The 72,089-nt window shown below is 46.9% G+C and overlaps 3 protein-coding genes across 4 annotated transcripts; all 3 read right to left on the bottom strand.

Moving 5' to 3' along the window:
* Window positions 1-6,779: 6,779 nt before the first annotated feature.
* On the bottom strand, window positions 6,780-12,248 carry NUDCD3 (NudC domain containing 3). Its single transcript, XM_075601780.1, has 7 exons — window positions 12,036-12,248; window positions 11,598-11,798; window positions 10,744-11,225; window positions 9,882-10,014; window positions 9,412-9,555; window positions 8,967-9,155; window positions 6,780-8,573 (listed from the first exon to the last, which is right to left on the bottom strand). The coding sequence occupies exons 2-7, from the start codon at window positions 11,787-11,789 to the stop codon at window positions 8,463-8,465; spliced, it is 1,251 nt and encodes a 416-aa protein (XP_075457895.1). The 5' UTR covers window positions 11,790-11,798; window positions 12,036-12,248; the 3' UTR covers window positions 6,780-8,462.
* A 5,079-nt stretch (window positions 12,249-17,327) lies between these two features.
* On the bottom strand, window positions 17,328-55,016 carry LOC142495798 (melanin-concentrating hormone receptor 1-like). Of its 2 annotated transcripts, XM_075601771.1 has the most exons (5): window positions 54,745-55,016; window positions 49,893-49,994; window positions 27,903-28,473; window positions 22,577-23,128; window positions 17,328-18,040 (listed from the first exon to the last, which is right to left on the bottom strand). In XM_075601771.1, exons 3-5 carry the CDS (start codon window positions 28,259-28,261, stop codon window positions 17,824-17,826), a joined length of 1,128 nt encoding a protein of 375 aa, XP_075457886.1. In that variant the 5' UTR covers window positions 28,262-28,473; window positions 49,893-49,994; window positions 54,745-55,016; the 3' UTR covers window positions 17,328-17,823. The 2 variants fall into 2 exon arrangements, with proteins under 2 accessions (XP_075457886.1, XP_075457885.1); XM_075601770.1 differs by lacking the exon at window positions 54,745-55,016 and having other exon boundaries at window positions 49,893-52,886.
* Window positions 55,017-55,111: 95 nt separating this feature from the next.
* PGAM2 (phosphoglycerate mutase 2) lies at window positions 55,112-61,052 on the bottom strand. The gene is made up of 3 exons (XM_075601773.1): window positions 60,381-61,052; window positions 58,362-58,542; window positions 55,112-55,656 (listed from the first exon to the last, which is right to left on the bottom strand). Exons 1-3 carry the CDS (start codon window positions 60,789-60,791, stop codon window positions 55,487-55,489), a joined length of 762 nt encoding a protein of 253 aa, XP_075457888.1. The 5' UTR covers window positions 60,792-61,052; the 3' UTR covers window positions 55,112-55,486.
* Between the last annotated feature and the right edge of the window lie 11,037 nt (window positions 61,053-72,089).

The following is a 72,089-nucleotide window of genomic DNA, read 5'->3' as shown; positions in this document are numbered from 1 at the left end:
GCATCAGCAACAGCGGCGGAGAGCAGCGGCCATCCACCTGATCCCGGCGGAGAACCAGCGGCGGCGGCAGAGAAGACGCCGCCACTCCGGCATCCTGCCGGCGGCAGTTTTATTCGGGGGGAGGGACAGGGGTTGCGGGAGGGGGTTATTTTACCAAGTTTGCATGGAGCTGAGTTCCTCCACAAAGACCTGGGACCCTTGTCCTGCACCGTTTTACCTGTACCCAACCCGGGCGCTGTTGCGGCAGCGGCCCGGTGCTGCCCAGCCCAGATGGGGCCGGCGGCGGCCGCTCCAGTCCCCCTGCAATTGGGACCAACGAAGGCGGCGGTCTCTGCGGGGACCAGCAAGGTAAGCCAGACCAAGTCGCAGACTGACTCTGACTTATGTTTCCCTATGACTGTACCCTGTTGTTTCACTCTAGGGGTGACTGGGGGGTGGCAGGAGATAGGGGCACCAGGGGAGGGGAAGGAAGGGCAGCTGGTAGGGCAGTCAGGATTCCCCATTACCCTGGCGGGGCAGCAAGGGGACTCTCAGTTAAGAGCCCCACTGTTGCATCCTTGCTATGGGCTGGAGGTACCAGGGGTTGTGGCACAGTTAGACCACCCCCAGATTACCTGCCAGCCAGGAGCTAAGGTGGGTGCATCTGCACCAGCAACCCTGAGCTCATCCCCGGTAATGGGGAGACAGTGTCAGGGAGATGGCCTCACTCAGGTGTCCCTAGGATCCAGGTTAGGATTAGTTAGGGAGAAACGGAGTGAGGGGAGGCTGCAGGTAGGTAGCCAGCATCAGTTCTCAGGGGAGGGGAAGGAAGGGCAGCTTGTAGGGCCGCCAGGCCTCCCCATTACCTGGGCAGAGCAGCAAGGGGACTCTCAGTTAAGAGCCCCCTTGTTGCAGCCTTGCTATGGGCTGGAGGTACCAGGGGTTGTGGCACAGTTAGACCACCCCCAGATTACCTGCCAGCCAGGAGCTAAGGTGGGTGCATCTGCACCAGCAACCCTGAGCTCACCTCCGGTAATGGGGGCACAGCTTCAGGGAGAGGGGCTAGCCCCGTTAGCACCCAGCTCTAGGGTAGGATCGCCTGGGAGAGGGTTGGGTGGGCCAGTGGGAACCGGGGAGGGAAGGCAGCGAGTGAGCCAGCCAGTTTTCCCCGTTACCCTGGCAAAGCCTCAGGGGGTGTCTCAGATCAGCAACCCCCTGTTGCAGCCTTGCTATGGGCTGGAGGTACCAGGGGTTGTGGCACAGTTAGACCACCCCCAGATTACCTGCCAGCCAAGAGCTAAGGCGGTTGCATCTGGAGAGATGCCCCTGGGCTCATCCCCGGTAATGGGGAGACAGTGTCAGGGAGATGGCCTCACTCAGGTGTCCCTAGGGTCCAGGCTAGGATTAGCTAGGGAGAAGCGGAGTGAGGGGAGGCTGCAGGTAGGTAGCCAGCAGCAGATCTCAGTGAGAGAAGGAGGGCTAGTGGTAGCCAGGGAGGGAAAGCATCAGGTAGTGACGCTAGAGTTTCCCGTTACCCTGGCAGAGCCCCAGGGGGTTTCTCAGATCAGCAACCCCCTGTTGCAGCCTGGCTATGGGCTGGAGGTATCCGGGGCAGTGGCAGGCTTGTGCCACCCCAGGGATACCTGCCAGCCAAGCGCTAAGGCGGTTGCATCTGGAGAGGTGCCCCTGAGCTCATCCCTGGTAAGGGGGAGACAAGGTCAGGGAGGTAGGTGCACTCAGGTAGTTCCAGGGTCTGGGGTAGGATTGCCCAGGGAGGAGAGGAGTGCAGGTGGGCTGCAGGGAGGTAAGCAGCCGGCTGAGGTGCTGGGCCTAGGGGAGGCTAGGCAGGGAGGCACCGTGGAGCAGGGGGAGATAGGAGGTCAGTGGGGTGTCAGGCAGCTGGCAGAAGCTAGGGATGGGCTAGGTAGGCAGAAAGTCCCTTGCTATGACAGGCCAGGAGTGACCCCCCTGACAGATTCCCCCGGGTCCCCAAAGGAAGGGCTGTGGGTAGATAGGCAGCCAGGGAGGAGAGTCAGGAGTATGGCGGAGCAGCTACAGGGTGACACAGAGCCAGGGCAGGTAGGGTCCCTACAGAATAGTGACATAATCCTGTCCCAGACTTGGTTGACAGGAAAGCGACGGTCTGTGCTGTATAGCTGGTCTCCTGCTGGGGCAGAGGGAGGCAAAGGAGAATGCCCGGCTTTGCAGGAACTGGACTTTACAATCCACTGTGTACTGGTCAATGCCGGAGGACAATTTTGCCAGGCCAATCCCTCAGGACGTATTGAGGGCGTCAAGGGCGCCAGTGGTACCCCAGTGCCTGGGGGAGGCGACTGGGGCACCAGGGCCCCATTGAGCCGGGGAGGTGTGACGATAGTGAGGGTTTGGCCCGGGATTAACGGGGTTACTCCCCAAGGGCCCCCCTCTAACCTCGCCAGGGAGACAAGGGGTTAACTGGGCTGAGGCCCAGAACTGTGACTTAACCCTTGTTAAATAACATGAAAATGCTTATTCCCCTGTGTAAATGATGTTGTTGCTGGATCAGGGTCTGCATAACCCACCCACTGGGACTTAAGGGGTTAATCTTATATGCAGTGCTGAATAAACAGTTACCTGAAAACTGGTAATTTGGTAACTGAGTAAGCCAGGACCCTGAGCCTTGGGGTACAGCCTCCGGGTCACCCCCCAAGTACACACATATTAAAAATATAACGTTGTCATAAGAGAAACATATATTTTTGATAAAGTGACTTTTTGTAGTTTTTGAAATACACAGGCAGAATGCTAATAATGGTGTGCTAATGTACAGGCAGAATGCCTGTCTTTATAATGCATGAGGAGCCAAATGGTGCCTCATATGAGTATTCACTGGAAGTGTATATCAACAGAGAGGTGTGATACATCGCCCTGATCAATAGGTACCTGACCTAATTGGTTATGCGAAAAGCAAAAGCCCACTTCAAAAGGTTTATTGACGTGGCCAGTAGGATGCTAAATAGGATATCCTGCTAGATTTGAGCCTGGCTTCCCAGGGGAATTGTTTATGCGGGAAGCAGGCAAAAGGAAGGGAAGGGTTTGTTATTCACACCTTCCAGCAAAAGGTATTCCCCAACAGGATATCAAAAGTGAGTAACTTTATTAAATATAAGGATACTATGAGATGTCCTTGGCTGAACCGGCTAAGAATTACATAAGTGTATTGGCGAGAGTAAGCCGATCTTGGGAAGTCTAAACATTGAATATGTAACTGCTGCTAAATGCCAGATATTAATATCTCTATTAATGTTCATATTACAATGTAATGATGGATCTCTCTACGAGCGTCAGGTGTCCCAGAATGCAGTAATATATCTCACCTGACTGTGTGTATAACGGAACGGAAGTTATGCAATGATTTGCAGTAAATATGAAATTTTGGTTGAGTCTGAGGAACCCCTGTTGTGATGAGCAGGGAAAGGCTAGAATTTACAAACCTGATCATCAAAGACTAAGTGGCTAATTGCTTATGCTTGGCCCAACGGACAAAAGGAATTAACCAGAGGAAGTGGAACTTTTCACACTGACCACCTAGCTTCAAGAGGATTTTACTAGACGGCACGGAGCCGTAAACTGGGGTACCAGGGTTAAAATGATATATAAGTCAAGCCACCCTTTACCCAGGTTGTTCATGTTCATTGTTCTTCATGCAAATGATCTTCATGCATGCATGTGACCTGCCTGTTTTGCTGTGATGTCACCTGGAGATATGGGAGAAGTGGCAGTCTGTAATCCTGCTGGCTGTCTTGCCATAATCTTTACGTAAGTGTCTATATTTTGCCTGTTATTGTATAATCTGTTGTGTTCACCTTTATCAAGGAATAAATTCTATTTATCATATCTAAGTCTCGTCCCAGTTCAAACCCAGGTATATAAATATATTTATATATATAGTTTTTGGTGTACAATTACAGCCTGTCGCAAGCTCTCGTGACACCCTGGTAGCACGAAGCATATCTGTAGGAGGGCGAAGGCCTAGTAGCATCTCATTAAATATTTTGGTAAGAAATGGGAGGAGCGTTGTGGAATATTTCTTGTAATAAAGATTAGAAAATCCATCCGGACCAGGGGCCTTCCCAATTTTCAGGGATTTTATTGCTTCCGTAATTTCCAGGGGCTCTATCGTTTTTAAGGTTTATGATATCATTCGGATCTAGAATGGGGAGTCGGCATTCTGCTAGATAATTTGGAATCTTTATTGTTCTTTTATTTTTAGCCGAGTCTCCCACTGGGCCTGGTAGGTTGTAAAGGGATGTATAGTAGTCTTTAAATGCGTCACTTATAATCTTGGGGTTGTGGGATACTAAGCCATTTTAAGTGTAGATGTTGTGAATTTTAGCTTTAGCTTGTTTTTGCTTTAGTTTGCGTGCCAACATTCTATCTGCTTTATTACTTTTTTCGTAATATTTCTGTTGAGTCCATCTTATAGCTCTTTCTGTGTTTGATACCAACAAAAGGTTTAGTTCACCCCTCACTGAGATTATCTGCCTGTAATTTTTCCGGGAGGGGTTTGAGTTGTGAATAAATTCTAGTTCTGATAATTTTTGGGGTAGTATTTCAATTTGTTTTTTTTTTTCTTTTTTTTTTCAAGAAGCCAGGGCAATCAATTTGCCTCTTATCACTGATTTGTGGGCCTCCCAAAGGGTAAAAGAGGAAACTTCTGGGGTATTGTTTATTTCAAAGTATTGGGCCAGTTCTTTTTCTATTAATTGGAGATTTTGTGGGTTCAATAGTAGGGATTCATTTAAGGACCACGACCTTGTTTTATTTTTGGTAGTGAGGCCTACTAATCTGGTTATAAGTGTAGAGTGGTCTGACCAAGCAGAGGGGGCAATTACTGCTAAGGAAATATTAATCGCTAATTTGTTGATCTATTAGGATATAGTCAATTCGAGAATAGCTATTATGGGGGTGAGAAAAAAAGGAGAAATCCTTTACCTTGTTATTTATTAATCTCCAGGAGTCTACCAGCAACAGCTCCTTGGTCATAGATACAAGTCTCTGAGTAGAGGGAACTATTTTTTGTGGCGGTGGGAGACTGCGGGATTTATCTAAATTTGGGTCCATAATTGCATTTAGATCTCCTGCTAAAATTAAAAGGCCTTTCTGGACAGAGTGAATTAAATTTGTTAGTTTCTGGAAAAAAGATTCTTGATTTTCGTTAGGGCATAAGTGTTGACATTTTTAATGTATTATAAAGTAACAAGCATTTTTTATTTCTATAGCAACCATTTACAAAGTCATATCCCTTTCCTCTTCTGAAACAGATTCTGGCACATCCCTTTTTGAGCCCTGCCCTCTCTCTAGCAGTACACCAATTGTATCTAATGGCTGCCTGGTCACATGATCTTCCCCACCGAACTTTGTATCTTTGGTCCTCTTCTTCCGCTGCATTGACAGACATTTAATGAACCCCAAGCCGAATCTTTGCTGATCGATCACAGGAGAACGGATCAATTGGCAACTTGGCTAATTACTTATTGTGTGGATTGTATTGGTGCACATATTAAAAATAGAAAAAATAAACCGGCAGTTTAGACTGCTGCTTTAAGTCAATAATATGACTATCCACCTGTAGTCTCGCAAAGCACGCTACCTGGAGGTACATTCAACTCCTCCCTTTTCTTACTCCCCACATATAAACGTATTTACTAAATCTTGCCGTTTGTTCATTCGCAACATTGCTTAGATACACCCATTTCTATCTTCAATGGCCACAAAAACACGAATGCATGCCCTTGTTCTCTTCCGTATAGATTACGACAACAAACATTCTTTTATTTGTCCTCCCTGCCTCACATCTCTCTCCTTTACAGTCCATTCAAAATGCTGCTGCCCGAATCAACTCCTGCTCTTGTAGATGCATCTTCGCACCTTTCACCCTTACAGCCCTCTCAAACCTCTCTCACTAATCTCTCCCTACCTATGGAACGCTCTTCCACTCAATATTCAAACACTTTCCACATTCAAAACCCAGCTGAAAACTCACCTCTTAAAAGAAGCATCTCATTAAACGTTTTACGCCTCTGCTACATAATCCAGATGCACTTGACCTCACTGACTGCACTTTTAACAATGCACTTTTACTCCTACCGTGTCTGTTAACCTTGCAACACTTAAATTGTAAGCTTTTTGGGGCAGGGTCTCCCTTTACCATGTCATTTACCTGTTGCACTTACCCTAATTTACCTTGTATTGTAATTTTGTAAAGCGCTACATGCATTGTTGGAAGTCTATAAATATAATTATACAATTATATCCCCTACCTGCTTCAGAACAGGACTACAAATCCCATAAAGTTTAGGGATGCAAGTGAAATAGCTTTAAGACCTGTCGTACCTTGCAACACACACTCAAAGCGCGTAGCCAAGTGACACACTTGCGACTCCCGACAGTTTTCATCCTTTGAATTTTTTTGTTTTTACAGGCAGATCATCGGAAACATCCTAATCCCAAATAGGTGTACGCCCTGGTTCTAAGCGCAAGAAAGATTCAATATTCCAGCGTGCCAAGTTGCATGTACCGGTTAACCCATTCACTGTCAGGAGGCACCTTTCTTGTCAATGGGCTACTGACCTATATAGCAGCAAAGGGGTTAATTACCCCCCCCTTTTTTTTTTTAAGTCCCTAAAACTAACATTTTTGCTGCAGAGCCATGCCATGCAGGAGACTGTAAGCCGCAAACGGATTAACATTTGTTCTATAGGAAAACAACATGAGGACACTTTAGCAGCTCTACAAAATGAAATGCAGATTGCAGAGACTGGGATATTACTAATTTATTTGACTTGGAACATCACAGACCCGTACAACATATGAGGAGGCACAGGTGTGTGCTGTACTCAGAAGCAGAAGCTGAAAGGGTCAGTAATACAAATCCCAACTGCTGCCTCCTGTGAACGGTGTAGCTGGCTTTTACCGTCCCGGCTCTGTCCCTCCTATGACCAATGTGAACTAATGGCAGCAGCATGTTCAGTAGCGGCCCCCACTGCAAGTTTATCTTCTAAAGTTTTCTTCTGGTTTTCAGATTTCTGTTCTTTTCTCCACTAACTGATTTTTAGACTGGTGTGTTTTATTCCTAACAAATCAGCCCAAAAGCAAAGTTAATATGACTAAGCCTCTCGCACAGTGTAACTTCAACTAGCCTTGTCAGAGACGCTCAAGATAAGACTTTTAAAGATAAGTTTCTCTGATAAGGCCCTTTGAAGCTTGCATGGAAAACAGCTCTGTGCCGCCTGTCGATTTAAACCTGCAAGTCTCGGTCACCCATTAAAGTCTAACCCAAGAAAACACATTACAATGTGATATTATTGTGCTGTTTATGAAAGACTTTGCATTAGTTTAAAAAAGATGCAGGGAAAAAAAAAAAACCTTACAGTGTCCTTACATTACCCTTTGAGGCCCCCATGACATACCCTGGAAATAACGAGGGCTGGCGTTCTAGGGCCCTGTGATATACAGGGTACATCATGCTTTGAATTCTTGTTTCCTAGGGGGAAATCGGACAGGAAGTGGAATGCCCTCCACGTCCACTCAAGCGATCGAGATTCGGCAGACCAGTGGCACTCGAATGCCTAAACCCTTACATTATTACCTGTGTTTATTGATCGTATTTCAGGTCTAACCAGTCTTTAGGCATATTACTGAATGTAACTATGGATAAAATGAGGGATGCTAAGGGGTTTGAATTGGTGGTGTTTATGGGAGGTTATCAGGGTCGGCTATTCAGCAATAGTGAATATTATACTCTTCCAGGCAGACCTATTTTACTGTGTCATACTTTTTCACTTTCATATTTAAAAAAGGTAATTAAATCTTAAGACTGTAAGGTTAGAAAAAGTGTATGTAGAAAGCCGCTTATTTATTTAAAAATAAATAATATATATCCTGCAGCAGCGAGAGTATTTTGATACACAAGATATGGAGGCTAGAGCTCTGTGAGGTCAAAAATACATTTTAAGGCGTTATGTGGCTCTTAACCCGTGTTTTGCAGTGCGTTGCAGTCCCCTCTGGTACAGAAGTGGTTAAAAGCTCGGAAGCCATCAATTTCCTTGTACAATTAGCTACCATTAGATCACTGTGGTTATACGTGGGCCTGAAGCAGTAAAAAGTGCAATACCATGTAGCCAGCTCAAAAAAAACAACCGTTCGCTCCCTGCAAACTCTTGTTGAACACAGTGACAGAGAAAAGAGAGCAGCAAGAGGAAATTAAACCCCTCCCAAGCCTCAGCTCCACGTGTATAAAAAGTAACTTTGAATTATGATTTAAAATACTTGTTCTGTATATATTGGTAAAGAAGACATCAATCACCCAGATGTGATCCATTAAACATGTCACTAGTACACTTTGGTGCTGTGTTGCAAATTCATCTGGTACAGGTGTAGGTGTGTGTAGGTGGGGTGCAGATGTGCATCCCTAGCAGTATGCTCAGGTATCACTCTGCCGCTCAGAACTGCACTGCTCCCGGAGAGATGTTGAATAGAGAGGGGTCAAAATTCTGTCCCTTGAACGGTGAACCTTCTGCGTCCCAACCCCTTTTCAGCATGTCATGAACTTTCTGCAGGAGGAGAGGGCAGAGTGATGGGATAACAGAGAGAGATGCCATGACAGTGGTGTGTGTGTGTGTGTGTGTGTGTGTGTGTGTGTGTGAAAGGGGGGGCAGTACAGGAATAGGAGGAGGGACTACAAAACAGCATGGAGGTATAGTGACCACTATCTACAGGGTCTGTACAGGAGCAGCGGAGGAGACTGAAGGACAGGATAGAGGTGCAGTGATGGTGTGTATTCATGGGATCTGCACATGAATTTGCAGAGGGTGCTGCAGGGTAGGATGGAGGTGCAGTGACAGAGCTGTGTATGGGGGTTGATGGAATAGTTGAGGGGCTGCATTCTCAAAGCTGTATGTAGTTTATTGCATTGCTGTGTGTGTCGCATGCACAGTGGAACGTACCATCTCGTGGCTCTGGGGTTTCCCCTGCAGTTTCTGGTGGTAGTCAAAGGTGAGCCGGTCCAGCACCGCGTGCTCCTCATCATCCACGGTCGCCATGCTGCGCTCCTTGTTTATCTTGTCGATGTCAATCGTTTCCTCCCCATCCAAGATGGCATTCCACCAGTACTCCCCGCACTTACTAAGGCTGATCTGCAGGGGAGGGACAGCAGCCTGTGACATACTGCACCCGATGAAGGGACAGAGTATCCCCACACACTAAGAAACATGCTGCACTGTATAATTATACGAAGTATCTCTATACACGAATAATGAACACGCTGCACTGAATAATAATGCAGAGCAGCTTTATATACCTTCCTGTACCCTTGGGGAAAAAAAACAAACAAGGACTAAGCCCTTCAGGGCAGTGATTTTGTGCTAGATATGATAGGATATATATTATTACCAGAATGCATTTTCCGGGTTCCAGGCTCCAGAGGGAGGTCTCTGCGTTTATTTTGTGTGTGAAGTTCCCCTCCATCAGGACACGCTCCCCTCCTCCTTCAATCACCGCCACTCGGATACATGTGCTGCGCAGATCAACCGTCACCTGAAGAGGAAGTTAAAGAGGCAGGGACAGCTGTGACACACCATAGTTTAACACTATCATGCACTGTGAGCAGTACAGGGCCGCAAATATAAGTTAGGGGTGACCTCAAACTTCAGTCACTTTATCTCCCTGCACTTAAGGCACCAGAAATAGATTGTAAGGTCTTTGGAACGGGGACTTATGTCTGCAAAATTCTATGCCCACCACTTTGGATACTGTCAGCGCCATATGAGAAAAGTATCATAATGTTATCACCCACTGCTGTACACAAGTCACCCATTTGTGTTACACTTAAATATGGCCTAACAGTGTACCCGTCTGCTCACCTGTTTGCCTTTAATAACACCTTTATGAACAGGGATTTTAATCTCCAGGTCAGCGTAATCCTGAGACCATGTGTAGTTCCTGCGCACAGCACCATTGTAGCTGTCTGGGTCCATCTGGAAATCTCCCTGTTCCCTGTGAGAAACACTCAATAAGTAGGATAATACGTTGGCCCCATTCAATACGTAGGATAATACGGAGGCCCCATTCAATACGTAGGATAATACGGAGGCCCCATTCAATACGTAGGATGATACGGAGGCCCCATTCAATACGTAGGATGATACGGAGGCCCATTCAATACGTAGGATAATACGGAGGCCCATTCAATACGTAGGATAATACGGAGGCCGCATTCAATACGAAGGATAATACGGAGGCCCCATTCAATATGTAGGCTAATACGCCAGACCCATTCAAACGTTGGATAATACGGAGGCCGCATTCAATACGTAGAATAATACTCTGCTCCTCCTAATTTCATACTCTTTGCTTAAGCAGCCAAGTGCAGTTTTTCACACTGAAACTCAACTTGTAAGTTAAGATCATGTAAACAGATACGGAACAGATGTAAATGCTTGCAAAATGACGACATTTCGTATTTGAGTCTTTAAATCTATATATAATAACATTGGAGTCAACTTGTGGCCCTTCTACTCCCAAATTATTTCTGATCTGGCCCCTTTTTAGAACTAGTTGAAGGGCCCCGACATGTGATACTATAAAGGCCATATGAAATCAATGTTAGGTAACGCACCCTTATTGGGGCACAGTGAGTCGTGGTGGAAGGGAGAAAAAGAAATTAGGCAGAAACCCATTATAAGGACTCCATCCTTATTAAAAACTGTGGTAGTACAGTCTTACTTGTGCTCTGCAGCTGCTGCTCCTGTGAAGCCTTCGCTGACCTCTGCTCCCGTGCAGCCCCCGCTGACCTCTGCTCCTCCCGTTGAGCCCCCACTGACCTCAGCCACCTGTGCTGCTCCAGTGGAGTCCCCGCTGACCTCTGCCGCCTGTGCTGCTCCTGTGGAGTCCCCGCTGACCTCAGCCTCCTTTGCTGCTCCAGTGGAGCCCCTGCTGACCTCAGCCTCCTGTGCTGCTCCCATGGAGCCCCCGCTGACCTCGGACCTCTCTGCCAGCTCTTCCGTCGGCTCCAGCTCTGAGGGTCTCTCTTTCATGGGAGCCTCAGAGGCTGCTGACTCTATGATCACTTCCTGTGCTGACAGAGGATCCCCAATGATGTCTGCTCCTCTCAGCTCCTCCTTAGTCTTCCTCTTCACCTTCTCCTGCAACCCCCGCACTCTCTGTTCATGGTCCTCCAGTGCTAGGCGTTCATAGGCTTTAAATGTCTGAGGAGAAAAGGAGGAAAGAATATGCGTTGGTCACAAAAAGTGGCAGGTACATACACGCTGCTGTGTACGCCAACCGTGCCAGGTACATCTATGAAGCGCTGCTCCCATCGACTGTGCCAGATACATATAAACAGCTGCATACGACGGCCGTGCCAGGTACATACACACTGCTGCGTACGCCGACCGTATAAGGTACATACATGCAAGGGTGTATACGCTGTCCATGCCAGATACATACATGCAGCATTGCGCATGTTGATCAATGCAAGATACAGACACACAGCGCTGCGCACACAGACCATGCCAGGAACATATACACAGTGCTATTCTACCATCATGCAGCACTGCGCCCTGTGTTGTGTTACTCACCTGAAGCACTATGCCCTGCGCAGTTCCTGGAGGGAAGCCAAGCCGGTCCTGCGGGTTAAGCAGCAGTCGGTAAAAGTCTGTTTTCCGGTACAAGAAGCCGAAGTAAATGCTCAAAAAGTCCTGGATGTTCCCCACGTGCTGCAGTATCCCCAGCAGAGCATGGTCATACCGCTCCGTCAACTCTGGCTCCATCAGTGCGCTCTGTAAATGCACACAAAACGTATCGTTATTCCTGGGGGTGTGTGCGTGTGTCTGGAAGTATCTGTGTGTATGTATGTCTCCAAGTACTAGTGTGTGTCTCTATGTATGTGTATGTCTATAAGTACCTATAGCACAAGTTCTCTATGCTGGAGTTTATATTCTCTATTAACCTTACTGTGTATATACCGTTCTATTATTATTAATACACAGGGGTCATGTGATGTTTTTATTACTCACGGTCTTTAATCTCTGGTCTCCACACTAAAGAACCACTTCCGGGGCAGTCGTTTGACAGTTCACTTCCAGCCCTTCCCGAGTACTGGCCGCTTTCGCAGCGGTTTCAAATTCCTTTGTTTCTAGGGGGATTGCCCTGACCAAAGATGGCCGCCGGGGCTGCTCGGCCACTTGTTCCGACACTCGCAGGACTTCCAATCCGGCTCTGGTCTTCCGTAGAGTCCCGTTGCCATAGCTACAGCGGGGGTTATAACAGATCTTCCCCGGGCGGAAACAAAGACCAAGAGGGAGGGGGGGAGGGGAGGGGGTGTCTGTCTGTCTGTCTGTCTGTCTGTCTGTCTGTCTGTCTGTCTGTCTGTCTGTCTGTCTGTCTGTCTGTCTGTCTGTCTGTCTGTCTGTCTGTCGACCCTGTGCAATAGACCCTAGGATTTGGGTAATAAAACTAATTGCTATGACTATAGATTCTGTCTCCATATACTAGTATTATCTCTAAGACTGTGGCTCCCCTCTATGTTCTGCCCAACAGTTCATATTTAGCAGGTTACACTACATGTTTTGGGTCCTATAAAACCAGTTATACTTATCTAATTTATCACCTATTTTGTTTGTGGTAAATTGCATAGTTTAGGAACTTCTATAGGAATTGGTTAAGAGTGCCACTGTCCTACACAAGTAGAGGAACTAGAGTGGTAATGTTACGGGTACTGTATGTGTCTGCAAACCTGCCCCTCGGTACAGAACAAAATACATAATTACAGAAAATAAAACACAGAGGAGAGGTTATGGGGCTATTAGTCCTATATACTGAGGATGTGGCTACTGGTAGAGGTTATGGGGGTCACAGGTCCTGTATACTGGGGGATGGGTTATGGGGTTAATGGTCCTACAGACTGAGGGATGGGTTATGGGGTTACTGTTCATACATACTGGGGAGAGGTTATGGGGTTAGCAGTCCGATAAACTGGGAGAGTATTAGAGGGTTACTGGTCCTATATACAGGGGGAAAGGGTTATGTGGTTATTGCTGGACCTGTTTACTGTGGTAGAAGTTATGGGGTTACAGGTCCAATATACTTGTGGAGAGGTTATGAGGTTATTAGACCTATATACTGGGGAAAAGATTATGGGGTTACTGGTCAAATATAAAAGGGGAGGATTATGGAGGGTACTGTTCCTATAAACTGGGTGAAAATTATAGGGCTACTGGTCCTATATACAGAGGAAGAAGTTATGGGGTTACTGCACCTATATACTGGGGTATAGGTTATGGGGTTACTGGTCCTACATACTGTGAGAGAGGTTATGAAGTGACTGAACATATATACTAGGGGAGAGGCTATGGAGTTACTGGACCTTTATACTGGGGGAGAGTTTATGGGGGTTACTGGACCTATATACAGAGGGAGAGGTTATGGAGTTACTGGTCGTATATACAGGGGGAGAGGTTATGGTGTTATTGGTCCTACAGACTGAGGGAGGAGTTATGGGGTTACTGGTCCTATATACTATGGGAAAGGCTATGGGGTTACTGGTCCTATATACTGGAGGAGAGGTTATGTGGTTACTGGTCCTACAGACTGATGATTATGGGGTTACTGGTCCTACAGACTGGAAGAGGATTATGCGGTTAATGGTCCAATAGACGGGGACGATTATAGGGTTCTGTTCCTAATAGACTGGGGAAGATGATGGGGTTACTGGTTCTACAGGAGAGAATATCAGGGTTACAGAAAGTTCTTTTCCAATTAATACAACCATTCATAATTTTATTTTCAACCACAGAGCAGAAAAGCAGATTCCAGCAAAGCACAACACCTATGTGAGGGGAGAGCAGTCGTCTGAAATACAGGACACGTTTAATCTTCCTCTGGATCACCAAGCGCATATTCTGTGTCGGGCACTGACACCCCAAATACAGGCACAGAAGGGTGAGTAGCCGTGTTGGTCCTTTCTTCCATGTAGTAAAATAACAAAGGAGGGAGAGGGAGTAGGTTGTGCGATTCTTTTTATTGGACCAACAAGTAGTTGATAGGTTACAAGTTTTAGAACCTCTCAGGGTTCTTAATCAGATATTTCTGCCCTACCTAATGAAGAACCCTGAGAGGTTCTAAAGCTTGTAACATATCAACTACTTGTTGGTCCAATAAAAGTTATCACACTACCTCAGTGTTTACCAAGCAGAGTCACGCGGCACCTTGGATTCCCTGAGCGGATCAAAAGGAGCCACAGGATTTCCCCGATCTCCCAGAGCAGCAAGAAAGAAGGGCAGCTGCTAGGGGACTAAGCAGTTTCTTCCACCCTGATTGGCTGCTGCTGGATAATGCAGCCAATCAGGAGGTGTCTGGAGCCTGGGGTGTGTGGCTAGGCAGAGGAGGAAACAGCATGGGCAAGAGAGAGGCGAGGCTGTGTCTGTCTGTCCTGTGTGTATTTGTTCTGTCCTGTGTGTGCACTTGTATTTGTCCTGTTGAAGGGTGACCAGATTTTCAAAATGAAAAACCGGGACATTAAAAAATTATTTATAAAACAAATTACATCTTGTGATGCACCCCGTTGCCATGACAACAAGACACTGACGTCAGGCGGTGACATGTTGCCATGACAATGTGGCATCACGTGATGCCTCAGCACCATAATACGTCCCGTTGTCATGTCAACTTGATGCCGCGCGACGTCATGGAGCGTCTCGTTGTTATGGCAATGTGCATTATGAGACGTCACGCAGCCATGTTGATGGAATTTGGAGGGGAGGATACAGACACACAGACAGTGACACCGTGAAACACACAAAGTGACAGTGAGACACACAGACAGTGAGACACACACAGTGACACACAGTGACATTGACACACACACACACACGTACACCGTGACACAGTGACACACACACAGTGACACAGTCACACAGACAGACTGTGACACACACACACAAACACACAGTGACAGTGACACACACACAGTGACAGTGACACACACACACAGACTGTGACAACACACACACACACAGTCACACACACACACAGTGACACACACACAGACAGTGACACACACACAGTGACACAGTCACACAGACAGACAGACAGACAGTGACACACACACACATTAAGCCCACCTCTGCAAACATACACATAAAAATAAGGCCTCTCCCCCCTTGGGGTGGGTAAGGTGCCTGGGAGGGGGGTATAAGGGGGCATGTGGGTTACCTGGGGCCCGTGGATGGGTGCTGGAGCAGCATAGGTAGCCAGTGCAGATGAGAGACTGGAAGGCCCGCGGAGCCTAAAGGGAGGGACAGAGGGACGGAGCCTAAGGAAGGGGAGGACCCGGCATTACTGGAGGAGAGAAGGGAGGGGGAAGTGCTGAGGGAAGGGGAGGCCCGGCTTGCAGCACCTCGTCAAAACATCGCCCCCCCCCACGTCCTCCAATCACAGCCGGCATTCTCCTGCTATCTCTGCGCCCCCACCCCCCCTCCGCCGCTTGGGAGGGCAGCCAGCATCCTCCGCTCTCCGCAGCCCCAAAAGCCGTGACCCCAAGTAAAAACCGGGACAATTTGAGAATTAATTGAAAACCGGGACAGCACATGAAAAAACGGGACTGTCCCAGCTAAACCGGGATGTATGGTCACCCTATCCTGTTGGTGTGTATGTATGTGTGTGTGTCTGTTTTCTGTGACTGTCCTGTCGGTTTGTGTTTTTTGTGACTGTCCTGTTGGTGTGTGCGTGTGTGTTTTCTGTGACTCAACCCCCTCTGACTCCTGTGAATCTCTGTCGCTGTCTCCTTTGACTCTGTCTTGTGTTTTCTGTGACCCTGTCCTGTTGTCGAGGTGCCTCAGCAACCTAGCACTGCGATTAAGGGTGCCCCTAAAAAAGATTGAAAACCACTGCACTACCTTTCTCCCACTCCCTCCTTTGTTATTTGACTACCCCTAATACAGTTGTAGACATATCTCCTGCGTCTCTATGTCTCCCATCATGCCATTCGATTGTAAACTCTTTGACAGGGATTACACTTTTCTTGTGTTTACACTCATGTTTAATGCTCTTAACCCTATATATGATATGTCACTCATTGTATTTTTTGATGGTCCATATATGCTCACAAAAAAAAATAAAAAGGACAGAGCCCAAAATGGGGATTTCTCTAATCACAGAGGTGACATCTTCTTAGCACCCAAAAAAGTGAAATTTGGATTAGTGGACGTGGAACAAAATGACACCTTAACGGAAGAGTCTCAAAAATTGGAAGTCTCGGAAAATACATTATTTTTTGCATATGTCTGCATCATATTTGAGCCGTTTGTTAATTAAGTTTATGCAATGCAGACCGGCAGCCAGAGTATAAATCCCAAATTAGAAGAGATGTCACCTCCTAAAGGCCATGATCAGTGAAATTTGAGGGTTCTGAATCAAAAATTGCCCTTTTTAGTTGAAACGTGAGGATCTTTATCAGTGAGTCTTTGAGAGGCTGATGCTAATAATACTCTCCGAGACGAAGCCCTATCTGTGAGGGTGAAACACGTAGAGGGGGAGAATGCGGTGTTAGCCCTTGTGTGTTTTTGCCAATAAAGTTTGTTGAAGAACTTCGGGAGCCTTTCTGACTCAGGCATGCGCAGTTGCGCCGAATCCACCATTGTATCCTGACCATTTCAAGACAGTGGCACACAGGAGCAGCCGAGGTGAGCGGGCCCCAGACCGGAGATGCAGGTGAGGTAAACTAATAACATCCCCCTGCACCGGTCGATTCTGTCGCCAAGCGGAGCTCCCTCGTGTTATGCCCCAGTGTCTGATACTATCAGATTGCTGCTCTGCACACGGAAGCGCAGGACAGACTCTTTGACGATTTGATGCTAATAATAAGTGAGACTGGCAGAACAGAAAGGGATAATTGAGACCGGCCATTTTGCTGCGACCAAATGCGGCTGGTGTTCAACCGCAGACGGACCCTATGCTGCTGGAACTGCCGCCGGCCACTTCTAGGAGCAGGTAAGTTTTAGCGGTTAGGGTATGGGGTTAACATTAGGGGTTTTAGTGGTTAGGGTAAGGGTAGGGGGTTTTAGGGTAAGGGTTAAGCTTAGGGACTTACCTTAGCGGCGACAGCTCCTGGCGCCAGGGTGAGTTGCGGTGAAGCGTCTTCAGTTATTTGGTCGCGGCGAAATAGCCATGACAAAATGTCCTACACCGCTGTCAGAATATCAGTGAGACTGACTTCAAATCTAATGTACCCATGTATTTGTAACCATGTATCTGTCTTCATAACTCTATGTCCAGGACATACTTGAAAACGAGCGGTAACTCTCAATGTATTACTTCCTGGTAAAACATTTTATAAACAAACAAATCAGTGAGACGTTGACATGTCTGGGCCACATTGTATCTGTATACAGTATATCACACTATGGAGAAGGAGGGGCTCAGTGAGTAAAGACACTGACTGGCACTGAGCTTGAAGAAGGGGAACCTGGTTCAAACCCCAGCGTCAGCTTCTTGTGACCTTGGGCAAGTCACTTTATCTCCCTGTGCCTCAGGCACCAAAAACATAGATTGTAATCTCCACGGGGGCAGGGACCGTGTTTGCAAAAATGTTTCTGTAAAGCGCTACGTAAAAACTAGCAGCGCTACACAAAAACAAACTATTATTATTATTATTACTATGCACAGACCATATCTTTCTATCTCAGTACAGACCCAGAAATTAGGTGATTTGTGCACCAGAACTCACAAAACACACACTTGCGGGGACACACACACACACACACACATACACACATACATGCGGAATCCCATGTCCTCATAGGATGATCAAAAGAAGCTGCTCTCATCCCTCCCCTCTGGGCTTAGTCTGGTATTCTCTGTGACAGAGCAGGGGGGAGTCTCCAGGCTGATAGTCCGTCTCCGGTGCTGGGGGACACCGACCCAGCCTACAGGAGGGCTGCTGATGGCAGAGTTTGAGCCCTGGGGGGGCAAGACAGAGACTGGCCAGAACACAGCCCAGCGGCGGAAGAGAAACCGGCAGCACCTAGGGAATCAGAGAAAGACGGGAACATTAATAAGTCCCTTTGTCTAGACATGGTACAATCCAACTCATCCTTATACATAAGAACACATGCCTCCCTCCCCCCAGGCCACCAACCCTGCCCAATCTACTCTCTTTCATATTTAGGATAACCTTGTCTCTATTCCAAGCATTTTTTCATTCCCTTACTATATTAGCCTCTACCACCTCTGCTGGGAAACTGTTGCATGAATCCACCACCCTTTTCATGAAGTAGTACTTCTTCACATTTCCCGAGACTCCAACCCTCCAGTTTTAGAGTGACCTCTTGTTCTAACTGTTTTCTTTCTCTGACTTCAAGGAACTGACTGTACAGTATAGAGATAATCAGCATCATTATACAGCGCCTCATGTTAGCTAGCAGGGTTGGCTGTGTATAGAGATACTCAGCACCATTATACACGGGAGCATGTTCATTATCAGTGTGTAGAGATACTCAGCGTGTTCATTGTCATTGTATAGAGATAGTCTTCATCACTATACAGTGCAGTCTCTCTCTCTCTCTAATATATATATATATATATATATATATATATATATATATACACTCAGTTAAGTTATGGTGGGTAAAAAAAGTGACAAAAACCCTCCACAACAAAGCATATAGCATTTCCCAGAATCCCTTGCTGCAGTGGAAGTGCTGGGTGATAATGGTGAAAGGCGGGGTTGCAGACCTGTCTAAGACATGCAAATGAGCATACAGTAATATATCCATTTGCTATATATATATATATATATATATATATATATATATATATATATATATATTTCAGTGTATATACAGTTAGGTCCGGAAATAATTGGACACTGATACAATTTTCATCATTTTGGCTCTGTACGCCACCGTATTTGAAATTAAACAACCGAGATGCAATAGAAGTGCAGACTTTCAGCTTTAATTCAAGGGGTTGAACAAAAATATTGTATGAAACGTTTAGGAATTGCAACCATTTTCATACACAGTCCCCTTATTTCAGGGGCTCAAATGTAATTGGACAAATTCACACAATCATAAATAAAATATTCATTTTTAATACTTTGTCGAGAATCCCTTGCAGGCAATGACTGCTTGAAGTCTGGAACGCATGGACATCACCAAACGCTGGGTTTCCTCCTTTGTGATGCTTTGCCAGGCCTTTACTGCAGCTGGCTTCAGTTGTTGTTTGTTCGTGGGTGTTTCTGTCTTAAGTTTTGTCTTCAGCAAGTGAAATGCATGCTCGATCGGGTTGAGATCAGGTGATTGACTCAGCCATTGCAGAATATTCCACTTCTTTGCCTTAAAAAACTCCTGGGTTGCTTTCGCAGTATGTTTTGGGTCATTGTCCATCTGTAAAGTGAAGCGCCATCCAATCAACTTTGCTTAATTTGGCAGAATCTGAGCAGACAATATATCCCTATACACTTCAGAATTCATCCGGCTGCTTCTGTCTTCTGTCACATCATCAATAAACATTAGTGACCCAGTGCCATTGTAAGCCATGCATGCCCATGCCATCACACTGCCTCCACCGTGTTTTACAGATGATGTGGTATGCTTTGGATCATGAGCCGTTCCAAGCCTTCTCCATACTTGTTTCTTCCCATCATTCTGGTACAGGTTGATCTTAGTTTCATCTGTCCAAAGAATGCTGTTCCAGAACTGAGCTGGCTTTTTTAGATATTGTTTGGCAAAGTCTAATCTGGCCTTTCTATTCTTGAGGTTTATGAATGGTTTGCACCTTGTAGTGAACCCTCTGTATTTGCTCTCGTGTAGTCTTCTCTTTATGGTAGACTTGGATAATGATATGCCTACCTCCTGGAGAGTGTTCTTCACTTGGCTGTATGTTGTGAAGGGGTTTTTCTTTACCATGGAAAGGATCCTACGTTCATCCACCACTGTTGTCTTCCGTGGACGTCCAGGCCTTTTTGTGTTGCAGAGCTCACTAGTGCGTTCTTTTTTTCTCAGAATGTACCAAATTGTTGATTTGGCCGCTCCTACTGTTCCTGCTATCTTTCTGATGGATTATTATTTTTTTTTGCAGCCTAAGGATGCCCTGTTTCACTTGCATTGAGAGCTACTTTGACCGCATGTTGTGGGTTCATAGCAACAGCTTCCAAATGCAAATGCCACACCTGGAATTAACTCCAGACCTTTTACCTGCTTAATTGATGATTAAATAATGAAGGGATAGCCCACACCTGTCCATGAAACAACTTTTGAGTCAATTGTCCAATTACTTTTGGTCCCTTGAAAAAGAGGGGGCTACATATTAAAGAGATGTAATTCCTAAACCCTTTCTCCAATTTGGTTCTGAATACCCTCAAATTAAAGCTGATAGACTGCACTTTAAGCCCATATTATTTAACTGTAACTTGAATTTATTTTGGTAAACAGCCGAAATAACAAAACTTGTATCAGTGTCCAATTATTTCCGGACCTAACTGTATACTCAACATAACTATACAGTGCTGAATGTAAAACAATATCTTGTAAAGAACAGAAGAGCCCCTATACTCAGCACTCAATATCCAGGTAAGTGAATTAATTAAAATTGAACTGTTAATAGTTACTAATAATAAAATTATGTTGGACAAAGACAAGACATAAGTAATAACATCAAGATACAAAATATAGTTGTAATCTCATTCAAATCCTGATATAAATTCAGGGGATAGTTGTGGTGGCTCCTGGCTATTGTGGTATAATATATAGAACCAGGTTAGTCCCTAATGAACAGGAAATAAGTCACAAAAATGTTCTCTGCTCCATATGTATCAGGAGCTAAATCAGGAGAACTCAAAACCCTCCTTGGGGAGGAGAGAATTAGCAGCCAAAGTATTAAAAAAATATGCAAAGATAAGAGCACATAAGGAGACGTATAATTTAGTTTCCCACTAGTTAATTAATTGGGGTCAGCGTTCCGACGTCCAAATAGTAATTCAGTCACAAGTTTGCAAACATAATAGTCGTGCAGCATTAATTGTTAAACTGTATTTACTGCTGCAAAGTTGTGGCTAGAGGAGAAAGGGGGCACACGGCGAGCCTCTGGTCATTAGTGTGCAGAGTGTTCAGCACATACTACAGTATATTAGACTTCCATTAGTCTTATATAAGAGGGTAGTTAAAACTGTCTCTCGAGAGTTAGCAGGGCAGAATAGTAACAGAGATTGATAGGTAATCACCTATCAATGTCTGTTACTGTTCTGCCCTGCTAAGGCCAGGTCCCCGCTGCCTGCTGCAGCGCCCGCTATGGCGGCCCTGCAGGGACAAGAACCGCCCTTCAATGGGGCCGGCCCGATTGCTGCCTTGCCCGCCACGTTGTGCGAACAGATTTTCCTGATGACAGGAAATCTGTGCTCACAACTTGCGACAGAGCGCTGGCCACACCTACTGGTAGTTCAGCTAATGGGGGCGAACCTCCCGGGTGACGTTGTGGCCGCCGCCCCCCATCACGCTCCCCTCGTCTTTCCCCCTCCAGCTCACTGCAGATCGGGGATCTCGGCTGCACTCGTCGCAAGCCTGGCAGGCGCGCATGCAGCACCGACATCGGGCCTCGGCCTAACTCTCAAGGGAGCCAGTTTTAACTACCCTCTTATATAAGACTAATGTAAGTAATATAGTATGTGCTGAACACTCTGCACACTACTGACCAGAGGCTCGCCGTGCGCCCCCTTTCTCCTCTAGTCACAAGTTTGCAGCAGTAAATACAGTTTAACAATTGATGCTGCACGACTATTACAGTATGTTTGCAAAATTGTGACTGAATTACTATTTGTATGTCGGAACACTGACCCCAATTAATTAACTAGTGGGAAACGAAATTATACGTCTCCTTATGTGCCCTTATCTTTGCATATTGTTTTTTAATACTTTAGCTGCTATTTCTCTCCTCCCCAAGGAGGGTTTTGAGTTCTCCTGATTTAGCTCCTGATACATATGGAGCAGAGAACATTTTTGTGACTTATTTCCCGTTCATTAGGGACTAACCTGGGTCTATATATTATATCACAATAGCCAGGAGTCACCACCACTATCCCCTGAATTTATATCCGGATTTGAATGAGATTACAGCTATATTTTGTGTCTTGATTTTATTACTTATGTCTTGTCTTTGTCCAACATAATTTTATTGTATTGTATGTCTTTATTTATATAGCGCCAAAAGTGTACTCAGCGCTTCACAAAGAATACAGTACAGGGAATTATAATTATACAATAAGTGCAGCAAAATCAGACAATAGGAAAGGAAATCCCTGCCCCGAAGAGCTTACAATCTTATTATTATCAACTATTAAAAGTTACATTTTAATTAATTCACTTACCTGGATATTGAGTGCTGAGTATAGGGGCTCTTCCCTTCTTGTTCTTTACAAGATATTGTTTTCTGTGCGATTCGTTCCTAGCACCATATCTACCATTTTGACTGTAGCAAGAGCACTTGTCGCCTTTCCCCCTCCCTCCCCCCACATATAGTGCTGAATGTAGGCAACGCTGGTTGCACTTAAGGTGCTGCCTCTCACCGTGCGTGCGGAAGTCGCTCCCGGAAGCCCTCAGTGCAGCAGATGACTAGCAGGGGGCTGACGCAGCTGTGCGCATACCCCAGGCAGATTGCTGCCTGGTTGAGGTAGAAGACAGAGATAGACGGTGGTCCAGCAGAGATGAGGTTGAGCAGCTGCACGGCATGGAAGGGGGCCCAGCACAGCAGGAAGGCGGCCACAATGGCCAGCGCCATGCGGGTCACCCTGCGGCTGCGCTGGGACGGAGCACGCTGTACCCTGCGCATGACCTGGGAGAGGTGGTGCAGGGTGAGCGAGTACAGCACGGTGATGACTGTCAGCGGCAAGAGGAAGGTCAGCAGACTGTGTGCCAATGTGTACCAGTAGAGGGATGGGGGGGCCCCGGGGAGATCCAGCACACACAGGGCCACGCCGTCCCCCCACCGCACCCCTGAGAACAGCAGAGCTGGCGTGCTAAGGAGGAGCGAGCAAATCCACACGCAGCCAGTTACCAGCCACGTGCACTGCACACTCCGCCGCTGGCCCATGGTGGCTGAGTGCACGACCGCTACATACCTGCAGGGAAACGGAAGGAGAAGTGTGTATTATTATGGGTGGAGAAACTCATTATTGTTATACAGAGCAATGTGCTATCCCTGTACAGAAATACATTTCAGCATATTCTAGTAGTGGCGACATTATCTTTGCAAATCTGCACCGATGGTCATAAATCACGGAATAAAATTTGACAACTAGCTGTATTCTGTATTACAGCAAGGTAGGGTGGTGGGGGGAGAGAGCTAATTTAATAGTTCCAAGTTGTGTGTGTGTATGTATATGTATATATATGTGTATATATATATATTATATAATATATAATATATATCCCCTACAACCACCCTCTATGGTCAAAAAGGAGCACACCTGAAGGTATGTATTTATATCTTTTATTTGTATAGCGCCATCCATATATACATAGCACTTTATAGCAGTATACACATGGCATAATATTATAACACATAATGGGAATTAGTACTCCAGACATAAAGTAACATTTGGGAAAAAGGAGTACCTGTCCCGAAGAGCTTACAATCTAAGTGGTAAGTGGGAGAACTTACAGAGACAGAAGGAGGGTGTTCTGGTAAATGCATATGCAAGGGTCAGTGCAAAATTCCCCCCTCCTGTCTCTGTACATTCCTCCTACATACCAATTAGATTGTAAGCTCCTCAGAGCAGGGCCTTCTCTTCTTAAATGTTACGTTTATGTTACGTTTATGTATGAAGCACTTATTCCCATGACCTGTTATTTATATTATTTGTTATTTATATGATTATCATGTGTATCACTACTGTGAAGTGCTATGTACATCAATGGCGCTATACAAATAAAGACATACAATATGTCAATATGAGTACAGTATCCGCCAACCCATATGCTTAGTTAAAGAGGTTTGTTTTAAGATGGGTCTTAAAAGGTGGAGAGAGAGGGTGTCAGTCGGGTATTGAGAGGAAGGGTATTCCAGAGGTGTGGTTCAGTCAGTGAGAAAGGTTTAACCCTTTGCGGTCCAATTAATTTTCACTAAGTGCACCAGCAGGTCTAATTTAATTTTCGGGGAAAAAACCACATACAGCTTTTTTTTTTACTCACAGCACACACTCACAGCACACTGCACACACTCACAGCACACTGCACACATTCAAATCACACTGCGCACACACTGCACACACTCACAGCACACTGCACACATTCACAGCACACAGAGCACACTCACAGCACACTCACACCACACTCGCACCACACACACAGTCACAGTCACAGCCCCCCTTACCCCCTACCTCCGGTGTCAGCTGCTGGGCATCGTGGGGTGCCTGCGGGGATCGGTGAAGGGCTGGGGGGGGGTCGGTGCCGGGCTGGGGTGTGCGGATCGGTGCAGGGCTGGGGGGGGGATCGGTGCTGGGCGGATTGGTGCAGGGCTTGGGGGCGGATCGGTGCAGGGCTGGGGGGGCGGATCGGTGCAGGGCTGTGGGGGGTTGGATCGGCGCCGGGATTGGGGGGAGATCGGTGCCGGACTGGGGGGATCGGAGCGGGGCTGCTGGCGGGGATCGGAGCAGGGGTGGGGGGGGGGAATCAGTGCGGCTGCTGGGAGAAGTGCAAGGGGAATGCAGGGGACGTGTGCTGCTGCCGACGCCTCACTCCATATCTTCACATCCTCCTCCCGATCCGACATTGGACCGCAAGTGGCAAAATATTTTGTGGGATATTGGACCGGGAAGGGTTAAGGCAGGAGAGGGCTTTAGATACAAATGGGGTAGAGAGAAGACATCCTTGAGCAGAATGCAAGAGTCGGGCAGGTGTATAGTGAGAAATTAGGGATGAGATGTAAGGAGGGGTAGAGGAGTTGAAAGCCCTAAATGTGAGGAAGAGAATTGTGTGTATTACAGGAATTGAAGCCAGGAGGGGGATTACAGCAGTGGAGACGCTGAGATTAAGTAAGGTACCTGGGAGATATTCTAATGAGTTGTGCAAAGTATATTTAAATAAGTCACACACCACAAAAAGTTTCCATAAGACCATCACTGAAAAGTCTAAAGACCATTGTGATGAAGGGGGTACTGGTGTAAGGCCCAAGGGGATCAGAACACACAACCTCTGCTATTCTTGGCAGCAGCTATAGGATTGAACTAAACCAGATGCTGGGATGCTGCCCTGTCACATATCTCCCAGGTATCTCAGGTGTGCTCCTTTTTGTGCACAATGCACATTGAACTGGCAACCAGGAAGTGGAAGTCTTCTGATTTTAAAGGAAGCCAGGGGAGTGGGGCTACAGGTGTGAGCAGTAGAGCTCAAAAGTATGCTCTGACAGTGGAGCTACTCAGCATCTGGTTTAGTTCATTATAGAGCTGCTGCCCAGAATAGCAGAGGTTATGAGTTCTGATCCTTTTGGGCCTGGCAGCAGTACCCCCTTTATCCAAAGGGGCCTTAGATTTGTCAGTATTGGTCTTATGGAAATGTTTTGTGGGGTGAGACTCATTTAAATATACTTGGCAGATCTCATCAGTATATCTCATAGGTATAGGGTGACCAGATTTGTCACACATGCGCACTCGGCGCTTGCCAACCGCGCATGTGTGAAGAGCGCTACTAAATTCGCTCTCTCTCCACCCCCCTGATACTTGTCAGTATAGGACTTACGGAAATATGTTATACCTCGGCGTGTTGTGTGACTCATTTGAATATACTTTGCTATATGGTTAGGGGGGCTTAAGGCTTCTAACATCTGATTTAGTTCAATGCTAGAGCTGCTGCCCAGAATAGCAGAGGTTGTGGGTTCTGATCCTGTTGGGCCTGAAACCAGTACCCCCTTCATCACAATGGGCCTTAGACTTGTCAGTATTGGTCTTATGGAAATAGTTTAGGAGATGTGGGGTGTTACTCATTTATATATACACTTTACATAATTTCAGTGAGCTTTGCCCTTTCTGGTCATTCTGCTCGGATTTGTACAGCCGGAATGCAACCGCTTCTTAAACAAACCCTTTTCCGCATGGATTGGACATGCGAGAAGGGCTTGCAGTGTACTAAAACCTGCAAATCCGATTGGAAAGGGCTCTTTCTGCACAGATATGCACCACTCGCAGCAACTAGAATATGCCCCATAGTATCATTATAGAGCAATGTGTGTTCATTATCAGTGTACAGAGATACTCATCTTATACTATATTAGTGAAAGCACTGTATGCCTATCTGGATGTCCGGTGTCCCTAGGGGAAATCTCATTGGTCCCTTGGGCCGCCCGCCCCCGCAAACCTCTCATTGGCCTGAGGCGGAGTGATGGGCCACACACACACACACACACACACACGGTAGGGGGGGGCGCACGATTATGTAGGGGGGGCGCGAGCAGCTTGCAGGGAAACCTGGGGGCGCTCCGTGCTGCTGCTTCTATGTCTGTGTCTTGCAGAGGGGGCGGGGCCTGCAGAGGGGGCGGGGCCAGAAGATCCGTGCTGCTGCTTCTATGTCTGTGTCTTGCAGAGGGGGCGGGGCCAGAAGATCCGTGCTGCTGCTTCTATGTCTGTGTCTTGCAGAGGGGGCGGGGCCAGAAGATCTGTGCTGCTGCTTCTATGTCTGTGTCTTGCAGAGAGGGCGGGGCTTCTCTCTGTACACAGACAAGCCCTCCTTCTCTTCCTGTCTGCTTCCCGTTTTCAGCAGCATGGGGGGTTGGGGGATCGGAGCATGTCGCCCCCCCAGGTGAAATTGTGGACTGATTAAGTGTGTGTGTGTGTTGGTGGTGTTGGTGGTGGTGGTGGGGGGGGGGAGTGATTGAGTGTGTGTGTGGGGGGATTGAGTGTGGGGGTAGGGGGGGATTGAGTGTGTGTGTGTGGGGGGGGGGGGTTTGGGGGGGATTGAGTGTGTGTGTGTGGGGGGGGGGGGATTGTGTATGTGTGGGGGGGATTGTGTATGTGTGTGGGGGGGGATTGAGTGTGGGGATTGTGTGATTGTGTGTGGGGGGGGATTGTGTGTGTGTGGGGGGGGATTGTGTGTGTGTGGGGGGGGATTGTGTGTGTGTGTGGGGGGGTGGGGATTGTGTGTGTGTGTGGGGGGGATTGAGTCCCCCCCTCCCTGCCCTTTGCCCCCCCCTCCCTGCCCTTTGCCCCCCCCTGCCCTTTGCCCCCCCCCCTCCCTGCCCTTTGCCCCCCCCTCCCTGCCCTTTGCCCCCCCTGCCCTTTGCCCCCCCTGCCCTTTGCCCCCCCTGCCCTTTGCCACCCCTGCCCTTTGCCCCCTCCTGCCCTTTGCCCCCCCTGCCCTTTGTCCCCCCCCTCCCTGCCCTTTGCCCCCCCCTCCCTGCCCTTTGCCCCCCCCCTTCCACTCCATGCCCCCTGCCCTTCCACGCCCGGGCAACGCCGGGTATATCAGCTAGTAATAATTATATAGCGCATTGTGTGCATGATCAATGTATAGAGATACTCAGCATAATTATACAGTGAGGCGTGTCTATTATCAGTGTGTGGAGATAATCAGCATAGTCATACAGAGAAACATGTTAATTATCAGTGAATAGAGACATGCTCATGACCAGTGTACAATGATACTCTGCATCAGTATACTATGGAGCATGTTCATTAGCAGTGTATCAATACTCAGCATCATTATACAATGTTCATTATCTGTTTATAGAGATACTCACCATCATTATACAGCATGGCGTACTCATTATCAATGTATAGCAATACTCAACATTATTAAAAAAGTGCAGCATGTTCACGATCAGTGTATAGGGATACTCAGCATAATTATACAGTTCCCCAGACATCAACAGTAGACTCAGATACCCCGCTACCCAGGCATCACCTGTCCACGCAGAGCGCAGTGATGATGCCGACACCGGTGATCTGGTTGTTGAGGTCCAGCGCAGTGACAGCGCGGCACAGAAGGTCCCCGAAGATCCAGCCTTGATCGTGGAGGAGCTGATGTATGATGAGGGGCATCCCAAGCAGGGAGAGCAGGTCTACTAGCGCCAGGTTCAAAACATATAGGTCTGACACCAGCGTGTGCCGGCAGCTCAGGAGCACTGCCAGAACCAACCCATTACACAGGACCCCACAGCCGCATATCACACCATACAGAACCCCCAACCCCGGACCCCGCAGGGACAGCATGCCCGAGGGGGAGGACAGATTGGATGGGCCCCAGGGAGGGGAGGGGGTCATGGTACCCAGAAAGAAAGAGGAGAGTGGGATCAGGGATAGAGGGGGGGGCGAGGATGTGAGGGGGAGCTCAGGAGCCAGCAAAGAGACCCCCTCATCCTTACTGTCCTCTGCCCTGCTTAGTGCTCACTGTTATTATTACAATATTTTACCCCACCGCCCTTTCTTTCCTCGCCGTCTCTGTCTTTTTCCTTCCTCCTCTCAGGATCCTCAACCTAAACCAGGAACACAAGGGACAGAAAGAGGGTTAAATTCATCTACACTCCACATACATGTACTGTACACACTGTACATGCACACTGCAAATACATATACAATGACATTTATACACTACATATATGCACACTCCACATACATGTACTGTACACACTGTACATGCACACTGCAAATACATATAAAATGACATTTAAACACTGCACATATATGCACACTGCACATACATATACATTCTGTATATGCACCCTTCACATACACACATTGTGCATACAGTACTTATACACTTCACACACACACAAGTGCTTATACACTACACATACAGTTGTGTGAAAAAGAAAGTACACCTTCTTTGAATTCTATGGTTTTACATATCAGGACGTAATAACAATCATCTGTTCCTTAGCAGGTCTTAAAATTAGGTAAATACAACTTCAGATGAACAACAACACATGACATATTACACTGTCATGATTTATTTAACAAAATAAATAGCTTGTAGAACCACCTTTAGCAGCAATAACTTGAAGTAATCGTTTTCTGTATGACTTTATCAGTCTCTCACATCGTTGTGGGGGGAGGACACAAAGCGCAAAAAACTTCCTCTCCAAGGTGGAAATAACACAGGGAATCTCAAATGGGCAGCATATGAAAAGAGAAAGGAAAAGAAAATAGTGCACCACACTGTTTAATTATAACATATAGGTGAGCATGGAGGCTCCAACACACTCACATGCTCCAAGAAATATAAAAGCAGTTAAACCTGTCTGGGTTCAGACGCTGTAAACGGGACTCCAGACAGCTGTTTCTTGCTCTCCGCTTCCGCACCAGATCGGCGTCTGACGTCACGAACCAGCCTTCTCACTCTCCTGCAGCTAGGGGAGGACCCTCTGGCTCCGTCGGAAATCAGCACAGCGGAAGATATCCCAACGTCAAGACGTGTCACACCCCTGAAGAAGTCCAGAACTTGGATGAAACGCGTAGGGTTCTTACATGCGCAAGGACCTTGTGATAGTCTGTGACGGACTCTTTTGCTGTGCTGCAAGCTACCTTACCTGAACGTCTTGACGTTGGGATATCTTCCGCTGTGCTGATTTCCGACGGAGCCAGAGGGTCCTCCCCTAGCTGCAGGAGAGTGAGAAGGCTGGTTCGTGACGTCAGACGCCGATCTGGTGCGGAAGCGGAGAGCAAGAAACAGCTGTCTGGAGTCCCGTTTACAGCGTCTGAACCCAGAGTGGTTTAACTGCTTTTATATTTCTTGGAGCATGTGAGTGTGTTGGAGCCTCCATGCTCACCTATATGTTATAATTAAACTGTGTTGCACTATTTTCTTTTCCTTTCTCTTTTCATATGCTGCCCATTTGAGATTCCCTGTGTCATTTCCACCTTGGAGAGGAAGTTTTTTGCGCTTTTTGTCCTCCCCCCAGAAGATTTTTTGAGAGATTGGGAAATCTCTCACATTAGCTGCATCTCCTCTTGGTGATATTGATTCAATTTATTATTAATTAATTTTTTATGTGTATTTAAGGTTTGCGCTCACTTTCCTTGCACCATTCTCACATCGTTGTGGAGGAATTTTGGCCCACTCTTCTTCACAGCGTTGCTTCAGTTCATTGAGGTTTGTGGGCATTTGTTTATGCACAGCTCTCTTAAGGTCCAGCCACAGCATTTCAATCGGGTTGAGGTCTGGACTTTGACTGGGCCATTGCAACACCTTGATTCTTTTCTTTTTCAGCCATTCTGTTGTAGATTTGCTGGTGTGCTTGGGATCATTGTCCTGTTGCATGACCCAATTTCGGCCAAGCTTTAGCTGTCGGACAGATGGCCTCACATTTGACTCTAGAATACTTTGGTATACAGAGAAGTTCATGGTCGACTCAATGACTGCAAGGTTGCCAGGTCCTGTGGCTGCAAAACAAGCCCAAATTGTCACCCATCCACCATCGTGCTTGACAGTTGGTATGAGGTGTTTGTGCTGATATGCTGTGTTTGGTTTTCGCCAAACGTGGCACTGTGCATTATGGCCAAACATCTCCACTTTGGTCTCGTCTGTCCAAAGGACATTGTCCAGAAGTCTTGTGGTTTGTTCAGATGCAGCTTTGCAAACCTAAGCCGTGCTGCTATGTTCTTTTTAGAGAGAAGAGGCTTTCTCCTGGCAACCCGTCTAAACAAACCATACTTGTTCAGTCTTTTTCTAATCTTACTGTCATGAACTTTAACATTTAATATGCTTACTGAGGCCTGTAGAGTCTGAGATTTAACTCTTGGTTTTTTTTGCAATTTCTCTGAGCATTGCACGGTCTGACCTTAGGGTGAATTTGCTGGGACGTCCACTCCTGGGAAGATTAGCAATTGTCTTGAATGTTTTCCATTTTTGAATAATCTTTCTCACTGTAGAATGATGGACTTTAACTTGTTTGGAAATGGCCTTATAACCCTTCCCAGATTGATGGGCAGCAACAATTGCTTCTCTAAGATCATTGCTGATGTCTTTCCTCCTTGGCATTGTGTTAACACAAACCTGAATGCTCCAGACCAGCAAACTGTTAAAACTTCGGCTTTTATAGAGGTGGACACACTTGCTGATGATTAATTAATCAAGGGCATTTGATTAGCAGCACTTGTCTGCTACTTAGCATCTTAATTCCTATGGAAGCAGTAAGGATGTACTTAGTTTTTCACACATAGCTTCTCAATTTTGGCTTTATTTTTGTTAAATAAATCATGACACGGTGTAATATGTCATGTGTTGTTGTTCATCTGAGGTTGTATTTACCTCATTTTAATACGTGCTAAGGAAAGATGATTGTTATTATGTCCTGATATGTAAAACCATAGCATTCAAAGAGGGTGTACTGTACTTTCTTTTTCACACAACTGTATATTCACCCTGCAAATACATACAGAGCACTGCAGCATATACACACAAAGCGCATACATATTAACCCTGCATGTTCATATACAATCTACACACATACATTGCAGCAAGACAAACACAAAGCACCAGCGGGAACAGACAGCATTGAATACGAATTAGCCGCATGCAAAAAACAAAAAACAAAGAGTGGGGGGGTTTAATGCGCTAGTGGGTGCAATTATGCCTGCTACATCTGTACATATACACACTCCACATACATATAGAACACTGCATATACATATCATAGTTACATAGTAGATGAGGTTGAAAAAAGCTAGACATCCATCAAGTTCAACCTATGCTAAATTTAGACAACAGATTTACCCTATATTTGTACTTACAGTATATTGATCCAGAGGAAGGAAAACAAAAACCCCAGTGATATATCATCCAATGATATCTCATAAGGGGAAAAATAAATTCCTTCCTGACTCCAAATATTGGCAATCAGGTTACTCCCTTGATCAACATCCTTCCCGTGTTGATTTATTTGGTATATCCCGGTGTACCATTCCTTTCTAAAAAGATGTCTAACCTTTTTTTTGAAGATATCTATTGTACAGGCATACCCCGCTTTAAGGACACTCACTTTAAGTACACTCGCGAGTAAGGACATATCGCCCAATATGCAAACGGCAGCTCACGCATGCGCCTGTCAGCACGTCCTGAACAGCAATACCAGCTCACTACCTGCACCGAAGCTGTGGGCAAGCGGGGAGACTATAGAGCCTGTTACAAATGCGTTATTTACAGTACATCAGTTATGCACGTATATGACGATTGCAGTACAGTACATGCATTGATAAGTGGGATAGAGGTAGTGCTTCACTTTATGTACATTTTCACTTTACATACATGCTCCGGTCCCATTGCGTACGTTAATGCAGGGTATGCCTGTATCTTTATGTGTTATTTGCTTTATTTGGTATTTATATGATTATCACGTGAATTACTGCTGTGAAGTGCTTTGTACATGAATAGCGCTATATAAATAAAGATATATACTGTATATATATATACATACATACATACGCCATCACAGTCTCCATGGGTAATGAATTCCACATGTTACCTGCCGTTACTGTAAGGAACACTTTCCTTTTGTTGCTGTAAGGAATCGGGGAGCACCTCCCCTGCGGCGCACTCCCTCCTTATCTGATGTCTCGCGCATCCCCGCTGTCCTCAGGGCCGCCAACAGAAATCATGGGGCCCAGGACAAATAAAAGGAGCAGGAACCATACCGCCCCCCCCCCCCCAACCCATAGCGCACCTACCACGAAAAAATATTTTTTAGCGTGCAACTTTTACTTAACTGTTTTCTTATTGTGATACAGAAAAAACATTACAATGCAACCTGTTTATTTTTATATTTTCAATAAAAGATAGGTGACTGCCTGTCTGGGTGACTGGGTGGGTGAGTGAGTGGGTGGGTGAGTGACTGGGTGGGTGAGTGAGTGGGTGGGTAAGTGAGTGACTGGGTGAGTGAGTGACTGGGTGGGTGGGTGTGAGTGACTGGGTGAGTGAGTGACTGGGTGAGTGAGTGACTGCTTGAGTGAGTGACTGGGTGAGTGAGTTGCTGGGTGGGTGAATGAGTGAGTGACTGGGTGGGTGGGTGAGTGAGTGACTGGGTGGGTGAGTGAGTGAGTGATTGGGTGGGTGGGTGAGTGACTGGGTGGGTGAGTGACTGGGTGGGTGAGTGACTGGATGAGTGAGTGACTGGGTGAGTGAGTGACTGGGTGGGTGAGTGAGTGACTGGGTGAGTGGGTGAGTGAGTGACTGGGTGGGTGAGTGGGTGAGTGAGTGACTGGGTGGGTGAGTGAGTGACTGGGTGGGTGGGTGAGTGAGTGAGTGACTGGGTGGATGACTGGGTGGGTGAGTGAGTGACTGGGTGAGTGAGTGACTGGGTGGGTGGGTGAGTTACTGGGTGGGTGAGTTGACTGGGTGGGTGAGTGACTGGGTGGGTGGGTGAGTGACTGTGTGGGTGGGTGACTTGGGTGACAGTGACTGGGTGGGTGGGTGACAGTGACTGGGTGGGTGCATGACAGTGACTAGGTGGGTGTGTGACAGTGACTGGGTGGGTGGGTGACAGTGACTCGGTGGGTGACAGTGACTGGGTGGGTGACTGGGTGACAATGTTGGTTGGTTGAGTGGGTGGTGAGTGAGTGACTGGGTGGGTGAGTGACTGGGTGAGTGAGTGACTGGGTAGGTGAATGACTGGGTGGGTGAGTGAGTGACTGGGTGGCTGGGTGGGTGAGTGACTGGGTGGGTGAGTGAGTGATGGTGGGTGAGTAAGTGACACTTGAGTGAGTGACTGTGTGGGTGAGTGAGTGACTGTGTGGGTGAGTGAGTGACTGTGTGGGTGAGTGAGTGACTGTGTGGGTGAGTGAGTGACTGTGTGGGTGAGTGAGTGACTGGGTGGGTGAGTGACTGGGTGGGTGGGTGACTTGGGTGACAGTGGCTGACAGTGACTGGGTGGGTGCATGACAGTGACTGGGTGGGTGAGTGACAGTGACTGGGTGGGTGAGTGACTGGGTGGGTGCATGACAGTGACTGGGTGGGTGAGTGACAGTGACTGGGTGGGTGAGTGAGTGACTGGGTGGGTGAGTGAGTGACTGGGTGGGTGAGTGACTGGGTGAGTGAGTGACTAGGTGGGTGAGTGACTGGGTGAGTGAGTGACTGGGTGAGTGAGTGACTGGGTGGGTGAGTGAGTGACTGGGTGGGTGAGTAAGTGACTGGGTGGGTGAGTGAGTGACTGGGTGGGTGAGTGAGTGACTGTGTGGGTGAGTGAGTCAGTGACTGGGTGGGTGAGTGACTTGGGTGACAGTGACTGAGTGGGTGGGTGACAGTGACTGGGTGGGTGCGTTACAGTGACTGGGTGGGTGACAGTCACTGGGTGGGTGGGTGACAGTGACTGGGTGGGTGACTGGGTGGGTGACTGGGTGACAATGTTGGTTGGTTGAGTGACTTACCTTTTCCGGTGGGTGCTGCTTCCTTGCCGCCAGACGCTTCCCCCCCTGCACCCGATATCCCCGGCAACTGCCAGGGGCGGTAAGGGGGCGCGGGAGGTGGGCGGCTGGGGGGGCGAGGCGTGCTGGGGCAGGAGGCGCGAGGGGGGAAGCTGGGTTGGCGCTTCCCCCTCCGTATCAAGTTGGGAGCGGGCTGGGTTGCGCGCGGGGCTGGTGTTGGCGCTTCCCCCTCCATCCCACGTGGAGAGCGGAGGGGCTGGGGAGCAGAGGGGCTTGTTTTGGTGCTTCCTCCTCCGTCCCACGTGGGGAGCGGGGGGGGGGCTGGGTTGCTGGGGGGAACAGGCAGCGGGCCCACGACACCCTGCTTGCCCTGCGCATGCGCGCCTGGACCACAGGAATCGCCGCAATTTTTTTCAATTTTTTTTTCAATGTAATTAACTGGCGCCCGGTCGAGCAGGGGCCCGGACGGCCAGGCCCCCCTGACTCACGGGGTCCAGGATGACAGTATCATTTGTCCCCGCCTGTTGGCGGCCCTGGCTGTCCTTACAGCGCTTGCGCTCCCCTGCAGGAGCTTATCTGACGCCGCAGAGTCTGGCTCCGCCCCCCCGCTTGCAACGTGCATCAACGTGTCCACCGCTCCCAAGCTTCGGGTTAACTCTCCTTATTATGCCCACCTGTCTCCTGTGTCTCTCTCCCTATCCGCGCCTCCGCAGAGGACGCTCCTCCACTCCGCCCCCCTCTCTCATTGGTCATGCTCTACCATATATGCTCAGCTGTGCCACTTGCACTTTGGCTGAGCATAGTTCCAGTTAGCACTGTTCTCCCACTTCCTGGTTCCCTGTCCTGCCTTCCCTTGTCTCCTAGCTCCTTCTTGCAGATTGACCTCCTGTGTACCGACCCGGCTATCACTTTGGACTCCGCACTTCTGGCTTACCGACCCGGCTTACCTCAGACCTGCATCTCTCCAATCCTGACCACGATTTACGGACCTCTACGCTCTTACTGGCTCCAATCCCTGACCACGGCTAAACGGACACTGACCATTCTACCGGTTCCAACCTCAGACCTCGGCAAGTACCTGACCATTCTGCTCTCTCCAAACCTGACCTGGCTGCCTGACCACCCGCACTCCAGATGTGCCCCTGTGGCTGTGGGTGGCGTTTATACCCATTTCCACCTCAGTACCGGGGTCCCGCCTTGTTTGTGGTGAGCACAGCGTCACAGTGTGCTCAGCCACACAAATGTGGACCCCATTGAGGTGGGTCGAGCCCTGTCCTCAGTTTTGGACAGATGCTCCCAACTTGAGACTCGTGTTACTTCCCTTGCGCAATCCATGGGGCCCTTACTTTACAACACCAGCAGTCCAGTCCTCTGAGACCCGCGACTCCTTTCTTGCCGTCTCCAGACACCCATCCTTCTGCTGAACCCCGTCTGCCTACTCCTAATCGCTACTCTGATGATCCTCATGGGTGTCGGTGTTTCCTTAACCAATGTTCAATTCTATTCAATTCGAGTTAACCCCTTCTCGCTTCCTCTGTGCAAGATCTAAGGTGGCATACATAATCGCTCTACTTTCCGGGTACGCTCTGGCATGGGCTTCCCCCATCTGGGAACGGAGTCCGGATTTGACACAGAATCTCAACCACTTCACTATGGAATTCAGACGTGTCTTCGACACTCCAGGCCGTAAGATGACTGCTGCATCTTCTCTATTTCACCTTTTCCAGGGTTCACGTCCAGTCCCTCGTTACGCTCTGGAATTTTGTACCATAGCAGCTGAGGCAGGCTGGAACATTGAGGCTCTGTCGACCACCTTTTGGCAAGATTTACCTGACTCTCTTAAGGATGAACTAGCTGCTCAAGAACGCCCTGCTGACCTAGAGGAACTTATTGCTGTCTGCATTAGAGTGGACCAACGACTTCAGGAGAGGAAGGCCGAACATTCACTGGTGTTTCATTTTTCCCCTACAGATCCGCCGTCTCTTGATGATCCGGAACCCAATGTAGTTGGGAAGCCATCGGTTATCATTCTCGGAGAGGTAGCATAGACATACCAATGGACTTTGTCAGTATTGTGGCCACTCCGAGCATCATGTCCTTTCCTGCCCGCTCAAACCAGGAAACACCAGCACTCAATGAGGTATCGGGAATCTTGTTGGGCACTATCTCTCCTTCCCCGACTCCCCCAGAAATCCGTCCTACTCGGATCATGCTTCCCATCTCCCTCAAAGGGGCCAACTTCCAGCTCACTACCTCTGCCTTTATTAATTCAGGTTCTGGGGGCAACTTTATTGACCATAGCTTTGCTCTCAAACACAACATTCCTCTCATTCATAAAGCCGTGCCTGTCGGATTGGAAGCCATAGACGGACGCCCGCTTCAACCGGCCTTCATCTCTCTGGATACCAGCAAATTTACTCTTCTTACTACAGATGGCCACCAGGAGGAGATTTCCCTGGATGTCATCCATACTCCATCTGTTAAGGTAATACTAGGATTGCCATAGTTACAGCAACAAAATCCGCAATTTGATTGGACTGATAAAGAACCCATTGTAAGGGACCCTGCCCCTGCTCGCCCGGAGTTCTTGTCTGAAGGAGGGGATACTGTAAGGGATCCGCTCCTGGGTTAGGCTGGAACTCATTCTTACTGTGCTTTAGAGCTTCCAGACAAATCTCTCTCTGAACCTGCAATCAGAATCACCTGCTCTTGGTGTTACTCTGCAGGTTGCCTGTTGCTGCCTCCTATGAAGCTCTGGTCCCATTGGCGGCCACTGCTATTTAACTGCTGCCCTTCCCGCCAGGAAGTTGCTGAACATAATTCTTTCTCCAAGTAACTGTGCTTGCCACAAGTAGCTCTGTTTGGCCTGACTTGGCCCTCTGTGCCTTGTCCTCTTCTCCTACGTTCCTGGCAGACATCGCCTTCACCGCGTTGAAGCAGCTACACTGCTCCTCAGTGTTTCCTGTGGCGTGTCTGCACTCCTGCTTTTCTCGTGGCCTACCTTCCACCCTGTTCCCCGTTCCTGTACCCACCGCACTGAAGCGCCTTCGCTGAAGTTTTTCCTGTTGCTGAATTTTTGCCTGTGACCTCGACCTTCTCTCCTGTGCCGCCTGCCTTGACCCCAGCTTGCCTATGGACTACTCTGACTTCTCCAATCCTGACCTGGCTACGCACGACTATGGACTACGCAACCCGGACCCGGCTTTGTGGTCTAAGGTCCGTGTTTTCACATCTCCAGCTCAGCCCCGCGGTCCGGCCCAGGTTTGTGGTGAGCATAATCATTACACCCATCCATTGGAGTCCCCGTTGCATCAAGACTTGCTTAATAAACTCTACTCAACAGATCTGCAGCCTAATTAATCCCAAAGAGGATAAGAATGTTCTAACCGAAGTCTATGCTGAATTCAAGGATGTGTTCGATAAGGTACGATCCGAAGTCCTTCCCCCTCATCACCCTTTCGACTGTCCTATTGATCTCTTGCCAGGTTCCGTCTTACCCAGAGGTAAATCTTATCCCCTGTCTCTACCTTAAACCAAAGCCATGTTGGAGTATATTCAAGAGAATTTAAAGAGAGGTTTCATTCGCAATTCCTCATCCCAAGTCAGAGCAGGGTTTTTCTTCGTTAAGAAAAAGAATGGTTCTCTTCGCCCTTGCATAGACTATAGGGGGTTAAACAAGATCACCTTAAAGAACAGCTACCCACTCCCCCTCATCTCTGAGCTTTTTGATCGCCTTCAAGGAGCCACCATCTTTTCGAAGTTAGATTTGCGTGGTGCTTATAATCTTGTACGAATAAGACAGGGCGACGAGTGGAAAACGGCCTTTAATACCAGAGACGGCCATTACGAGTAGTCATGCCTTTTGGGCTGTGTAATGCCCCGGCCGTTTTTCAAAAATTTGTTAACGAGATTTTTCGGGACCTCCTGAACTTTTTTGTTATCGTCTATCTTGATGATATTCTAATCTTTTCTAAATATCTCTCTGAACATATCAAACACACTAAAATGGTCTTATCTCGTCTTCGTGAAAATCGCTTTATGCTAAATTGGTGAAATGCCAGTTTCATCAGACTTCTACCACATTTCTAGGACACATTATTTCGGACTCTGGTTTTGCCATGGATCCTGTCAAGCTGAAGGCAGTTCTGGACTGGCCACAACCTACCTCTCTCAAAGCAATCCAGCATTTTTTAGGATTCGCAAACTACTATCATAGATTCATTCGAAATTTCTCCACAACAGTAGCCTCAATCACAGCCTTAACCAAGAAAGGAGCAGACCCTGCTTCTTGTCCAACCGCTGCGCTCCAGGTGTTCGATCTTCTCAAAAAAACTTTTGTCTCTGCCCCACCTTAGTCCATCCTGACCCCAAACTTCCCATCACTTTGGAAGTGGATGCTTTCGATGTCGGGGCTGGCGCCATATTATCTCAGAGACAGACACCCCAGGCCAAGCTACTTCTATGTGCTTTTTTCCCCAAAAAAATTTGTGAGCGAAGCAGAACAATGACGTCAGTAATCGGGAATTATTAGCCATAAAACTCGTACTACATGAATGGAGACACCTCCTGGAAGGTACGGAACAACCTATCACTATCTTTACAGACCACAAAAACTTGCTGTACATTGAGAGCGCCCTTCGTCTTGGAGCCTGTTAGGCTCGTTGGTCACTTTTTTTTCCACGTTTTAATTATATTATCTCTTTTATTCCCGGGTCAAAAAATCTTAAAGCGGATGCCTCATCCCACCAGTTCATAGTCAAAGACAAAACTAAGTGTCAATCTGAGACTATTCTTCTATCTAAATACATCCTGTCCACTAATTCTTTTGACGTTCTGGACCACATACTGGTTGAAAAAACACCCTAAACTCTACAGCACTTGACCTGAAATGTGGGTGAGTGCTACACAATTGAAAACAATTAAACAGTGTTGATACTTATATATAAAGGTAAGCAAGGAGGAGCTTTGTGAGGCTGTCAGTAGGGAGTTCCCTGAGTGGTAGTAGTCGCGCTTCCAGTGACATCACGAGACGAGCGCCGGAACACACCACGGAGAGTAGTGAGATCGCATACTCTGGAGTGTAGTGTGGAGGGGCGTTGGGAGCGCCGGTACACTATCCACGACCCTGAGGGAGGTCCCTAAATGATGCAGATGGCATTCTAGTGATGTTTTTACACTCACTGGCTATGTGAGTATTTTATTGGCTGTGTTAATTGTTTTTTAATAAATTGTTTGTGCATTCTACACCATTCTGTGCATTCCATCTCCCTATGTGACCTACTGCAAGCATTGGGGGATACTTCTGGCAATCATTGGATCATAGAAGGGAGCCAGCTACACGTGGGGTGCGTGATAGCAGATAAGAAGTGGTTCAAGCACAGATTCTCTCCACTGCACCATTTTAAGAGATGGATTGTAAGTAGGCATTATTCCTGTCTGCTTGGGTGTGTCAGAGTTCTGAGGTACTGCGCAATGGTTTGCTTTGTCTATTTCTTCTAGGAGGAACCATCAGGATCTCATCCACATTCCTACAAGCTTGGATTTCCAGGGGAAGGTCTCCCAAGGGACTCTAATCATCCTATGGACTTTGCGTCTCTTACACTGAGTGTTTATTAAGGGCCAGGTATCTCTGTTTTGTTTGCAGTTCTGGACCACATATTGGCAAACCAATCACATATTCTGGAAGGTCTAGAGGTTCCGGATGGATGTCTGTATGCGGCGCCACGTTTTCGCAAGAACATTTTGATATGAAGCCATTCTTCTAAATCTGCAGGCCATCCCGGCACCCGAAGGACTACCGATCTCATCAAACGTACTTTCTGGTGGCCCACCATGCAGAAGGACACGAACTGTTTGTCAAGTCTTGTTTCACGTGTGCTCGTAACAAGAGCTCTCGCACTAGACCACCTGGACACTTACGCTCTCTCCCCATACCAGACCGCTCTTAGAGTTACTTGTCCATGGACTTTATTGTTGAATTACCTCCCTGCAAAGGGATGACTACTATCCTCGTTGTGGTCGACCGTTTCTCTAAACAATCTAATTTCATCCCTTTAAAAGGTCTTCCCAACTCGGCCACTCTGGCCGATGTTTTCACCAAGGAAATCTTTTGCATCCGTGGAGTGCCCTCAAACATAGTTTCTGATCGAGGCTCACAATTTGTTTCCAAATTTTGGCGATCTTTTTCCCAGAGGATGGGCATCTCTAGATTTTTCATCCGGATACCACCCTCAGACCAACGGTCAGACCGAGAGGACAAATCAAACTCAGGAACAATATTTGAGATGCTTTATTTCTGACGCCCAAGATGACTGGGTGGACTTTGTTCCCTGGGCTGAATTTGCCCACAACTCCCTTAGGAATGAGTCTAGTCGGGAATCATTTTTCGTTAATTACGGATTCCATCCAGCACGCCTTCCCATCTCTTCTTCCGGGGTCTCAGCGACCGACAACAGAATAAATTCTCTACAAGAATCTTGGAGGATAATACAAAAGACTCTTGGAGAGGCCACACACATCTCAGGCGGATCGTCATCGGCGCAAGGTACCGGAGTTCAAACCAGGAGACAGGGTGTGGCTTTCCTTGAGGAACATCAGGCTCAAGACACCTACTCTCAAATTGGCCCCAAGGTTTTTGGGTCCATACACCGTCCTGGAGAAGATAAATCCAGTTGCATACCGCCTTCAACTTCGCTCTTCTATGAGGATACCATCCGTCTTCCATATCTCTCTGTTGAAGCCTGTGTTCCAAAGTTCACTTTTCCCAGATACCTCCTCTACTCCTGCTCCTGTTATCGTACAATGACAAGAAGAATACGAGGTACAATCTATTATTGATTAAAATTTTTCGAGAGGAGTGGTACAGTATTTGGTACATTGGAAGGGATTTGGTCCAGAAGAAAGATCTTGGATACCTCATCACCAAATACATGCTCCCAACCTCATTAAGCGGTTTCACGCAAAGTACCCTCTTAAGCCATATTGGAGTCATCCAGAGGCCGCTCCTCAAAGGGGGTGTACTGTAAGGAATTGGGAGTGCGTCCCCCGCGGCGCACTCCCTCCTTACCTGATGTCTCGCACAACCCCGCTGTCCTTAAAGCGTGCGCACCGGCAGGAGCTTTTTTGACGTTGCGGAGTCTGGCTCTGCCCCCCGCTTGCGACGCGCATCAACGGCGCGCACAAGCTGCGTGTCAACTCTCCTTATTATGGCCATCTGTCCCCTGTGTCTCTCTCTCTATCCGTGCCTCCACAGAGGCTGCGCCTCCACTCCGCCCCCCTCTCTCATTGGTCATGCTCTCCCATATATGCTCAGCTGTGCCACTTGCACTTTGGCTGAGTATAGTTCCAGTTAGTGCTGTTCACCCACTTCCTGGTTCCTTGTCCTGCCTTGCTTTGTCTCCTAGCTCCTTCTTGCAGATCGACCTCCTGTGTACGGACCCGGCTACCACTTCTGGCTTACCGACCTGGCTTACCTCAGACCTTCCGCATCTCTCCAATCCTGACCACAGTTTACGAACCTCTACGCTCCTACTGGCTCCAATCCCTGACCACGGCTAAATGGGCACTGACCATTCTACCGGCTCCTACCTCAGACCTTGGCAAGTACCTGACCATTCTACTCTCTCCAATCCTGACCCGGCTGCCTGACCATCCGCACTCCAGATGTGAACCGTGGCTGTGAGAGGCGTTTATACAAATTCCCACCTCAGTACCGGGTTCCCGCCTTGTTTGGGGTGAGCACAGCGTTACAGTTACTGGTGAAATCTAATTTCCTCCAACCTTAAGGGATGAATTGTTCTTTTGAAAGCTCCTTGTATTGTCCCCGAATATATTTGTTTAAAGTTATCATATGCCCTTTTACTCGCCTCTTTTTAATGTAAACAAATCTAATTTAGCTAGCTTCACCTCATAGATCAGATTATCCATCCCCTTTATTAATTTGGTGGCTCTTGTCTGCACTTTTTCTAGTCCATAATTAATTTTCTATAGAATGATGCCGAAATTGTACTCCATATTCAAGGTGTGGTCTTACTAATGCTTTATAGAGGAAAACAAAAGACAAAAATACTCAATGCTACATCAAATGTGACAAAATACATTGTTAAATATTTCAATGTTAGTATTCTCATGAGTAAGGGTCATTTAGTTAAACCCTTTGGCCAAAGCGTTATAAGCCACTTCACGACATGACCAGTATGCAGGTTCTAACACTACCTGTAAAAATTCCCATTTACCTCTGCAGTGGAGGGAGGATGGCCTCAGTGGACCTGTCCTGCACAGGTATAAGAAAAACCTGCTACTTAAAAAGTGCGGTGAGCTTAAACCCTGGGAGGGGGGCCACCAACCTCCAACCAACTGATACCAATTGAAAATTAAAATGAATGAACACACAATCCCAGCAAATCTTAACCCCAAAACCCACCACATCATTATATATATATATATATATATATATATATATATATATATATATATATATATATATATATATATATATAATTGTGTCAAAAGGAGTGCTACTTAGCGTGGCCAAATGTATACAACAAAAGACAAAAATACCCAATGCTACATCCAGTGTGACAAAATGCATAGTCATGCCGTGACGTGGCAGCAGGCTTATAACGCTTTGGCCAAAGGGTTTAACTAAATTACCCTTACTCATGAGAATTCTAACATTTAAGTATTTAACCATGTATTATGTCACATTGGATGTAGCATTGGGTATTTTTGTCTTTTGTTGTATACATTTGGCCACACTATTTTTGACACAAATATATATATATATATATATATATATATATATATGATGTGGTGGGTTCTGGGGTTAGAGCTTGCTGGGATTGTGTGTTAATTAATTTTGCTTTATAGAGGGCCATAATTATGTTTACTTTTCTTCCATATATTGCTGTTTAATGCAAGATAAGATTTTGTTTGCCTTTGCAGCTAATGTATGACCTTGGGCACTATTACTAAGCCTGCAGTCTACAGGCACTCCTAAATCCTTCTCCATTGAGGATTCTCCTAATTTATTTCCATTCATTTGTAAATTGCCTGTATATTCTTGTTTTCCAAATGCATAACCGTACATTTATCTGTATTAAACCTCATCTGACATTTACCTGCCCAAGTTTCTAGTCTATCCAAGTCCTTCTGGAGAGAAATTGCATCCTGCTCTTATTCTACTACCTTACACAATTTAGTGTCATCAGCAAAGATGGAGACTTTTCTCCCTATGGCAACCTCAAGGTAATTAATAAACAAGTTAAAAAGCAGGGGTCTCAGTACTGATCCCTGAGGTACTGCACTCATAACGTTGGCCCAACCTGAAAAAGTTCTATTTATTACAACTCTCTGTTGTCTATCCTTCAACCAGTTTTCAATCCAGGTGCAAATATTTTTACAGAGTCCAATTTGCTTTATTTTGTACACTGAGTGCGCAAACTGGGGGGGGTGCAAGATTTTCCAGGGGGGGGGACGTAGCTGTTACAGAGGTTCTGCACTCTTCCCCAAGGGGAAGTATTCACACTGTATAACATGACACACTGTATTAACACTGTATTACATGACACACTGTATTGACATTGCATAACACGACACACTGTATTCACACTGCATAACATAATACTGCATTTACATTGCATAACATGATACTGCATTCAAACTACATAATAAGACACACTGTATTCACATTGCATAACATGATACTGCATTCAAACTACATAATAAGACACACTGTATTCACATTGCATAACATGATATTGCATTCAAACTGCATAACATGACACACTGTATTCACACTGCATAACATGACACATTGTATTCACACTGCATAATTTGACATACTGTATTCACACTGCATAATTTGACACACTGTATTCACACTGCATAACATGACACACTGTATTCACATTGCATAACATGACACACTGTATTCACACTGCATAACATGACACACTGTATTCACACCGCATAACATTATACACTGTATTTATATTGTACAACATGACACTGTATTCACACTGAAACATGACACACTGTATTAACACTGCATAACATGACACATTGTATTCACACTGCATAATTTGACACACTGTATTCACACTGCATAACATGACACACTGTATTCACACTGCATAACATGACACACTGTATTCACACTGCATAACATGACACACTGTATTCACACCGCATAACATTATACACTGTAGTTATATTGCACAACATGACACTGTATTCACACTGCATAATATGACACAATGTATTCACACTGCATAACATGGCACACTGTATTTACACTGTATTACATGACACACTGTATTCAAATTGCAAAACTTGACACACTATTCACACTGCATAACATGACACTTCACACTGCATAACAATATACACTGTATTTACATTGCACAACATGACACTGTATTCACATTGCATAACATGACACTGCATAACATGACACATTGTATTCACACTGCATAATATGGCACACTGTATACACACTGCATAACATGACACTGTATTCACTCTGCATAACATGACAACCGGTATTCACATTGCATAACATGACGCACTGTATTCACATTGCATCACATGACACATTGTATTCACACTGCATAATATGACACTGTATTCACAAGGCATAACATGACACACTGTATTCACATTGCACAACATGACACACTGTATTAAAAATGCATAACTTGACGCACTGTATTTGCACTGGATAACATGACACACTATTCACACTGCATAACATTATACACTGTAGTTACATTGAAAAACATGTATTCACACTGCATACATTGAACAACATGACACTGTATTCACACTGTATAACATGACACTGTGTTCCCATTGCATAACACAACACACCGTTTTCACACTGCATAACATGAAACATTGTATTCACACTACATAATATGACACAATGTATTCACACTGCATAACATGATACTGCATTCACACTGCATAATATGACACACTATTCACACTGCAAAACAGGACACTGTATTCACATTGCACAACATGGCACACTATTCACACTGTATATTATGACACACTATATAACATGACATACTGTATTCACATTGCACAACAAGACACACTATTCAAAATGCATAACTTGACATTATTCACACTGCATAACATTATACACTGTATTTACATTGCACAACATGACACTGTATAACATGACACACTGTATAACATGACACTGTATTCACATTGCATAACACAACACACTGTATTCACACTGTATAACATGACACACGGCATAACATGACACATTGTATTCACACTGCATAACATGGCACTATTCACACTGCATAACATGACAAACGGTATTCACACTGCATAACATGATCCACTGTATTCACACTGCATAACATGGCACTATTCACACTGCATAACATGACAAACGGTATTCACACTGCATAACATGATCCACTGTATTCTCATTACATAACATGACACACTGTATTCTCACTGCATAACATGACACCCTGTATTCACACTGCATAACATGAAAATGGTATTCACACTGCATAACATGAGGCACTATGTTCACATTGCATAATATGACACACAGTATTCACATTGCACAACATGACACACTGTATTCACAATGTATATTATGACACACTATTTACACTGTAAAACATGACACACTGTATTCACATTGCATAACATGACACACTATTCACACTGCATAACATGGCACACATTTTACAGTGTATTGACATTGCACAACATGACACAGTATTCACACTGGATACAATGACACTATTCACACTGTATAACATGACACTATTCACATAGCACAACATGGCACACTGCATAACATGACACATTGTATTCATACTGCACAACATGACACACTGTATTCACATTGCATAACATGACACACTGTATTCACACTGTGTTCACACTGCATAACATGGCACACATTATACACTGTATTTACATTGCACAACATGACACAGTATTCACACTGGATACAATGACACTGTATTCACACTGTATAACATGACACTGTATTCACATAGCACAACATGACACACTGCATAACATGACACACTGTAGTCACACTGCATAACATGACACACTGTATTCACACTGCATAACATGAGGCACTGTGTTCACATTGCATAATATGACACACTGCATTCACATTGCATAACATAACACACAGTATTCACATTGCACAACATGACACACTGTATATTATGATACACTGTATTTACACTGTAAAACATGACACAGTATTCACATTGCATAACGTGGCACACTGTATTCACATTGCATAACATGACACACTGTATTCACATTGCAGAACATGACACACATTATACACTGTATTTACATTGCACAACATGACACAGTATTCACATTGCATAACATGACACACTGTATTCACACTGCATAACATGACACACTGTATTTACACTGCATAAAAAGACACTCTACTCACACTGTATAGCATGACACTATTCACACTGCATACATTGTACACTTTATTTACATTGCACAATATGACACTATATTCACACTGTATAACACGACACACTGTATTCACATTGCACAACATGATACACTGTATTCAAATTGCATAACTTGGCGCACTGTATTTACACTGCATAAAATGATGCACTGTATTCACACTGTATAATGACACTGCATTCACATTGCATGACATGGCACACTGTATTCACATTGCACAACATGATACACTGTATTCAAAATGCATAACTTGACGCACTGTATTTACACTGCATAAAATGAAGCACTGTATTCACATTGCATAACATTACACACTGTATTCACATTGCACGACATGACACACTGTATTCACACTGCACAACATGATACACTGTATTCAAAATGCATAACTTAACGCACTGTATTTACACTGCATAAAATGACGCACGGTATTCACACTATAACATGGCACACTGTATTCACACTGCATAACATTACACACTGTATTCACACTGCATAACATGACACACTGTATTCACATTGCACAACATGACACACTATATTCACATTGCACAACATGACACACTATTCACATTGCACAACATGACACACTGTATTCACATTGCACAACATGACACACTGTATTCACATTGCACATGACACTGTATTCATATTGCATAACATGGCACAGTGTATTCACATTGCATATCATGACACACTGTATTCACACTGTGTAACATGTCACACTGTATTCACACTGTATAACATGACACAGTGTATTCATACTGCATAACATCACACACTATTCACACCGTATAACATGGCACACTGTATTTACATTGCATATCATGACACACTGTATTCACACGGTATAACATGACACTGTATTTACACTGCATAACATGACACACTGTATTCACACTGCATAACATGACACATTGTATTCACATTGCATAACATGACACACTGTATTCACACTGCATAACAAGACACACTATTCACACTGCATAGCAACACACTGTATTCACACTGCATAACATGACACACTGTATTTACATTGCATATCATGACACACTGTGTTCACATTGCACAACATGACACTGTATTCTCAGTGTATAACATGACACACTGTATTCATATTGCACATGACATACTGTATTCACACTGTATAACATGACACACTGTATGCACATTGCATAACATTACACACTGTATTCACATTGCATAAGATGACACATTGTTTTCACACTGCATAACATGACACTGTATTCACACTTTAGAACATTACACAGTGCATTCACACTGCATAACATTACACACTGTATTCACACTGCATAACATTACACACTGTATTCACACTGCATAACATAACACACTGTATTCACACTGCATAACATAACACACTGTATGCACATTGCATAACATGACACACTGTATTCACATTGCATAACATGACACATTGTGTTCACACTGCATAACATGACACTGTATAAAAATTGCATAATATGACACTATTCACACTGGACAACATAACACTGTATTCACACTGGACAACATGACACTGTATTCACACTGTATAACATGACACACTGTATTCACACTGCATAACATGGCACACTGTATTCACACTGCATAACATGACACACTGTATTCACACTGCATAGCAACACACTATTCACACTACATAACACGACACACTGTGTTAACATTGCATAACATTAAATACTGTATTCACATTGTATTCACATTGCATAACATTACACACTGTATTCACATTGCATAAGATGACACATTGTTTTCACACTGCATAACATGACACTGTATTCACACTTTAGAACATTACACAATGCATTCATACTGCATAACATTACACACTGTATTCACACTGCATAACATTACACACTGTATTCACACTGCATAACATAACACACTGTGCATATATAAACTGTGTGTTTCTACACATACATATACACTGTACACATATATACACGTGTGTGTGTGTGTGTATATATATATATATATATATGCCCACTGCACATACATATGCTACACACACACACACACACACACACACACATACATATGCTACACACACACACACACACACACACATATATATATACACTGCACTTGCACATACATACTGCACATTCAAACACACTTCACATACACACAATGCATATACTGTACGCACATTGCACATGTAAACACACTGCACATACATTTCATATTGCATATACACACACTGCTTACATACACACTTTATACTTTACACTGTAAATATCAATGCACTGCTCATTTGCACAAATTATACACATAGTACATATATACACACTGTCCTGTGCACACAGACATATATATACATGTACACAGTGTACACTGCCCATACAGATTTACTGCATTTAGTATACTATATGTGCACATATTGCACTTGATACCATGGGTTATGCCAGGGGTATGCAAACTTTTTTTGCTGCATCCCCCTGCCCGCTCTCCTCTTACCTCACCGGGGTTGTGTGACGTGACATGACCCTGCGGCGTCATTTGACGCCACGTTGCCATGGTCGCGCGTCCTGAAGTCCAGCTGAATCTTGGTAAGTAGAGGTTGCAGAGGCCTCGCGCGGTTCCCCGGCATTTAATTTAAATGCCTTGGGAAAGAGCTTGGGACCCCTGCAACCGCCCATGCCCCCCCCCCCCCCCCGAAAAAAATCTCACGGCCCCCAGTTTGCGCACCACTGGGTTATGCACTGCATAACATGACACACTGTATTCACAATGTATAACAAAAAAAACATTTTACACACAAACTGCACTCTGCATTACACAACACACTGTATACACACCCTCAGCATATACAGTATATAACATTACACACTGTGCATATAACGCATAACCCGAAACTGTACACTGCATACACATACACTGCATAACACAACCATTAAATGCACGTATCATACATCAAACACAGTCTGCAGAGAGGCATAGCTTGCACACACAGTGCATTTAAACGCACACAGTTATCACATTTCACACATTCACAGACACCTCTCTTTCCATGGCTTACCTTTCCCAGCTGTGTGTGTACTGTATCTGTGTGTGGTGTCGCTGAGAGCAGCTCCCTGCGACTTGTTGATTGGGGGTAAAGCAGGGAGAAAGAAAGACAGAGCTAAAGAGACGAGGGAGAAGATAAGAGAGAAGAAATAGATGGAGAGTGAGGGAGTGAACTAATAGGTATGTTACAGTATATGTTCTCCTTAGATGCTCTTCAAGCCACTTATTTCTCTCCCTGCTTTTCTCCCTCTGTGTATTTCTCCCTCCCACTTTCTCTAAACCCTCTCTATTCCCTTCTCGCTGTCCCTCTCTCTCTTTCTCTCCTCCATTCACCCTATTCCTTTCACCCTCTATTTTGATGTCTGTGCCTCTCTCCTTTCTGGTTGTGTCTGTTCCTTCCTTTGTGTATTTCTCTGTCCGTAACACTTCCATTCGTCTCTCCCTCTCTCTCTCATTCCCCCGTCTCTCTGTCTCCCTATTCTTGTCCCTCGTTTTCTTCCATATTCTTTTACTCCCCGTCTTTCTTGTCAACACAGCATCTTAAATGATGAAACAAAGAGTAGGTGGTCTAAGTACCAGGATAACTCGGGTAAAACTGATACTAAGAGAGACAGCTTCCTCCTGCGTCACTGTATTAAGGGGCTTTGCGCCTATATTTCCCCGTGCAATCAGTTTGTGATTTGGGAAGTCAACAGGTGGAGTTATATAGAGCAGTTATATGGGGCTATAAAGCACCTACACAGGTGTGAAACTCGTCAGAGGACTTACCTGTACCCACATGTTTGATTATATAGCACAATAAATAGGTTTTTCTCAGTGATCACGTTCAGTCTCTGCTATTTTTGCTGTGCCCCACTTTTCCTGCATTTGGATTTCCCGCTGTGTATGGGGCTATAGGAGGAGTTTATAGGGAGAGGTTATATGGAGCAATGGGAGGACTCATAGGGAACGGTTATATGGAGCAATAAGAGGAGTTATAGGGAACGGTTATATGGAGCAATAGGAGGCGTCATAGGGAGCGCTAATATGGAGCAATAGGAGGAGTTATAGGGAGGGGTTATATGGGGCAATGGGAGGACTTATAGAGAGCGGTTATATGGGACAATAAGAGGAGTTATATGGAGTGATTATACTAAGGCTGGGGCCATGGTACTGCAGACTGTGCGGAGGCGTCCGCACGCTGAGCGAACAGACTGCCTTAAGACAGTGTTCGCGTCTATGCGGCGTGCGGGCGCATCCGCACGAAAGGAATAGAAATCAGTTAAACTGATTTCTCAGCGCGACAGAGAGGTCACGTGAGCGGTTCGCCCAATGAGGGCGAACCAGCACCGTGACATCACTGGCACGCCCCTAGACATGCCCACGGACGGCGCGCGCACCATGGCCAAAAAACGCACCGCTTCAAGCGGGTGACGTCACGGCCGCCCACGCCTCCGCACGGGCGAAGACACCATGGCCCCAGCCTTATCTATATAAGGAGTTATAGGGAGCCATTATATAGAGCAATAGGAGGAGTTTATAGGGAGGGATTATATGAATTAATAGGAGGAGTTATAGGGAGCGGTTATATGAAGCTATAAGATGAGTTATGGGGAGCAATAGGAGGAGGAAGATGTGTGTCTACATTGTGATAAGGGAACTTTTATTAGGGAGAAAGGTATCCATTAGTCATCTAAAAATCAGAAAGTCTCCCAGATACATTGGAACAGTTGGGTGTACAAGAGCAGTGACTGTGTGTGTGTTTCTGTATGTATGTGTATATATGTATCTATTTCTGTGTCACTGTGTGTTTCATAGGCTATGTTTTTCTCAGTGTGTATCACTGTTTGTGTATCAGTGTGTGTGTGTGTGTGTGTGTGTGTAGCAGGCTTTGTCTCTCTTAGGGAAGGTGTGTGTCACTCGTGGGTGGTGTGTGTCACCAGTGGGTGGCTGATGTCACAGAGGATCTGCAGGACGTGCGTCTCTTTCTGCAGCTGCCCGAGGCTGGAAGCATGAAATCATATATGTGTGCCACTAAGTAGCTATTACCAGAGGACTATTTATACTAACCAGATCTAATCCCACACACAGAGGACTAGATCATGTACACACACACACACACACACACACACACACAAACACACATATACACACACACACACACACACATATACACACACACACACTGGTCGACAAATCACCCAAAAATCTACTCGCCGAACCAAAAAATCTACTCGCCACCTAGCCCTGCCCCCAGCCTGCCATTAGTCCCGCTCCTAGCCCCGCCCCCACTTTAAAAAATGGCGTACATTGCTACTAAGAATTGAATGTGTGAGTGTGTGACTAGTCAGGTGGGTAAGTGTGTGAGTAGGGTGGGTGGGTGAGTGTGTGACTAGTCGGGTGGGTGAGTGTGTGAGTAGGGTGGGTGGGTGAGTGTGTGACTAGTCGGGTGGGTGAGTGTGTGACTAGTCGGGTGGGTGAGTGTGTGAGTAGGGGGTGAGTATGTGAGTAGAGTGGGAGGGTGAGTAGGTGGGAGGGTGAGTGGGTGAGTAGGTGGGAGGGTGAGTAGGTGGGAAAGTGAGTGGGTGAGTAGGTGGGAGGGTGAGTGGGTGGGAGGGTGGGGAAGTGAGTTGTGGGTGGGGGGGTGAGTTGTGGGGGTGAGTTGTGGGTGGGTAACTGCAGCATGTTTTCTCAGCGTTACATCAGCGCAGCCCCCCGGGAACCCCCCAGCAAGGCCTACCAACCCTCACACAGAGACAAGGCCGCGGCCACCCCAGGGACATCGTGAGGCCTCCCAACCCCAACACATGAGACAGGGCCGCCCTGGGCCTCACCACCCGGAACATGGGAAGAGCACGAGCTGCGGCGATGTCCAGCCTCCCCACCAGGGCACACCCGTTATCTTGCCTGGGCCCTCCCCGTAGTGGGACCTGCGGATGACGGAGGTGGTGAACCTGTGGACGCTCTGACCCAACGTGATGGGGCCGGCGGCGGATGGCCCGATTGAGGTGGGGGACCGGATGGCCCGATGGATGTAGGTGGGGGTGGGGGGGGGCCGATGGCCCAATTGATGTAGGTGGGGGGGGGGGGGCGGATGGCCTGATTGATGTGGGGGGGGTGGATGGCCCGATTAATGTAGGTGGGGGGGGGCGGATGGCCCGATTGATGTAGGAGGGGGGGGCGGATGGCCCGATTGAGATGGGGGGGTGGGGGCGGCGGATGGCCCGATTGAGGTGGGGGGGGGGCGGATGGCCCCGATTGGGGGAGGGGAGATGGATGGCCCGATTGGGGGGGGGGGTGGATATCCCGATGGGGGAATGGGAGATGGATAGCCCGATTGGGGGGGGGCGGGTGGCCCGATGGGAGGGGGGGCGACAGATGGCCCTGCAGGGGCCTGTGGCAGACAGAGGCGCGGAAGAGGCTGGCTGCCAGAAGGGGGAGGAGTGAAAGCGCTGATGAAAGGAGGGAAAGTATTGCTGAGAGGCGGGGGAGGAGGGAAGGCACTGTTCAGAGAGCCGGAGGCGGGGTAATCTCCCTCAACAACATGAACCCGCCTCCGGCTTTTTTTTTTTTCTCCAGCGCGAGCGGGGGAAATTAAACAGCAGTGCGAGCAGGGGTAAAAAAAAAAAACGTGTGCTGCTTGGGCCAATAGGAGCTTGCCACGGTGTTAAATCCACTCGCCCAGGGCGTGCAGATGTATAGGTTTGTCGAACACTGTGTATGTATATAAATATATATATATATATATATATATATATATACATATATATATATATATATATATATATATATATATACTAGCTGATATACCCGGCGTTGCCCAGGATTTACCCCCCTTGACAGGTGGGTTCCCCCCCTCCCTTCACACCCCCCATCCTTCACAGCTACGGTCTCCCCTCCATGCACCCCACATAGGTTCCCCCCCTGCACCCCATATCATTCTCCACCCCCCCTGCACCTCACTTCAGTCTCTCCCCCCCGCCACACCTCACAACAGTCTCTCCCCCCTGCACCTCACATCAGTCTCTCCCCCCCCGCGCCTCACATCAGTCTCCCCCCCCTGCACCACACATCACTCCCCCGCCGGCACCCCACATCACTCCCCCGCCTGCACCCCACATCACTCCCCCCCTGCACCCCACATCACTCCCCCCCTGCACCCCACATCACTCCCCCCCTGCACCCGACATCATAGTCCCCTCCCTGTACCTGACATCACAGTCGTCCCCCTGCATGACCCCTGGTCCTCGTTTCCCCCCCCCCCCTGTCCCTGGCGCTCATCCCCCCCCCCCCCCCCCGTCCCATTCGAGTGCGGAGCGTGGAATTTAGAGACAGAGTAGTGTTGTCGGAAATTGTGATTGAGTAAGTAAGGGGGGACAATGAATATAGTGTTTGGCAGGAAGGCGGCCATTTTAGCATAGTATCGGTGCCGCAAAGCGAAGGCGGCCATTGCAGAGTGGGCGGGAGTGGCAGGCGGCCATTGCAAGGCGGTCATTGTGGAGCGGGCAGGTAGTTGCGGAGCGGCCGGGATGGGCCGGTGGCCGTGAAGACGGCCATTGCAAGGTGGCCATTGCGGAGCGGTTGAGTGAGTGTTTTGGTGGCCGGGAAGGCGGCCATTGCGGAGTGGGCGGGAAGGATGAGTGAGTGATTTGTGGGCGGGAAGGCCGAGTGAGTGATTTGGTGGCCGTGAAGGCAGCCATTGCGGAGCGGGCGGGAAGGCTGAGTGAGTGATTTGTGGATCGCACAGTAGCGGTGCATAGAGTAAGCGATGGGGTAAGCGGGGACATAGCTGAGCGTGCGGGATAGCGGAGACACAGTAAAGGGAGTGCTGATGTGGTAATTTGTGAGAGCGTGGACGGGTAACAGGTGAGTTGTGTTAAACTTACCAAGGTGGGTGGCTGAGTCCGCAGGGGTGATCCCAGGTGTGTAGGGTGATTCAGCAGGGAGAGAGTGTCCGAGTCTCGGGTGACAGTGTCAGGGGGTATGGTGAGTCTGCAGGGGTGAGACTGTCTGTGGAGTAGGTGTGTCCGTGATGTCAGCGTACCTCTTGGCCAATGAGAGCCGTGGGGGAGGCGGGTCATAGTGGAGTAGGTGTGTCCATAATGTCAGCGTACCTCTTGGCCAATGAGAGCCGTGGGGGAGGCGGGGCATGGGCGGGCGGACCGAGGGGCCAATGAGAATCCCCACATCTACTAACAATCAAACAAATTTCATTTTTATATATATAGATAGATATGACACGTTACACACATCTGGTGTTTACATCTGTATTTATGGTTTATTTATGTAGAAATGCACAATATCAGATTCTCTAATAAGAAAAGTTCTGTAGAAGCCAAAGAGCAAATCCATTTGTGTGAGGGATACGGACCAAGAACCAGAACAGTGTGTGTGTGTGTATCACATCCCTAGGGCAGTGTATGGGTGTCACATCACTAGGGCAGTGTGTGTCACATCACTAGACTGTGTGTGTGTGTGTGTGTGTCTCTGTATCTATCTATGTCCCTGTGTCAGTGTCACTGTATTTCTTTCTATGTCCCTGTGTCCCTCTCTCTGTCTCACATGGTCTCTGTCCCAGTCTCTCTGTTGTTTCTATCCCAGTGTCTCTCTCCCTGTCCCCGTGTCCCTCTATTTCTTGGCCTTGCCCTGTGCTGCCACGGCCTCCATTGCTTTCCTCACGGTCTCCTCGTCCCCCAGGAAGGTCATGGGTTTGGTTGGCTTCAGGTCGTCATTGAGTTCATACACGATGGGGATACCTGTGGGGAGGTTGAGCTCCATGATAGCAGCATCAGACATCCCTGCGGAGAGGAGGAGAGGAGGCACGTTAGCTGGGGGCATCACTCATGGGACAAGAGGCAGTATGAGTCAAAGCTTTGCATAGAGCTGCTATAACATTTAAAGAAACCCCCAAAAGTCTGTTTAATGATGATATTATTCATCTTTGTATTGCATCTGCATTCCTCTGTATATTCGAGTGTAAGCTCTGTGGGGCTGGATTTCCCTCCCTGTATTATATCTGCATACCTCTACATATTAGATTGTAAGTTCTGCTGGGCTTCATGTATTGTATCTGTATCCCTCTGTATATTAGAGTGTAAACTCTGCGAGGCAGGATTACCTTTTATCTGTATTATACAGTATGTTTCCCTTTGCATGTCAAATTGTTTGTGATGTATTTATGTAGATCGATGCGTCTATGATCAGTGTTATATGAAGATAAAATAACCATCAACAAAGGAAAGAGTTCTTTACAGTAAAGGCAGTTAAAATATGGAATCCATTACCCATTGAGACTGTGATGGCAGATACAATAAATATCTCAATCTTTTCTCCCTGCGCCCCCCTGTCTGCTCTCCTTCCCTGCTTGCGCCGCCCCCTCCCCCCCCCTTCCCCTCTGCTTGGCTCCGCCGTCAAATGACGCTGCAGGGTCATGTAACGTCATGCAAAGTCACGACCCCACGGCGGCATTTGACGCTTGGTTCCCATGACGAAGCGTCGCTGGAAGCCAAGGTAAAGTTAGTTACAGAGGCCTCGCGTGGTCCCCTGGCATTTAATTTAAATGCATTGGGGGAGAGCGCAGGTCCTCTGTAACCGCCACGCCCTCCCCCCACCCCAGAAATGTCACGCCCCCCAATTTGCACACCCCAGCTATAGAGGAAGTCCCAGCACTTCCCAGGTGTGTTTAAAACATCTGCTTTTTTTTATTTAAATCATAGCTGAGGAGTGAAGGACCTCCTTTACAAAGTTACAATATGCAGTACCACAAATAGCCACTGGGAGGGGTGCAGAGCAAAGGAAAGCAGGGGCCGAGGTAGAAGGGGAGAGGGGAGGTGGACATGGGGAGTAAAGAAGCATAGGGAGCTGCAGATATATTTATAGGACCTCTGAAAATGCCACATGTGATTAAGAATAGAAACGGGACCTTCAGTATGAGACATACTGAGGAGGGGGGGGAGGAATGAAGGGAGGGAGATGAGCACGGGTGCTATAGGGAAATAGAGGACGGGGTACGGGGAGAGAGAAGCAGCGGGCATAGAGGATACAGGGGGAAAGATAAGCAGGAGGGTGTTTATATGGGTATAGATGAACACGGGCCATACAGAGGAAAAGCGATGGGGACTACAGGGGGAGAGGAACAGGAGGGGGGTATAGGGAGAGAGGAGCGGGCGGGTTACTGGGGGACAGAGGACAGGGGGAGAGGAGCATGAGGTTTAAAGAGGGAGAGGGAAGCATAGGGTCAGGGAATATTGGGTGAGAGCAGCAGTAGGGGGGATACAGAGGAAAAGAAGAGAGGGGGGTTAAAGATGGTATAATGCGGGAGGAGGATGCAGAGGGAGAAAAGGACCAAGGAGAGGCAGAAGGGGGGGGGGGGGGATACAAGGAAGCGATGGGCAGGGGGATACAGGAGACGGGTAACCAAAGCAGGAAGGTGGAGATGGGGGTACAGGAGCGGTAATGGAGAGGAGGGAGAGGAAAGCAATTGGGTTTACAAGGGGAGATGGGAAGAGAGGAATTACAAGGGAAGAGAAGAGCTGGAGGGCAGGGAAAGAGATGGTGGAGGGGGCAGGGAAAGAGACGGGAGAGATTACAGAGGAAGAAGGGGGGATACAGAGGGGGAGAAGAGCAGGGGGTGGTTGCAGTGGGAGAGAGGAGCAGAGGGATACAGGGGGAGAGAAGAGTGGAGAGTTACCATGGGAAGGGGATACAGGGGGAGGGAGTAGCAGGAGGGGGGATACAGAGGGAGAGGAGCAGGAGGGGGATACAGGGGGAGAGAGGAGCAGGAGGGATACAGCGGGAGAGAGGAGCAGGAGGGGGATACAGGGGGAGGGAGTAGCAGGAGGGGGATACAGGGGGAAGGAGTAGCAGGAGGGGGGATACAGAGGGAGAGGAGCAAGAGGGGGATACAGGGGGAGAGAGGAGCAGGAGGGATACAGCGGGAGAGAGGAGCAGGAGGGGGATACAGGGGGAGGGAGTAGCAGGAGGGGGATACAGGGGGAGGGAGTAGCAGGAGGGGGTATACAGGGGGAGAGAGGAGCAGGAGGGCTGATACAGGGAGAGGTATGAGCAGGAAAGGGGATACAGGGAGAGGGTGTACAGGGGGGGACAAGCAGGAGTGGTTTACAGGGGGAAGGGGGAGGGGATAAGGCAGATGGGGCAACACTGCAGGTCTGTGGCAGGTGCAGAGTTAATGGAGCGATTCTCTGCAGGTGTCCATCATCCTTAGACGGTGTTTAGAAGTTTAAGATGGGGGTTATTTTGGGATAATGTCTCTGAGGTCAGAATAAAAGGTCAGCAGTAAGTGATACTGCACAGCAGACAGACTGAGCACTAGAAGAAGGAGGGGTTATCAGGAGCAGGTAGTTTGCAAGAAGGTGTGTTAGCTTGACGAGGGGTGGGTAATGTGATAGCAAGAAGAGCTATAGGGGCAAAGAATGAGACATTTGGCAAGGTGAAGTATTAGGGCATTTATCACCAGGGCACCACCTCCCACCCCCCCTCTTACCATCCAGATGCTTGACGATGCCCCTCAGGCTGTTCCCGTGCGCTGCAATTAGAACACGTTTCCCTGCGCGGATCTGAGGTGCGATCACGTCATTCCAGAAGGGGAGGGCACGGGCGATGGTATCCTTCAGACTCTCACAGGATGGCAGCTCTGCGGGACTCAGGGCCGAATAGCGCCTGTCCTGGGAGGTGTGCATATATATATTTAGATAGAGAGCTAGACACACAGTGACCCATGTGTATATATGCATAACATTATGGGGAGGGTGATATATATACACACACACACACACACACACACACACACACACACACACACACATCTGGACATACACTGTAGAACACAACAAGTAGTTATACAGAGTGATTTTATACACCCCCCTCCCCTTTGGTAACACAGGTGCCCTCGGTCAGTGTACAGCATATCTCCATCCATGCTATATATTTCAGTATGTTGTGTTATTTTTCTATCACTGTATTCAAATCAAATCAAATCAGCTTTATTGGCATGACGAAAGAACATTTCAGTATTGCCAAAGCGTGAATAATAGGGGGTGGGGGACAATAATTACACGAATACTAGGGGTAGGGTATAATGATTGCAGGGTATATGGGTAACAGTTTCACATTCTCTTATACTGCATTGTGACATATGTAGGAGGAGTTATAGAGACCGGTTATATGCAGCAATAGGATGAGTTATAGGGTTGGGTTATATGGAGCAATAGGAGGAGTTATAGGGAGGAGTTATATGCAGCAATAGGAGGCGTTGTAGGGAGGGGTTATATGCAGTAATAGAAGGGCTTATAGGGAGTGGTTATGCAGCAATAGGTGGAGTTATAGGGAGTGTTTATATGGAGCAATAATAGGAGTTATAAGGAGGGGTTATACATTGGGTGACCAGACATCCCGGTTTACTGCACGTGTCCCAACAATTATTTGAAAATGTTTAAAATGTACCGGTTGCAAAGGGAAAGGGGGCAGGGCCAGGATCGTCAGGGACGTAGCTAGAAATATGAAGAGAGAAACAAGCAGTTACAGCCACAGGGGGCGTCTGCATGGCTGCTCCTCAGAGCGTGCGGGTGTGAGGTGTGGGGTGTGGGGTTTTGTGTGTGTGTCCGTCTGTCTGTCTGTCTGTGCAGGTCAGTGGCTGTGTATGTGTCTGTGCAGGTCTGTCTGTACAGGTCAGTGGCTGTGTGTGTGTCTGTACAGGTCAGTGGCTGTTTGAGTGTCTGCAGGTCTGTGTGTGCAGATCTGTGTGTGCAGGTCAGTGGCTGTGCAGGTCTGTCTGTGCAGGTCTGTCTGTGCAGATCAGTGGCTGTGTGAGTGTCTGTGCAGGTCTGTCTGTGCAGGTCAGTGTCTGTGTGTCTGCAGGTCAGTGGCTGTGTGTCAGTGCTGGTCTGTCTGTGTGTGTCTGCAGGTCAGTGGATGTGTTTCTGTGCAGGTCAGAGAGAGAATAGAGGGAGAGAGAGTGAGAGAATGGGGTAGGGAAGGGAGAGAATTGGGGGTGAAGAGAATGAGGGGAGGGAAGGGAGAGAATAGGTGGGAAAGGGGAGAATGGGGGTGGGATAGGGGAGGGAAGGGATAGAGAGAATGGGGGAAGGAAGGGATGGAGACTGGGGGAGGGGGACAGAGAATGAGGGGAAGGGCGAGAGAATGGGGGAGGGATAGAGATAATGGGGGGAAGGTAGAGAGAGAATGGGGGAGAAGGTAGAGATAGAATGGGAAGAGGTAGAATGAATAATACAGCATCAATGGTGACACTATTAGATACATATCATTATAATATTCATTTTTTAGTAATGACATTTGTTGTATTAATATTTTTTTTTTATGTGTCCCGGTTTTTCATTTTCAAAATCTGGTCACCCTAGTTATACAGTATGCAGCGATAGGAGTTATAGGGAGCGGTTATATGCAGCAATAGGAGTTATTGGGAGAGGTTATATGCAGCAATAGGAGGTGTTAGAGCATATTGTGGGTAGCTATTGCGCAGCCGTGGGAGTCAGCGACCCCTCACCTTGCTGATGAGCTTGTAGTAGGAGTGATCCTCTGCCATTGGAGGAGGAGGAATGTCGTAAGATCTCCTCCAGATCTTCACCTGCTCCTCCCCGTGCTTCTCCGCGGTCTCCGCTTTGTTCAGGCCGGTCAAGCCCCCATAGTGACGCTCATTCAGCCTCCAGGTCCTGACCACGGGCAGCCACATCTGATCCACCCCATCCAGGATGTACCACAGCGTGCGCACCGCCCTCTTCAACACCGATGTGTAGCAGATGTCAAACTCCATGCCAGCCTCCCGCACAGCCTGTGCCCCCCGCCGGGCCTCCTCCACACCTTTCTCACTCAGGTCGGCGTCAAACCAACCACAGAAGCGGTTCTCCTGGTTCCACGAGCTCTCCCCGTGACGCACAATGACAAGGCGGTGAGGCATGATGGCTACGGGACTGCTAAGGCTGGCTAGTAGATGCAGATGTGTGGCTGCCAAGTGTATCTACGGTGTGTGGCTAATAGACTTGTAAGTGTGGTTTGTGGATCCTTAGAATGGGTACTACAGTAGATGTGAATACTGAGTGGCCAGTGAATGGCTGCCGTGGCTTGCAGATGTTGCTAGTAAGACTAATGAATGAGAGCCTTTCCCAGATTGTGAGCTTGATGTCCTGGTCCCTGTGATGTCCCCCCCCGCCACACTCTGGGTGTCCCACTAATATACCCAGCGTTTCTCCCCTTCCTGCCCAATCAGACTGCAGTAACAGGCGGCCAATGGAAGCGAAAGAAGAGGCACCCGAAATAGCTGCTCTGCTTCTCCCCCCCCCCCCCTCCCCAGTGACAGCTGGGACTGACCTTTAATAGGGTCACTGTGGAGTCACCAGCTAAAGGTCACTTAGCCGGGTACGTGGGGCACAATGTGCTGCAGGAATCTCTGGTGCTTAAGGGATGAATCCCTGCAGGCTATTGCTCCTGATCATTACTTTGCTGCATCCCATCTCCTACAGACTATTGCCCCATCCACCCCTGTACTGGAGGCCTGCAATTTATTGGGATGCACCATGATTCCCTCTATATGATATTATATTGCTCTATCTCTTAATATATCGTTCTGAATATTAAGTCGCTTTGTATTGTTATATCGTATGTATTATTATATCGCTCTGCGGTTTATTATTTCACCCTGCGTGTTAATATATTGCTCTCCGTGTTATATCGCTCTGTGTTATTATATTACTCTGCGTGTTATCATATCACTCTCCGTGTTAAAATGCTCTTCTATTATACAGTATCTCCGGCATTATATCACTCTGTATGTATGTGTGTATATCTTTATATAGTACCGACAGTGTGCTCAGCACTTTACAAAAGAGACAATACAGTACAGGAAATACAATAAGTGCAACAAGAAAAATCAGATAATAGGAAAGGAAATCCCTGATTTGAAGGACTTACAATCTAAGTGGTAAGTTGGGACACTTACAGAGACAGCAGGTGAGGGAATAAGTGCAGTAGATGGCAGTGCTTGGGCACAATGGTTGGTAGTAGTGACTATGTGTGAGACATGAGGCTAGGCCAGAGGTCTGCGACCTTTCAAGGAATAAGAGTCATTTTCTAAAAAAAATGTCTTTGTCCAAAATATTCAGAGAGCCGCAACACATGCATGAATATTACACCCCCACAAACACATACATATACTGTACACACGCTAATAGGTATATACTGTATAAGCATTAACATATGACCAGTAGTGGATTTAAAAAAAATGGCGCCCTTAGGCACTTACATAAAAAGGAAAGGAAAAAGAGTCCCTGTGGAATGCACTCATTGCGCTGATATATGACTGATATGAATTTAAAACAATTTCATTGGAACTAATAAAAATAAATAATTGATTGGTATGGTGAATCTTTGGCCAATCTATAGGACAAACGTATATTAAAAACTAGCTGATATACCCGGCGTTGCCCTGGCGATGAAGGGCAGGGGGCATATAGTGGAAGGGCGGGGGGGGCCAAGGGGCGGGGGGGCAAAGGGCGGGGGGGGCAAAGGGCAGGGAGGGGCACGGTGGCATCACAGGCACCCACTGACACGGGGGCATCACAGGCACCCACTGACATGGGGGCATCACAGGCACCCACTGACACGGGGGCATCACAGCCACAGGCTGCACCCACTGAAACAGGGAAGTTCACAGCCACAGGCTGCACCTTGTCCCACAGACAGAGCTGCACCCACTACCAGGCTAAGGACAGACCCAGTCACGTCCTGTACAAAGGCCGTGGCACTTACACACCACCTGCCGGTAGCCGCTGTCCGTGGGGTTGAAGTCGCTGCCCCCGGGCCGCAGGGAGAGCTGCAGGTGTGGGAACCCGTGCAGCCAGTACAGCCACCAGGGAGGCAGGTATTCCACGCAAGACATCCTCCCACCCGCGGTGCGGAGAGTGCGGGGAGCGGACACAGCGGCATCCCGGGGAGGAGGGGGCCGCGCGGCGCGTGCACACAATTGAGAGCCGTGGTGAGGTGAGAGTCCCCCGCTGTGTCCCGGGCGCTCGCTCCGCTCCCCCGCTGACTGTAGCGGCGACGGGGGGGGGGGTGGGGAGAGGAGGAGGTGCGCGCGGGTCCCGATGAGCGCCGCGCACTGCGGCTGTGATGAGTTGGATTTCAGGCTGATGTTCGGGGAGGAAGCGGCGGAGCCTCCGGGACCGGCGGGTAAGAGGTGTGTGTGTGTGTGTGTTGGACCTTTGGCCCGTCACTCCGCCTCAGGTCAATGAGGTGTGCGGGGGCGGGCGGGCCAAGGGACCAATCAGATTGCCGCTAGGGACAGTGCAGACAGGGACACATACAATGCTTTCAGAAATATATAGTAAGATAGATTCACTGCAGGCACATGAGAAGAAATACAGTGTGCAGCTAAATAAACTTATAATTAGCAACAATAGAAAAATGAAACCCCTATAATGAGAGCACTCTAAACAGATATGTACACTGATGACACCAGAGGAATCTAATGATGTAATGAATTGATGAATTATTTAAAATAATCTTTATTAGGAGATACCTCAAAATTAAAATATTGCGGGTAAGTGAACCTATGCCTCCTCTGAGGCTTGCCTAATCTAAAGTGCGAATTTAAAATGGAGTGGGTATAGACTGAGGTATAAAGTCCCAATATAACGTATAAGTAGGACTATAAAGCCATCACGTTTAGATGCAAAATCACATCTAAATAAGTGTAGCTAAATACCAGACTGAATGGTTAATGAGTAACCTATACAGAGAAATAAAAGGATCTACTGTCATAGAGAGTCTCAGTGATTGCTGCACTGTGGGGGTGCAATGCCTGTGGCCAAATATGTAAATGAATATCAATATATAACACTTATATCAGCTCTGGCCTTCCACCTAGCAGGTAGTGCAGTGTAGTGTGAACACTTTAGTGTTCATTTCAATAAACGCCTAGATCCTTGTTAAATGAACATATATGTTGGAGCGTTAATATCACTCATAGTGTAAACCAGGCATGTCAAACATGTGGCCCGCGGGCCGCATGCGGCCCGCAACGGATATTTTTGCAGCCCGCTCACAACCAGCGCGGCGGTCGTGTGTGTCGGCGAGCGCGTGGGCGGCGGTTAAAAGTTTTGGCCGCGGGAGAAGCGAGCGCGGGTGTGGGGGAAGCGAGTAGCACGGGCGGAAGTAAAATCTGACCTGCAGGGGCTGGAGGCGTACGGTGGCCGGGTGCAGTCAATCTGCACTCGTGCCGTTTTTGGGAGGACATGGGGGCGGAGTCAAAACCCCGGCGGAGATACTGCATTCTCCTTTAAGCCTGGTAAACCTGGGGGGGGGTGTGTGTGTGTGTGTGTGTGTTTGTGTGTGTCTGAGTGTGTGTGTGTGTGTGTGTGTGTGTCTGAGTCTGTGTGTGTCTGAGTCTGTGTGTGTCTGTGTGTGTGTGTCTGTGTATGTGTGACTGTGTGTGTGTGTGTGTGTGTGTGTGTGTGTGTGTGTGTGTGTCTGAGAGAGAGAGAGAGTGTCAGGAAGAGGGCGAGAGAGTGTCAGGGAGAGGGAGAGAGAGAGAGTGTTAGGGAGAGGGAGAGAGAGAGTGTCAGGGAGAGGGAGAGAGAGTGTCAGGGAGAGGGAGAGAGAGTGTGTGTCAGGCAGAGGGAGAGAGAGTGTCAGGGAAAGGGAGAGAGAGAGTGTCAGGGAGAGAGAGAGTGTCAGGGAGAGGGAGAGTGTCAGGGAGAGGGAGAGTGTCAGGGAGAGGGAGAGTGTCAGGGAGAGAGCGTGTGTCAGGGAGAGAGAGTGTGTCAGGGAGAGGGAGAGTGTCGGAGAGGGAGAGAGTGGCAGGGAGAGGGAGAGAGAGAGTGCAGGGAGAGAGAGAGTCAGGGAGAGGGAGAGAGAGTGTATCAGGGAGAGGGAGAGTGTCAGGGAGAGGGAGAGTGTCAGGGAGAGGGAGAGAGAGAGTGTCAGGGAGAGGGAGAGAGAGAGTGTCAGGGAGAGGGAGAGAGTGAGTGTCAGGGAGAGGGAGAGTGAGTGTGTCAGGGGGAGAGAGTGTCAGGGAGAGGGAAAGAGAGTGTCAGGGAGAGGGAGAGAGAGTGTGTCAGGGAGAGGGAGAGAGAGTGTCAGGGAGAGGGAGAGAGAGAGTGTGTCAGGGAGAGGGAGAGAGAGAGTGTCAGGGAGAGCCTCTGTCCCTGTGCCTCTGTGCCCCTGTCCCTGTGCCTCTATCCCTGTGCCTCTGTCCCTGTGCCCCTGTTCCTGTGCCTCTGTTCCTGTGCACCTGTGCCTGTGTCCCTGTGCCTCTGTCCCTGTGCCTCTGTCCCTCTGTCCCTGTGCCCCTGTCCCTCTGTCTCTGTCCCTCTGTCCCTGTCCCTCTGTCCCTGTGCCCCTGTCCCTCTGTCTCTGTCCCTCTGCCCCTGTGCCTCTGTCCCTGTTCCTCTGTCCCTGTGCCTCTGTCCCTATGCCTCTGTCCCTGTGCCTGTGCCCCTGTGCCCGTGTCCCTGTGCCTCTGTCCCTGTCCCTGTGCCTCTGTCCCTCTGTCCCTGTGCCTCTGTCCCTGTCCCTCTGTCCCTGTCCCTGTGCCTCTGTCCCTGTGCCTCTGTCCCTCTCTCTCTGCCTCTCTCTCTCTGCCTCTCTCTCTCTGCCTCTCTCTATCTCTCTCTGCCTCTCTCTCTGCCTCTCTCTCTCTCTGCCTCTCTCTCTCTCTCTGCCTCTCTCTCTCTCTCTGCCTCTCTCTCTGCCTCTCTCTCTGACTCTCTCTCTGACTCTCTCTGTCTCTCTGTCTCTCTGTCTCTCGTTTTTATCTTAACTGCCCTATACCTACACCGAAATAACCTATTCTGCTTTCTTCCGGATCTGACTCAAGTTTCACACGGGGGACATCGGAAGACTGGTAGGGAATACCTCCCCTCCAGTATAGTACCTTGAGGGACTGCGGATCAGGTAAGATCCCATGCGGGATTGCTGCTTTAGGCCCGGCCATAGAGGTGTGAGGCGATCCGAGCCGCGCTGACGCTGAGGCTCGCCTGCTGAAATCTGGGCGATTTCATGCCCATACAGGCGAGCAAGCGGGCGCGATCGGAGCCGGGGGGAGGTGGTTGGAGGCGGGGCAGTGACGTCGCTGGGCCAATCGCCCGCGACGCACTGACGTCGCGGCGCCGTGACGTCGACACTGCTGTGCTGTGATGGGAGGTTTTCAGCCGACAGCGCGCTGAAAAACAGCTTGGCGCTCGGCTGAAACCTCCATCACGTTAGCACGCCTGCGGACGCTCGCGTGAGAGCCCTCTCAAGGCATCCTCATTGAGGATGCAAGGGTTCAGCGCGGAGCGTCCGCACGCCTCAGCACGGCCTGTCCGTCTATGGACTCGGCCTTAGAAATTGTGAAGAGGGGGCATCCTGACACTGGTTAATGGTTTCAGAATCATTCACATCTGGCTTTTTTTTTGTTCGGTTAGTGAGGTCATCACACACACACACACACACACACACACACACACACACACACACACACACACACACACACACACACACACACACACACACACACACACACACACACACACACACACACACTACTTCTCGAAATAAACATACGTTTCTATGAAAATTTAAGTTGTTTTTTTTTTGCGGCCCACCTTAACTTAAACCTTGTTTAATGTGGCCCTTGTTAGCATTTGAGTTTGACATGCTTGGTGTAAACATTCGTTGTAGTTAACCTCATATAGTATCACACAGATGATGAAACATTGTAGCTCCTGTGCAATTTAAACCTCATGTAAGCACATATTTCAGTCTCAGAGCTATATAGCTGGACAGAATGGCAGACTCAATATGTCTGACAAAATATCTCTTAGGCCTTGGCCATGTTTAGCGCTTGATGGCGGAAGCGTGCTGACGCGCGCTCCCGCTCAGCACTGAGCCCCTACAGCCGCAATTAGAGCGGCTTTAGTAGGGGCTCATCTGCGCTTCCGCGCGCTTGCGGAAGCGCAAGTCTTAGGGGAATTTTAAATTCCCCCGCTTGCCGGCGTGACAGGCCGGTCACGTGAGCGGTTCGCCCAATGAGGGCGAACCAGCTCCGTGACGTCACTGGCCCGCCCCCGGCCAGTGACGCACCCGCCCCCGGCCCGCCCCCTGACGGCTGCTGACAGTGCGTGCGGTAAGCAACCGCACCCGCCCCCGGCCCGCCCCCTGACGGCTGCTGACAGTGCGTGCGGTAAGCAACCGCAAGGCCAGGGAAAGCACCTGCTTTCCCTGCGCCTCAGCGCGCCTCAGCACGCCAGCAGGGAACATGGCCGAGGCCTTACTTAGCCAATATAGTAAATATATCCAGATAAAAGCTTTTGACTGCTGCATAAACTTGGTAGTTAACAGAGAATATATGACTGGACAGAGTGACAGACTTGTAGTGTCTGACGCAGTGTCTCCTTGTCACAATAGTAACTGTGGTGTAACAATCAAACCAATTAAAATTGGGAGGTATGATACAATAAACCTCACAGGTATATAGCAGTATATTCCATGTAACCAATTAGCTCAGTTTTTATCAGTTTCAAAGCTGGGTAACATGGACAAAATGACAGGCTGAATATGTCTGACAAAATGTCTCTAAGTTAAACCATATAAAGAATATATTCGGATAAAAGCTCTAGATTCTTGCACAAATTAGGTACAGTAGCTTGCAAAAAATGTGTGACTGGACAGAGTGACAGACTAGTAATGTCTGACATATATGTTGGATCGTTAATATCACTCATAGTGTAAACATTCGTTGTAGTTAACCTCATATAGTATCACACAGATGATGAAACATTGTAGCTCCTGTGCAATTTAAACCTCATGTAAGCACATATTTCAGTCTCAGAGCTATATAGCTGGACAGAATGACAGACTCAATATGTCTGACAAAATGTCTCTTAGTTAGCCAATATAGTAAGTATATCCAGATAAAAGCTTTTGACTGCTGCATAAACTTGGTAGTTAACAGAGAATATATAAGTGAAAAAACGAGTGACGCCGCGGTCACGACTCCTCTAAACAGCCAAACGCATGTAGAAAAATAAAAAAACTTTATTGATCAAACAAGTGAACAGCCATAGTCATCCTCTGACGCGTTTCGTCCGGGTCACGGACTTTTTCAAAGAGTAACTCCCTATGCCTGTGATGATCTTTATATAGGGTGTACTGCACTATGATTGGTCATAATGACGTGGAGAGTAAAGCCTCCCACCTGCAGAATAATGTGTATTAGCTAATTTTGTACACACCCATACCGAGACCATCACATATTAGACACAAAACAAAATGTGAAAATACATAAATAATCCCAAAGAAAACAAAAAAATAATTAAAAACAAGAGTTAAAAACAAAGACTGCTGATTCATCACGGTAGATATTGCATAAGAAAAAATACATGTTAGGAAGGCGTATACAATATATATATATGAATTTCTGATATAGGCATATGATTATAAATATACTCCAACTCACTACATTGAATAATAGGTACCTCTTGAGAAGTAATAAGATAACATGATAATCGTTAAACTGTAACAACATGTAAGGACTTAAATGTAGTCCAATTCTCCACATTAAATGGTAAGTAATTTACATTTAGAATATTGAATGACATGATAATCAATAGACCATAATAACAAAATGTAAATATTGTCACATAAATACCCTTACTGATAAAAAAGTATACAGAGGCATACAACATCAAAGGTTCGCTTAAGCCATCCCGCAGGGTAAGACAGAGAGATATAAATATACCCTGGAGGATATTCCCAGGGATGTATATGGGATTGATGACTATGTCAGGAAATGTTTTAACTCCCATTCCTGATTTATACCTGATGGAAAAAGGGTACCCAAGGAGTAAATCCAGAACATTTCACGTTTGTTCAATATATTCTCTCTGTCTCCCCCTCTGATGTGGCTAGGGATATGTTCTAAGGCTGCATATGTAAAATTTGTGATTCCCCCTCTTGAACACGAGGAAAAATGTCTAGCTACAGGATGTACCAAATCCTTCTTTTTTATTAGTCTGACATGTTCTGCAATACGTACTTTCAAGGGTCTAATCGTACGCCCGATATACCGCTGGTCACATCCACAGAACAAAATGTAAATGGCAAAACTGGAATTACAGTTTATAAAACTGTTTACATAGAAACTCTTTTTACCAACATTAAATGATTTCATCGGTTTAACATATCTGCACATGGAGCAAACACTACAAGAGAAAAAACCTTTTGGTATTCCCTGTATACATGCCTTTCCTGATTGTGATTTAAACAGACTAGGCGATAAATGTGTCGCTATGGTTGGAGACTTGCGAAAAACAAAACGGGGTCCATCTTGTACATATTCCTTAATATCTTTGTCCAATGACAGGGTCCGCCAGTGTTTTTTGAAAATATCGCATATAAGATGTGATTGCCGATTATAGGTAGATATAAATAAAGGACTTTTATTCCCGTCATTGGAGGAAGACCGTGGAGTGGCCCCATGTCCAGAATGTTTGGTTTTCCTAACTAATGTGGATCTTTCAGCGAGATTTGCTAACTCGAAAGCCGTTTTGATATCGCTATCCTTGTAACCTCTAGCTGAAAAACGTTCAGCTAAAATTTTTGATTGTCTCAGAAAGCTATCATGGTTTGAGCACAATCTCCTAAGCCTGAGGAACTGTGCTTTAGGGATGCTTTTGATGAGTGAACGAGGATGATTACTCTGAGCTGACAACAAGGTGTTTCGAGAGTTTGGCTTACGGAAAATGTCCGTTTGTATACTCATGTCATTCAAGAGGGGGAATCACAAATTTTACATATGCAGCCTTAGAACATATCCCTAGCCACATCAGAGGGGGAGACAGAGAGAATATATTGAACAAACGTGAAATGTTCTGGATTTACTCCTTGGGTACCCTTTTTCCATCAGGTATAAATCAGGAATGGGAGTTAAAACATTTCCTGACATAGTCATCAATCCCATATACATCCCTGGGAATATCCTCCAGGGTATATTTATATCTCTCTGTCTTACCCTGCGGGATGGCTTAAGCGAACCTTTGATGTTGTATGCCTCTGTATACTTTTTTATCAGTAAGGGTATTTATGTGACAATATTTACATTTTGTTATTATGGTCTATTGATTATCATGTCATTCAATATTCTAAATGTAAATTACTTACCATTTAATGTGGAGAATTAGACTACATTTAAGTCCTTACATGTTGTTACAGTTTAACGATTATCATGTTATCTTATTACTTCTCAAGAGGCACCTATTATTCAATGTAGTGAGTTGGAGTATATTTATAATCATATGCCTATATCAGAAATTCATATATATATATTGTATACGCCTTCCTAACATGTATTTTTTCTTATGCAATATCTACCGTGATGAATCAGCAGTCTTTGTTTTTAACTCTTGTTTTTAATTATTTTTTTGTTTTCTTTGGGATTATTTATGTATTTTCACATTTTGTTTTGTGTCTAATATGTGATGGTCTCGGTATGGGTGTGTACAAAATTAGCTAATACACATTATTCTGCAGGTGGGAGGCTTTACTCTCCACGTCATTATGACCAATCATAGTGCAGTACACCCTATATAAAGATCATCACAGGCATAGGGAGTTACTCTTTGAAAAAGTCCGTGACCCGGACGAAACGCGTCAGAGGATGACTATGGCTGTTCACTTGTTTGATCAATAAAGTTTTTTTATTTTTCTACATGCGTTTGGCTGTTTAGAGGAGTCGTGACCGCGGCGTCACTCGTTTTTTCACTTATCCCTTCTATTTCCGGCTGGAGCACACAAGGACACCACTACACAGCGGACCGCTGGGCAACCTCGTAACCAGCACTTCGGCAGATCACACAAGGAGTCGTGAGTACTGACCGCTGGGTCTATACCGGGACACAGGGCGTGGGTGAGGCGTCCTGCTACCGGTTAAAGGGACTTATTTACGGGCATTTCCCTGGACGTGCCCGCGGGTATTTCCCCCGGTCCAAAGCCCCCCGCCCTGTCTTAGTCTGCACGGCTATATCTTGGTTGCCTATGGTCTTTACTACTCAAAGGATGTCCACCTCTTGCTGCCATGGACTTGCATAATTAGAACCACCACGGTTTTGGTAGCCACGGTATCCCGAGGGGTCCGTTCCCCTATCTCTTGTCAACAGAGAATATATGACTGTATATTTGTTGCTACACCACAGTTACCACCGTGACATGGAGACATTGTGTCAGACATTACTAGTCTTATTGATGTAATTTTTGGTGGTGTTTGTACTTTATTTCAGGGGGGGGCTTGCTTTTTAATAGTGAATTATTTTTGGTAGTTATATTTTGGCTGATGGTAACTTTTTTACAGAATGATTTGGTTTTATGATTTGAATAGTTAATTGTGTAATTGATTTGGATTGTAATTGATTTTGAATTTAATTCATTGATGGAAATGTATTTCTGTTTACTTGCTTTGTTTAAATTGTATGCTTGTTTAGATGGAATTGTATGTTGTTTGGAATAGTTTATTTTATTTTGATCATTGCTTGGCATAGTGTACATGATGCACAGATTATTTGCATCATGTAGACACTGTAAAATTCAATGTTTTGATTGCCATTTGTTAGATATTTATTTGGCTAGGTGCTGTGTTTTATTGGGAGATGAGATTTATTTAATTTAGCAATGTGCTTGTTTTGTAATGTGGCTATATAACATTTTAATTTGGAGATGCAATGTGACGTATTGATTTTGAGATGTGGTATTTTTATTTGTGCATGTTTTGTTAATCCTTAACCATTTCTTTGTATATTGGTTAATCGTGTGTGTGTGTGTGTGTGTGAGTGTGTGTGTGTGTGTGTGTGTGTGTATGTATGTATATATATATATATATATATATATATATATATATATATAGATAGATGTAGAGGTATCAGTACCGTGTTAGCCGAGCTTCAATAATCAAAAAATAAATAGATGATACCGTTCTGTGGCTTACGAAATGCTTTTATTTGTGCGAGCTTTCGAGATACACTGATCTCTTCTTCCGGTGATGTTACAATGAATGAAGCAAGCAAAAGCTATTCTATAAACAGTGTCTATTGGAATGTTATCTGTGCAGTTCCTTCCCCCGGTGTGGATGTGTTTTATGGCTGGAGGTGTCAAAAGGTTCCTGAAAGCAAGTGATGAAAGAGTGTGTATGTGTATCAGTGTGAATAAAAATTAATATATGTGTATGTTT

This window comes from Ascaphus truei, chromosome 5 (assembly GCF_040206685.1).
Source record: "Ascaphus truei isolate aAscTru1 chromosome 5, aAscTru1.hap1, whole genome shotgun sequence".
NCBI classification, from domain to species: domain Eukaryota; kingdom Metazoa; phylum Chordata; class Amphibia; order Anura; family Ascaphidae; genus Ascaphus; species Ascaphus truei.
This window is presented reverse-complemented; position numbering and strand designations above follow the sequence as displayed.

Excerpts from the sequence above, each read along its gene's own strand:
- NUDCD3 (XM_075601780.1), bottom strand. The coding sequence starts at position 11,789 with ATGGAGCCAGAGTTGACGGAGCGGTATGACCATGCTCTGCTGGGGATA. Across the intron at positions 11,226-11,597 it reads CGCAGGGCATAGTGCTTCAG|ACATTTAAAGCCTATGAACG; the intron begins GTGAGTAACACA and ends TTTTCTCCTCAG. Across the intron at positions 8,574-8,966 it reads AACCCCAGAGCCACGAGATG|AAAGTTCATGACATGCTGAA; the intron begins GTACGTTCCACT and ends CTCCTCCTGCAG.
- LOC142495798 (XM_075601771.1), bottom strand. The coding sequence starts at position 28,261 with ATGACCCCCTCCCCTCCCTGGGGCCCATCCAATCTGTCCTCCCCCTCG. Across the intron at positions 23,129-27,902 it reads ACTGCGCTCTGCGTGGACAG|GTATGTAGCGGTCGTGCACT; the intron begins GTGATGCCTGGG and ends GTTTCCCTGCAG. Across the intron at positions 18,041-22,576 it reads GAGCGACTTCCGCACGCACG|GTGCTGCCGGTTTCTCTTCC; the intron begins GTGAGAGGCAGC and ends CTGATTCCCTAG.
- PGAM2 (XM_075601773.1), bottom strand. The coding sequence starts at position 60,791 with ATGCCTCACCGCCTTGTCATTGTGCGTCACGGGGAGAGCTCGTGGAAC. Across the intron at positions 58,543-60,380 it reads ACTACAAGCTCATCAGCAAG|GACAGGCGCTATTCGGCCCT; the intron begins GTGAGGGGTCGC and ends CACACCTCCCAG. Across the intron at positions 55,657-58,361 it reads CATCGTCAAGCATCTGGATG|GGATGTCTGATGCTGCTATC; the intron begins GTAAGAGGGGGG and ends TCCTCTCCGCAG.